This window comes from Ceratotherium simum, chromosome 33 (genome assembly GCF_057802395.1).
Source record: "Ceratotherium simum simum isolate JZ-2026a chromosome 33, ASM5780239v1, whole genome shotgun sequence".
In the NCBI taxonomy this organism is placed as follows: domain Eukaryota; kingdom Metazoa; phylum Chordata; class Mammalia; order Perissodactyla; family Rhinocerotidae; genus Ceratotherium; species Ceratotherium simum.
This window is the reverse complement of record NC_141932.1, coordinates 10,641,990-10,714,078: the sequence shown is the minus strand read 5'-3', so window position 1 is coordinate 10,714,078 and position 72,089 is coordinate 10,641,990. Positions and strand designations below refer to the sequence as shown.

General features: G+C 44.6%; 1 protein-coding gene and 1 pseudogene across 1 annotated transcript; both read left to right on the top strand.

Moving 5' to 3' along the window:
- Window positions 1-11,948: 11,948 nt before the first annotated feature.
- On the top strand, window positions 11,949-32,167 carry LOC101403205 (myeloid cell surface antigen CD33-like). The gene is made up of 7 exons (XM_087421904.1): window positions 11,949-11,982; window positions 12,049-12,249; window positions 26,301-26,305; window positions 27,414-27,588; window positions 27,757-28,035; window positions 28,246-28,293; window positions 32,070-32,167. Exons 1-7 carry the CDS (start codon window positions 11,949-11,951, stop codon window positions 32,165-32,167), a joined length of 840 nt encoding a protein of 279 aa, XP_087278030.1.
- Window positions 32,168-38,213: 6,046 nt separating this feature from the next.
- Window positions 38,214-39,108, top strand: LOC101405844 (myeloid cell surface antigen CD33-like; annotated as a pseudogene).
- Window positions 39,109-72,089: the final 32,981 nt, after the last annotated feature.

Below are 72,089 nucleotides of genomic sequence, written 5' to 3'. Positions count from 1 at the left end.
CCTCGCCCTGTAACACTCCAATCTTGCCAGTAAAAAAGGAAGGCAAATTTGACTCAGACGGGAACCAAATCTATAGATTTGTACAAGACCTCAGAGCCATAAACTCTTTTGTAATTCCTCGGCATCATGTGGTCCCTAATCCAGCTGTCATCCTGACCTCAATACCTGCTGACACAGCCTGGTTTATGGTAGTTGACCTCTGCTCAGCTTTCTTTTCAATCCCGTTACACCCTGACTCACAATTTCTTTTCGCATTTACATTTAAAGGGAGACAATTAACACAGACTCGAATACCTCAGGGATATTGTGAGCCCCCCTCAATATTTTCCCAGGTCCTTAAAGCTGACTTGGATTCTGTAGTCTTTACTCAAGGCTCCACTCTTGTTCAATATGTTGATGACCTTTTACTCTGTAATCCAACTAAGCAGGGGGCTCTTACAGATTCTCTCATTCTCCTGAAATCCCTAGCTGAACGAGGCCATAAAGCCTCCAGATCTAAACTTCAGTGGGTGCAAATGACTGTTACCTACTTAGGGCACGAGATATCTCAAGGCATTCAAAAGCTAACCCCCAAAAGCCTTGAATCAATTTTATCCATCCCTCTCCCCAAAACAAAGAAACAGCTACATAAATTTCTAGGAGCTGCTGTTTACTGCCTCCAGTGGATTCCTAACTTTGCAGCCCTTGCTAAACCTCTGTACTCTCTTCTCCCAGATATCTCCTCAGAGCCTATATCCTGGCCCTCAGAGGCATTAAACTCCTTTGAGGCCTTAAAAATAGCTTTGTCCATGCCTCCGGCTCTTGGCTTACCTAATTTTGACAAGCCTTTTCATCTATACTGTCATAAAAATAATGGAATTGCTGCAGGCATTCTAGGGCAATCTTTTGCCTCTCAAATATGTCCTATAGCATATTTCTCATGCCAACTAGACCCTGTGGCATCAGGCATGCCCCCATGCTTACGTGTGGTGGCTGCAGCTGCCACCCTGATTGATAAGGCCAGTACTCTTACATTAGGCTCTCCCATTCACCTCTATGTCCCACATTCTGTGTCAGCTATTTTGCAAGTTCATAGGACACAACACCTCTCTACACGGCGACAGACCACCTATGAGCAGGCTCTTTTAACTAACCCTTCCATCATCTTACATCGTTGCAACACTTTAAATCCAGCTACTTTACTGCCTCTTTCTGATGATGGAGAGCCCCACTCCATTCCACATGATTGCCTTGCAACTATAGAAATGGTCTCACAGCCACGAGAGGATCTCTCAGACTTCCCTTTAGACAATCCAGACTTACTTCTGTTTTGTGACGGCTCCTGCAAACGAAATTCCCGGAGAAGCATAATAACTGGTTATGCCATAGTTTCCCTACATGAAACTCTTGAAGCTTATTCTTTGCCCACCATAAGATCAGCCCAAGCTGCTAAACTCATAGCTCTTACTAGGGCCTGCACATTAGCAAAAGGAAAAACTGCCACTATTTACACAGACTCCAAATATGCTTTTGGAGTCTGCCATGCTATTGGCACAACTTGGAAATCCCGTGGATTCTTAACTTCTGCAGGAACTCCTATTGCTAATGGACACTTAATTGCAGCCTTATTACAAGCTATTCACCTTCCTTCAAAAATTGCCATTGTTCATTGTTCAGCCCATACTAAGGAGACTGATGTCACATCTTTAGGGAATGACAGGGCTGACAGAGCTGCTAAACATGCAGCTCACTATGGACCCCCTTATCCGTTTTCCATCCAGTTTTTAAACCTGCCTTTCCCTGACTGATGTTATTAACTATCAGGCAAATGCCCCACAATCTGAAAAAGACAATTAGATACAAAAGGGTGCCAAACAATTATCAGATGGATTATACATTGGACCAAATGGACTTCCAGTAGCTCCTTTTCTTTTGACTTTTTGGCTTGCACTTATCTCCCACCAAATGGGACATATGTGCAAACGGGGGATAGTTAAGGAACTAAAAGACAATTGGTTTTGCCCTGGCATCCATAAAATTTCTGACCAAATCACCTCCCAGTGCACAACTTGCAAATCTTACCAAGTCTCTGGGAGAAATCAGTGTGATCCAGGAAGTCCTCCCAGGCCCACGCTGCCTTTTGCGGCACTCCAAATGGATTTTATAGACTTGCCCTCAGCTTTAGGTTACTCTCACTGTTTGGTTATTGTCTGCACGTTTAGTGGATGGACTGAATGCTATCCGACCAGACATGCAGATGCCACAACAGTGGTAAAGAAATTAATAACTGAAGTTATTCCTCACTTTGGCGTTCCTTTATGGATTGAATCAGACCAAGGAACTCATTTTACAGCAGAGATAAACCACTTGCTTGCAAAAACTCTGGGGTATTCATTAAAATTTCATACCCCATATCACCCTCAGTCATCAGGGCAAGTGGAACATAAAAATCTAGATATAAAAAGAACTCTAGGAAAAGTCTGTCAAGAAACTGGACTTAAATGGCCAGAAGCTCTGCCCTTGGCCCTTATGAAGATTCAAAATACTCCAAATAGAAGGCATGGACTGACTCCTTTTGAAATAGTTTTTGGACGTCCGATGCCTACTGGCGTCTCTAAACCTTCAATTCCTGGATTAAATGAATATTATGGGAACTTAAGTGAACAATTTGATGCTATGACTAATTATATACAAAAATTAACCAGTATACTTGAAGCATATCATCAACAGGTAAAAGAGGCGTGGCCCCCACCTTCTGACAAGCCTTGCCATCCCTTTCGACCAGGAGACCGGGTGTACATCAAGGTCTTTAAAAGAAAACATGCACAGTCACCTCGCTGGGAAAGACCTTATGAAGTCTTACTGACGACCTGCACTGCCATCAAAATAAAGGAAAAATCTTCCTGGATCCATACAAGCCACGCCAAAATAGACCCAGAACATCGCTCTCAAGACAACTGAGAGATAATCCCCACAGGTGACCTTAAACTAAGGATTTCAAGGGCCAAAACCCAGGCCCCAGAAGCAGCCGACATCACGAAGTAGACAGCTTTTCCCAAGATCACGGATCGAGAAAACCTACTTTGACCCATTTCCTCCCCCTTGTTTCAAAACTCCCTATATATATACACACTCACACACACACAAACTATTAGTGGAGATATATATATATATTTTAATCATTTATTAGAAAGCTGACTGGAGAGTGCTGGTCTCTATCTGTCCCTCTTCCCCTCTCTAAGTCTCCGCTATGGGCTCTTTTCTGATCTGTGTCTTGCTTTTACTAACCCTCTCCTTTTCAACAGGTCGGGCACAGACCAAACACCCCCTTATGCCAGTTTACCAAGCCCTAGCCACGCTAACTAATCAATCTGACTGTTGGTTATGTCAACAGCTAGATAGTGCAAAAGAACCTGAACTAGTCTTTGTTCCTGCTGATGTGAACACCTGGTGGACTAAGTACGGAAAATGGATGAATAACAGAGTATGGTATCCGCAACAAGGGAAACTTCACTCTGCTTCTTCTCCTGGTGAGTCACTTGGGCCCCAGAAAGACTACTTAGAAGGTCAAGGACTGTCCCTTGCCCAAGTACAAGCAATAGGTGAAAGTTTTTCTCTCTGCATTGAAAGTAAACATGGTGCTGGACATTTCCTGGGTGACATACCGAGACAATATTGCAGTCAAACTCTGTGGTTTGATTCCGCAGGTGGCATCTTCAGAACTCTCAAGGGAACTGTAAGTGACTCTATCACTACTCCCTCTGGCACAAACATTTGCCAAATCACCAAGTGCTCTGCATGGCTTACGAGCCACCCGTGTGCAACTTGGGGCATCGCAGCTATCCGCATGGTTAAGCTGCCCAATGCCACAGACTATATATGGGTGGATCAAAAATCTGGACTCACCCGGCCAGGTGACAAGACCAGGCTTTATAGCTGCCAAAATCAGACTGCAGGCCTCCTGTACCAGCTATTCCGCAATCTGTTCTGTTCTCGTAGACTGACAGGAGCTCATGGGAAATGGAGATGTTTAGGTAGTAACAGTGCAAGTGGCACAGATCATAAAATAGTCCAGATCCTGGGAACTACAGACTCAATTCTAACCTTGTCTTTAAACTACACTGGTCTTTTCATTTTATGCGGCAACAAAGTGTTTAAAGTATTCCCACCTAATTGGTCAGGACGATGCGGACTTGGATACCTGGCTCCTTCTGTCACCAAACACTCCACCTTAAATGCTAGCCAAATTACAAACTTGCGTTCGTTTGTTCATAAGAGTGTGCCACATAAACGTGCCAGTCGAGAAATCGTGGAAAATCCACTTGTGTATCACAACTCCAACTTCTTTTCAGCCTTGAGAGTCCTATTCCCCGGCTTTGGAGATTATGAGTTGGAAAAGGCAATCTTAAATCTCTCTATGGTAATGGAGTAAGAGTTCAACACCACTATGCAAACCTGAAACATACTCCAGTCAGAGATTAACAGCCTAGCATCTGTGGTGCTCCAAAATCGACATGCTCTGGATGTACTCACTGCCCAGCAAGGAGGAGCATGTACAATCATTGGAGAAAAATGTTGCTTTTATGTGAATCAAACAGGTCAAGTAATATCTAACTTAAATCTATTAAAAGAGAAGATTGACATTTTTCATCAGATAAACGAAGCTCACACATTTTATTGGACTGACTTATTTCCAGGATTGGGGGACTGGTTTAATGGAGTGTGGGGAAATGTGTTCCGATTTGTTCTTTTCTGCTTGTTCATCCTCAATCTAATCTACGTTCTTCTCTCTCTTTGCAGACTTCTTATCACTCGGATACTAACCCGATTTCTTTCTCCACAGTCACCAGCTCAGCTTTTAATATGTGAAACTTCTAGGGAAGTTTCAGAGGAGGGAACTGATGGTGCTCAGGGCAAGCTACCCCAGGGAACACCATTCTGGTATGCGGATTATTTCAAGCTGAAGACAATAAGGACTCAGAGAACTCAGGAAGAATATTTGAGTTTCCCCTCCCAAACTGCCTAAAGAATTTAAAACAAAAGATCTGTTTCAGGAAGGAGTTATTATCATGACGGCTATAAAGATAATGTAAGATAGAGGTTACAATAGAAAAGGCACCAACAAGCCCATCTTATCGGAAGTTCTGTCTCTCTGGCCACATCCTCTGCATGGTCCTGCGAGGAGTTGCCAGACAATAATTTACAAGGGAAGTCTCCATTTGTAAAGGTATCTCCTTCTCTGTATTGGGAAGAGGGGGGATGACCTCATTTCTAGAAACTTATCAATGTAGAAGGTGAGGCCTTAAAACTGCATAATAAACATTACTCTTGTTTACAGTGCTTTAGTGATAATCTCCTGTAACTGACATCCCCACCCCCAACATCCTCCTTGTGTTTGGTTGAACATGGTATTTAAGATGAGAATTTCTGCTATTGTGTTGAGAAATGCAGTGTCCCTGCTTTCTTCCATGTATACATGTTATTAAACTTGGTATTATTTTCTCCTGTTAACCTGTCTTGTTAATTATTTGGCCAGCCATAAGAACCTTAAGGGAAAGGGCAGAGGGATATTTCCCCTTTTTCCCCGACATTATCAAGTTACAAACGTTCTGCCCAGTGCAGCCAGAGGAGACACGAATAAACAACCACTCTTCCCTGTTTATCAGGCCTGGAGACTGAAAGGAATGTTAACCCGGGAGCTTTGTGATGACACCCAGCCGCATACCTGTGACCCTGTCTAAGCAAACCCCATCACCCCAAGTGCATCAGACCACCAGGGGCAGCCAGGAAGTTGTGAAATGCAGCCAACCTGATCTTGGTCTATATCCTCACCGGGGTGTGGTAAGAACTGGATAGAGAGGGTAAGAGGCAGGAGCCCCATCATCTTCCAGAGAAGAAGGGAGTAGAATGGAAAAAATAATAATATTAACATTAACATTATAAATAATAACATTAATAATAATAATAACTGTCTCCTATTTATCATTCCTACGTAGTGAGACAATAAATCGTGAGATAGATTGGTCTCTGAGTGACAGGGTCGGAGCCAGGCGTCGGGAAGCAGTTGGTGGTGAAAGAGGATGGATTGAAGGAGATGGATTGAGGGAGGAGACTGGCGCCGTGATCCCGGTATCTCTCTGGGCGAGCAGCAGAGGGCGCCCTAACCGGGGCTGAGAATGTTGAGATAGATGCACAACCCCCAGGGGGCGCCATGGGGCAGTGGGTGGGGCACAGACTCCAGTTTCTGAAGGAAAATTTCCTGATATCTGTGAGCCTCCGTGTCTTCATATGCAGAGTGGACATCACAGCTCCCACCTTTATGAATCTGAGGACAAAAATCAGGCTGAATAAAATCGGCAACAACAACACACAAAAAAAGCAAGGAGAGAGATAAGTCCTTCCATCATAAGAAGCCTGGAATCCAGCCACATCTTAAACTAGGTCAAATTAGGTCCTGAACACAGAAAGGGACGCAGGAGGCAGAGAGATATAAGACAGGAGCCCCGATCTGGCGGATAAACCAATACTTACTCCAATCCACATTTTGTCCCTCAGTGTATATAAATATATTTTTTCTTTGTGGGCTTGGGGTTTTGGAGTATATAGTGAAAACAGATGCTCCAGAGACAGGAAGATGAGATTCAGATCCTGGCTCCAGCATGAGCTGGATCTGCTCTTTAAAGTGAGGTTATGAGCTGATGACAACTTAACTCCAGTCGCATACAAAAACTCTACACCTTCCTCGTCTGACACTTTATGTTCTTGATGTCACGGTTTACATGTTTTTATATTGTGTATCCATTAACAAATTGTTGTATCGATAGTTATTCTTAACACTTTTGTCTTTTAACTTTTATACTAAGGTTAAAAGTGATTTACACACCACGACAGTGTTACAGTATTCTCTACCTGTCGCTATATTTAATTTTTCCAGTGAGATTTATGTTTCCATATGCTTTCATGTTGCTGTTTAACATCCTTTCAACCTGAAGAACTCTCTTAAGCATTTCTTGTAAGGCATTATGCTAAGTGGAATAAGCCAGTCACAGAAGGACAAATACTTCATGCTTCCTCTTAAATGAAGTATCTAAAATAGTCAAATCTACACAAGCAGAGAATAGAGGGGTGGCTGCCAGCAGCTGGAGGGAGGGGGATGGGGAGTTGTTGTTCAAGGGGTATAAAGTTTCAGTTTTATGCAAAATGAATAAGTTCTAGAGATCTGCTGTACAACATAGTGACTGTAGTCAACCATACTGTATTATGTGCTTAAAAAATTTGTTGAGTGGGTAGATCTCATGTTAGGTTTTCTTAAAACAACAACAAATAAACAAAAAATGAAAAAACATGGAGGTGCAGGGAAGCTTTGAGAGGTGATGGGTGTGTTTCTTACTTTGATTGGGGTCATGGAATTACAGGTGTTTGCATATGTGCAAACTCATCAAATTGTATACACTAAATATGTGCTGTTCTTCATACATCAGTTGTACCTTAGAAAGGCTGTGTAAAAATAAAAGAAAATGAGATCACATCTGCGAACTACATCATCACACTCTTACAATGGAAGAAGATCATTACTGCCAAACTCAGAGGGTCTTCAAAAGTCTCAAAGGAGCTATTGTAGGTAAAGCGTTCAGAATAGCAGTTAATTGACACTAAATGCTTCACTCAATTATCTGGACTATTTCCGGCTAATTACACAAGTCTCAGATGACCTTTCACCTGATTCCAACAGCTGTTTAGTTCAGGAGGACAAGAAATTGAAGAGTCATTACTGCCATCTGGTGGCCAAAGCCTGAATTTCTGCCTCTGCAGATTCCCACAGGAAGGTGGTCTCCACAGTCAAGAACACTCATTCATCCTCTTCTGGTGCGCTGAGGTTTCACAGGAGGTTCTGTTTTGGCTTGCTTGTCATTGGATGGGACATTGTTAAAAAGTAGCATTCCAGGACCCTCTGCAGAGACTGAAGGGCTTTTTGTTGCACTGCACAGGAGATTTTGTAGCAAAACCTTACTGCACACTGATACAAACCATTTCCCGCATTGGTACCAAGCACACATGGCTCTTCCAACCACAGAACAGACATGACTGCATTCTGCTTGATGTCAGCCTGCTGTGGACGCACACGTTCAGGCTGCACCTGTCATGGACTGGGCGACTTGAGAAACTCAAAGGTGGGTTTGGAAGAAATTAACTGTTTTTCCAAGTTGTTTCTTTTCCTTTGTATGTTAAGATGTAACCACCAACCATCCTGAAATTGACCAAGCCTCACCACAAGCCCATGACCTTTGCCTTATTTTTAATGCAAAGATCTCTCCAGGAGGAGCTTAGGCCTCATTATGTGGAAGCCATCTTCTCCAACTGAGCATATGCAAACGACTATCCACCTCTCTCTTCTGAATATTCATTCCCCAACCGAAATAAAGGTCCCTGCTTCCCTTTGTTCAGGGACGCATGAATTTGGAAATGATTCCTCATAGCCTCCTATTTGCTGCAAGTACACTTTACTTTGTGAGACAACTTCCACTGGTGTAGAGTCCAATTTAACTCACCAGGAGGTGAGCCCACTTGGTTCGGTAACAGTCAGAGCATATGTAAAGCAAGGGAAACACGTGTGAGCCTTGACCAGAGGAGGTGCTACCCTAAGCAAAAGCATCCATAAGAAAAAGACTGACGCGGAATTTTGCCCTGTGAATTAGGAGACTTTGAAACAGGTTTCATCCATTTACTCAAGCATTCATTCATGGAGAGCTGTACTGAGTACGTGTTCTGTGCCTAGCCCTGCCCTTGTGACTACTGGTTCCAGAACAGGGACAAGCCTGGTCAGGATGCTCCAGTGGCCGTGACCTCCCTAGACCAGATACTGCAGGTTGAGACTCAGAGACGATTCCACCTCCTCGGGGACCCTAGGAACAGAACCGTGCTTTGAGCATTGTCAACACCAGGATGGTGGAGAATGGGATGTATTTCCTTCGGGTAGAAAGAGGAAATGCAGAATATAATTACTTCTGTGGCTTGCTTTCTTTGCAGGTGACAGATATGGAACTGCTTATAGAGAGGACGAGGATGGAATGTGGGGACCCCATGGAACCTGAATGCTGTGGACTGAGTTGTGTCCCCCCCCAAGTTCATATGTTGACGTCTTAATGCCCAATGTTGATTGTATTTGGAGACAGGGCTTTTCAGAAATAAGTGAGATTAAATGAAGTCACCAGGATGGAGTCCTAAGATTGGTGGCTTTATGAGAAGAGGAAGAGAAAGAGATCTCTCTCTCTCTCTCCCCCCACATGCATGCAAATAGGAAAGGCCATGTGAGGACACAGGGAGAAGGCCTCCATCTGCAAGCCAGGAAGTGGGCTCTCGCCAGGAACCAAATCTGCTGACTCCTTGATCTTGTACTTCCCAGCCTCCAGAAATAAACTTGTGAGAAGTAAACTTCTGCTGTTTAAGCCACCCAGTCAATGACATTTTATTACAGAAGCCCGACCGGACAAGTTTCCTGTCAGCCCGTGGAATTATTCAAACAAGCCCATCAAATCCTCCCACAGGAACCAGGGGTCCTCGCTCCCTCTTGTTGCTACAGAGCCAGCCTCCCACAGAACTGCTTGTTCACTCTAGTGCAGCCTCACGGGGCCTGCATGGTGTGGTGTCCTGCTCCCCCAGGCGGTGAGTCTGTGTAACTAGTGAACAGCCATTGATCTCATTTGCTCAGTGTTGGGTGTCATATGCTCAGCCACCCCATAACCCTTGGGTAGGAATCCCCTCTCACCCATGGAGTGAATAAGAGATGATCAACACATCCTGGAAGGCCACACTTTGAGTCACTCCCAGCCCTACTGTCCTCTCAGGTCCTGGAGCTGTCCCGACTAAGGGATGGAGACAGAAGAGATTCACCTGCTGGGTGCCCAGGTCTCTCTGCCTCTGTGTGCGGAGTGAGTTCAGGAAGCTGGTCTCTGGGATGCTCTTGCTCGGCAGATTTGAGAGACGACAGTGGATGGCATGGTCTCCAGCTCAGCTAGGACAAGAACCAACAGCTCGCCTTTATTTTCAGGTTCAGCTTCAGGGATGCCCAGGGACGTGGACCAGCTCTGTCCTGCTGTTGCCAAGATGAGGGTGTGAGTGGTGTTTGTCCTGGGAATTCTGGGTCCTAGAGGTGAGGGGGGCTTGAGGGAAGGCCTGAGGCCTGTCTGGGATCTGGCTGGGGCACAGGGGTCCTGTGGATGAGAGACACGCGGATGGGGGATATGCGGCAAGGACAGGGCAGGGTGACAGCAGCTAAAGATCCCCTCCTCTGTGCAGCCTCTGCTGACGCCTCCACAGGGAGGATTTGAACACTCCCTGCACTGACTCCACGACAGCCCAGCCTGGCAGGACTGGGGATCCCTGAGGTCGGTCAGAGTCTGTCTGTTCACCTCCCAGCCCAGCCCCAGCACAGCGCTGGGCTCACAGGCGGTGTCCAGTGAATGCTGGTGGAATAATCCAGCTGGTCTCCCCACGTGGGATGTGAGAGAACTGATGGCATGTAGGGAGGGGGCAGCCTCTGGAAGACGTCTGGGCATCTGTACTGCCTGGAGCCCACACCATCAGGGGGTGCAGACGTGGCCTCCAGCAGGGGTGTCAGGTGATAACGTGGCAGGGCAGGAGAAAGGGAGGTGAGAAAGGAGGCAAGACCCAGAGGCCAGCTGAGGGCACCGAGAAGTGCCACGTGTCACAGGAGCAGAGAGAACACAGCAGGAGGTGAGAAGAGCCCCTCCCCTGCTCTACCCCACAGTGATTCTGCCTCCTCATGGACCCTGGGCCCACAGCAGGGCCCTATAGCTGGGACTCTTCCTTCTTGTCCCCTGAAGTCCAGGCCGTGTCTAGTCTGCTCACTCGTGCCCAAGAGCAGCCGGCCCACAGAGCCTGCAGCCCCATGGTCCAGCTTGTGTTTCCATCCTCACGGCCTCTGCTTGGCAGGTGCTGTAGATCGTCCATCTCTCACTGGGAAGGGGAGCATCTCAAGGGCATGAATGAGGTCTGCTGTGTCTCCTCTGCCTCCAGCCCCAACACAGGGCTCAGTCTGTGTTTGTTGGGTGAGTGAATGAGTGAGTGAATGAATGAGCGAATGAGTGCATGGGTGCCTCCTACACTTCACCTAAGACCCTTACTCGTCCTTTATGCCCCAGACACCCACGCAGACCCTCCACCATCCCACACCTGGAAGAAGTGACTGCCTCTAGGGTCTAGATCCGGGTTCCTCAACCTTGGCCCCACTGAGCGTTGGGACTGGATGAATCTTGGTTGTCGGGGGGCCATCCTGTGCCTCGTAGTATGTTTAGACACATCCCTGGCCTCTACCCACTAGATGCCAGTCCCACCGTCCTCTCAAGCCCTGACAATCAAATGTGTCCAGACATTTCCAAATGTCCCTGGGGGGGGAAGGGCAGTGCAGGGCAGAACACCCCTGGTTATGAACCACAGGTCTAGACAACACGGTGACACTCTCGGGCCAGGCCAGGAAGTGACCACTTCCTCCAGTGCAAACTGAGGGTCACCAACAGCACCTCATCCTGGCCAGGAGGATTCAGAAGACTCACCCATCCGTCTCTCATGCCATGGAGGTCTCAGGCCCCTGCTGTAACTTCACTGGCCAGGACAGGCCTCCATCAATGTCCAGAGGCCTGGTGGGCAGGACCCACATCCCTGGACCAGCCTCAGGTGCTGGAAGGAAGCTCCAAGATGGGGCAGGATGTGGAGTCTCCTCCTTGTCTGCTCCCCTCTGGGTGGGTCTCAGGGTCTCTGGGTCGTGAGGTGTCCACCTCTTCTGTGCAGAGGGGAGACAATCTCCAGCCTGCGGTTCCTCTTCTGGGAAAGGCTGAGGTTGCGTGCTCTTCCTCAGCCTACCGTGGGCCTCCCCATGGCCTCGCCTCCCACTCATCTTCCTTTTCTCTTTCCAGACACAAGACAGGGGCCCAGAACTCTCCATCTCAGAGATGCTGCAGCTTCTGCTGCCCCTGCTGTGGGCTGGTGAGTGTGGCGAGGAGAGAGGGAGGGGGTGGGGTGGGGCTGCAGCTGACCCTCATTTCCCCACAGGGTCCCTGGCTCAGGATGGGAGATTCTGGCTGCAAGTGCAGGGGTCTGTGACAGTGCAAGATGGCCTGTGCATCCACGTGCCCTGCATCTTCTCCTACATCCAGAATGGCTGGACTGACTCTACACCAGCTCACGGCTACTGGTTCCGGGAAGGGGCCCATACAAACCAGGATGCTTCTGTGGCCACAAACAACCCAGATCGTAAAATGCAGGAGGAGACCCAGGGCGAATCCACCTCCTCGGCGACCCCCAAACCTATAATTGCTCCCTGGACATCAGAGAAGCCAGGAGGAGGGACAAGGGAAGACACTTTTTTTGGGTGGAGAAAAGAAATATTGCAAGATATTCTTACACATATAACCAGCTCTTCCTGTGTGTGATTGGTAAGGCTGGGGCTCAAGGAGACGCTATAGGAGAAGGCCATGGGGGACCCAGGCAGGGCTGGGAAGGACCCCCTTCCTGTGAGTGGTTTTGGGGTACAGTGTGTCGAGGCTCAGAGGGAGGACCTGGACCAAAGCTTGAGGCTTCTGTCAGGGCTGCACCTCAGAACTTCCCTCCTGATCCCCGTGTCTCCCCATCTCCTCATCAGCCCTGACCCACACAACTGACATCCTCATCCCAGGGACCCTGTAGTCCAGCCATCCCAGGAACCTGACCTGCTCTTTGTGCTCGAGGGCACAACCCCCATCTTTTCCTGGATGTCAGCTGCCCTCACCTCCCTGGGCCCCAGGACCCGTTTCTTCTCAGTGCTTACTCTCACACCACAGCCCTAGGACCACGGCACCAACCTCCCTTATCAGCTGAAGTTCCCTGCAGCTGGTGTGACTGTAGAAAGGACCATCCAGCTCAGTGTCACCTGTGAGTGCTGGGTCAGCATGCCAAGGTCTCTGAGGGGGTGAAAGGCAGAGGAACAGGCTGGGAACGCTTGGTGCTTTTGTTCTGGAGACTTGGCTGAATAGGGGACCTAGAAGGACACAAGTGCTGTGCCTCCTGCATTTCTGTGGCTCCTACGGGTGGAGGATGCCTACATATCTCTCCCCCATTCCTCCCGCTCCCCAAAAGGGGAATCCCCTCTTCTCATCCCAGGTGGTCCCGAGAACCCAGCAATCAATGTCTGTCTGGGGCACAGCACAGGTAGGAAGGAGTCCCCTCCTGGGCTGTAGGAAGTAGGACATCTTCCAGCTCAGGGCAGGGCCGGGTCCCTGCCTCACCCTGGACTCACCCTGCTGACCAGAGACCCCCTTGTGGCTGAACCCAGTGTCCCTCCCATCCTCAGCCCCCATGGCCTCTGTGAGCAGCTGTCCACATCAGCCCCTGACTCCCCTCAGACTTCTCCACCCGACCCTGGCTCCACAAGGAGAACAGGGCAACATTCGCAGGGCAGAGCCAAACTCTCGAGATCCCTCATCATCAGTCTCTTGACAACTCCCCCAGCCTTGTCTTTTTATTTTCCCTAACGAATGTTTATTTGAATACTTTTGAATAGGCAATATATTCACATGGTCAGATATTCCAAATGCACAGCAGAGCCTGTCCTCAGATGCCCAGTCCCCTCCTTGGTAGTGACCAGTGTCCATAGGCTGCCCTGAGCCTTGGTTTGTTCACCTAAAGTGTCTTGGGGGGCCTTTGATGTCAGTAGGACAGACTGTCCTCATTCTTCTCTGTGACTTTGCAGTATTCCATGACCTGGATGGATTCCGATTTTACATGCATCTTCTACTAATGGAAAAATCATGGTATAAGTTTATTCTACCAACAGAAATGATGCAATCAACAATCTTGTATCTGCTTTCACATGTGTGTTTATATTTATGACTGTGTGATAAATTCCTAAAAGCAAAATAGCTGGATTATATGTTCTTTCTATATTGAGAAATATGGACAAGTTCTTCTCCATCGAGGTGGACAAGTTACATTCCCAGCACCGAGGGCTGACGGTGTGTGTTTTCAGCAACCTAGTATGGGTGAAACCTTTGATTTTTGCCAGTAGCAGGTGAAAATCAGTATCTCCATATAGTTTTTTTTAATCTGTATGCATCATTTTATTATTGAGAAAAAATTCGCATAAAATAAAATCAATATTTGAGCCATTTCCAAGTGTACAGTAGGTGGCTTTTAGTACATTCACAATGTTGTACAACCTTCACCACCGTCTAATTCCAACATTTTCTTCACCCCAAAGAGAAACCCTGTGCCCAGGAAGCAGTCACTCTCCATACTTCCCTTCCCCAGCCCTGCAACCACTATCTGCTTTCTGTCTCTATGGATTTGCCTATTCTGGACATTTCATGTAAGTGGCATCACACAAAATGTGGCCTTTTGTGTCTGGCTTCTTTCACTTAACAAAATGTTTTCAAGGTTGATCCATTTAGCATGTATGAGTAATTCTCTCCTTTTTATAAATAATATTCCATTGTATGGATGTAACACATTTTGTTCATCCATTGATCGGTTGATGGACATTTGATTTTGTTTCCACATTTTGACTATTGTGAATAATGCTGCTATAAATATTGGTGTACACACTTTTGTTTGAACATGTGTTTTCAGTTTTCTGGGGTATATACCAAGGAGTAGAATTCCTCGCTCAAATGGTACTTTCTGTACTAAACTTTTGAGGAAATGCCAGACTGCTTTCCACAGTGGCAACTTCATCTTACATTCCTACCAGCAATGTATGAAGGTTGCAATTTCTTTACATCTTTGCCAACATTGTTATTTTTCCTTAAAAAAATTCGTATGTATAGCCTACTAGTGGATGTGAAGAGCCAGCCCTGGTGGTCTAGTGATTAAGATTTGGAGCTGTCATTGCTGCCACCCAGGTTTGTTTTCTGGTCGGGAGGACCACACCACCCATCTTTCAGTTGTCACACTGTGGTGGCTGCATGTTGCTGTGATGCTGAAAGATCTGCCACAGTATTTCATATACCAACAGCGTCACCCATGTGGACAGGTTTCAGCGGAACTTCTAGAATAACACAGACTAGGAAGAAGGACCTGGTCACCCGCTTCCAAAAACTTGGCCATGAAAACATTATGAATCGTAGAGGAACATTGTCTGTTATAGTGCTGGAAGATGAGATGATGGCACTAAAGATCAGGGAGGTTTTGACTTGCATTTATGTAATGCCTAATGATGTTAATTTTTTCATGAACTTATTGGCCATTTGTATATCTTCTTTGTAGAATCTTTTTTCGTGTCCTTTGCCTATTATTTAATTGGTTGTTTGTCTTTTTTGCTGTTGAGTTGTAAAAGTTCTTTATATGTGCTGGATACCACACTCTTATCAGATCTGTGAAGCCACTGACCTGGACAACTAAAAAAGGTTAAAATTATGTTTTACCATAATAATTTTTAAAAATCACTCTAAGATTTAATCAGCCACTTCACCAAAGACAAAAAACAGATGACAAATAAGCACATGGAAACATGCTCAACATCACTTAGGTGATGTCATTAGGAAGTTATAGACTAAAACCAGGATAAGATATACACCTATTAGGATAACTAAAATACTGAAGAAAAAGAAAAAGAAAAAAGAAATCCTGATAATAGCAAATGCTAGTGAGGGTGTGGAGCAGCCAGAACTCACACTCTGCTGGTGGGAACATCACCAACTAGGTGCCTCCAGAAACTCAAAGGTAGCTTTGGAAGAAATTAACTGTTTTTCCAAGTTGTTTCTTTTCCTTTTGTGTGTGAAGGACATGTAACCACCAGCCATCCTGAAACTGACCAAGCCTCCCCGCAAGAGCTATGCCCATGACCTTTGCCTTATTTTTAATGCAAAGATCTCTCCAGGAGGAGCTTAGGCCTCATTATGTGGAAGCATGTTCTCCAACTGAGCCTGTGCAAGCGAATACCCTCCTCTCCCTTTTGAATATTCATTCCCCAACTAAATAAAGTTCCTGCTTCCCTTTGTTCGTGGATGCCATGACTTTGGAAGTGATTCCTCATGGCATCCTATTTGCTGCAAATACACTTTACTTTGTGAGACAAGTTCCACTGGTGTAGAGTCTTATTTGACTCACCAAGAGGTGAGCCCACTTGGTTCCATATCAGGAACACCAACAGTCCAGCCACTTTGAGGAATAGTTCAGCAACTTCATATGAAGTTAAACCTACACTTATCATAGGATGGAGCAATATGACTCCTAGGTGTTTACGCAAGAGAAATAAAAACATATGTTCCCGCCAAACCTGCATGTGAGTCTTTATAGCTTGTTTATTCTGTCACTCCAAAACTGGCAACAACTCAAATGTTCTTCAGCTGGTAAGTGTATACAAAGTCCGGTACATTGAAATAATGGAGTCCTAGCCAGCAAGTAAAAAGAACAAATTATTGATACATACACCTAATAACACGGAAAGCCCTCCCATGCAGTATGCAGGTGAATGAAGTCAGATTTTGAAGACTATGTTTTATCTGATTGCATTCCTAACCACGTTCTGTAAACAGCAAAAGAAGAGGGATGGAGAACAGATCAGCATCTTTTCAGAGGTTCCGGGTGGAAGGAGGATTTGGCTCCCCGGGGACAGTATGAGAGAATGTCTTTGGTAATGGCTTTCTTTGGTATCTTGACTGTGGCTGTGGCTACATCTGTCAAACCTCATAGAATTGTATATAATAAAAAGTGAATCTCACTGTAGCTAAATTTGAAATAAATTGAAAAACAGAATGAGATAACACTACACTCCCACTAGAATCATTAAAATTTAAAAGACTGATAACAACAAGTGGTAAAGAGAGTGTGAAGCACTAGAATTCTGGCTCTTTATAGACAGGAGTGTAAAGGTTAAAACCATTCTGGACAACAATTTGGCAATTTCTACCAAAATTAAAGATGTGGTTACTCCCTGATCTAACAATTCTACTCCTTGTGTGTACTCATCAGGAGGAAGATATGTCCATAAAAAAACTTACTCCTGGGCCGGCCCCATGGCTTAGCGGTTAGGTGCGCACGCTCCGCTGCTGGCGGCCGGGGTTCGGATCCCAGGCGCGCACCGACATGCCACTTGTCCGGACATGCTGAGGCCACGTCCCACATACAGCAACTAGAAGGATGTGCAGCTATGACATACAACTATCTACTGGGGCTTTGGGGGAAAAATAAATAAATAAATTAAAAAAAAAAAAACTTACTCCTTATTGTTGCCAAAAACGGAAAAATCTCAAATGTCTGTCAATATACAAATTAATAAAGATTACAGTATACCCACATAATGGAATACTACTTAGCAGTCAGACATTATGAACTACAGAAATGTGCAACTTGATCCACTTCAAAAATGCTATGCTGAGTGAGAGAATCTAGACACAAATGAATACATTTCTAGGAAAATCTCAAATAGACAAAATTAATTCACCAAGATAGAGAGTTTATCAGTGGTTACCTGAGGAGGAGGTGGGAGTGATGAGCTGCAAGTGGATGTGGGATATCCTTTTGGGGTGGTGGAAACATTCTATCTCTTGACTGTGAAGGTTACAACTGGGCTGTATACATTTCTCAAAATTCATAGAAATGTACATTTAAAATGGGTACATTTTATTTTATGTAAATCATGGAGTTCATTAAAGAAAAACAATGAGAACTCACTGAATCTTCCAGTCCATGAACAGGGTATAAATTTCTTGACTGTGAAACCAATTGTATTGGGGTTTCCATTATGTGTCACATTCTCACTTTTTTAATAACCTAGAACTAGTATTATTTTACTTATTGGAGACTCAATTCCTTATATATCAAATGACAGTGTATAATCTCTATGTTTGTAACATTGAAGGAACAGTTATCTAGATACAACTGTATTTGAAAGATTTTACAGATTGATGGTGGCAAACGCTATTGTGTCACAGGTGTCAAGGATTTCCCACATGCATACGACACAGAGTGAGATGTAAAACCATGCAAGCTGAACCTACAATTTTAGTTGTGGCTGTATATTCCACTCATGTTTTCTAGAAATATTATGCCTTGTTAGCAACCTGTAACTGTGAGAAGAAGATGGTTTACATGACAGGATATGCTAATCTGTATAATGAGGATCTAAAAAAATTCACTCCAATCCACACAACACTGAATGGCAGCATTCAGGGAAAAGAAGTTTCCTCTGCCCTGTCTCCTGGAACATGTGCTCTCCCTTTTGTTTACATGAAGCTGCTGCAAGGTTTTTATTTGGTAGATGCCATTGAAACCTTGCAAATCAGCATACGATAAATAAAAAGGAAAATCCTATACTTATTTTTTAGAAAATACCCAGTATGTTTCCAGGATACACAGCAAACTCACCAATGACTGTAGCTCTAGAGCCTGACAGTACTGAGTGTTTGGGGAGGAAGTGACGCCACTGGGTGGGGAGCATCTCACAGGCATGGACCAGGTTGGTCGTCTCTCTTCTTGTCTCCAGCCTCCCCAACACAGAGATGCTCACCAAGTGTTTCGAGAATGGATGAATGAATGGCTGCTGCCCTCACCTCACCTGGGATCCCTTCTTTTCTTCTGCCCCAGAAGCTTATACAGACCCTAAAGAATCCTACACCTGGCAGGGCCGACCACCTGAGCTCTAGATGAGGCTGTGACCTTCCAGGGTCAGGCAGGAGCTGACCAGCTCCCTGAGGGCTCAGAAGCACCTCAGATGGGAGGCACTTACTGACTCAACAAGTCCCACACCTCAGATGTCCTCAGAGGTCCTGGTGCAGGCTACCGTGCTGGAGAGAAGCTGTGAGGTGGGGTCAGGACACAGGGTCTGCTCTTTGTCTGCTCCCCTCTGGGGAGGTCGGGGTGTCTGGGCCGTGGACTGTCCTCCAGCTCTGTGCAGAGGGGGACAAACCCCAGTCTGCAACTCCTCTTTTGTGAAAGATTGAGTTTGCATGCTCCTCCCCAGCTTCCCGTGGATCTCCTCCAGCCTCCCTTCCCCCTTGCCTTTCTATTGTCTCTTCAGAAACAGGACAGACATCCAGAATCCTCTGTCTCAGAGATGCTGCCCCTGCTGCTGCCCCTGCTGTGCACAGGTGAGTAGGCTGAGCTGAGAAGGGACAGGCAGGGTGGGGACTGTGGGTGACCCTTCTTTCCCTGCATGGACCTAGGCTCAGGGTGGGGGACTTTGGCTGCAAGTTCAGGAGTCTGTGACAGTGCAGAAGGGCCTTGGGTCTCTGTGCCCTGCACCTTCTCCCACCACAGGGACTACTGGACCGACTCTACCCCAGCGCACAGCTACTGGTTCTGAAGAAAACATGGAAATGGTTCATGTAAATGCCAGGAGCACGGATACTTTTAGGGGGGATACACAGAGTGTTGTGATCAGAGATACCTACAAAGGGGACATCTGGAGAGTGGTCGTTAGTGTTTTATTATTTGATCTGTGTCGGGTTTGCACTAGTTTTTCTTCCAAACCATTTGTCTAATGTCACCCTTATGGTTGTACGTGTTTTTTTTCCTTTTTTTTTGGTGCAGAAGATTTGCCCTGAGCTAACATCTATTGCCAATCCTCCTCTTTTTTTGCTGAGGAAGATTGACCCTGGGCTAACATCCATGCCCATCTTCCTCTACTTTATATGTGGTACACCTGCCACAGTATGGCTTGGTAAGCTGTGTATGGGTCTGCCCCCGGCATCTGAACCTGCAAACCCCAGGCCACTGAAGCAGAGCTCTCAAACTTAACCACTACACCACCGGGCTGGCCCCATGGTTATACACTTCGTATGTGTGTATATATATTTATATATATCACAGTAAAATTTGTAGTAAAAGTCTGGCAAGAGAAGAGAATTTTGATGCTCTGACACTCAATGTCACTGAAATGGTGACAATTTACAGTGCTTTTCCCCCATGGAGCTCAATATTCATAAATGAGAGAATAATTTTTTTAAAAGTTCAAGAAATACTCAGCTTTATCTACCAGATAAAAAAAGACGAATTAGTATGATAGATTTGATTGCATCAAAATGAAGGTTTCCATCAAGTGGAGGACAACCTAGACATATTTAATTGAGAAATGACAGAACAGGAGAAATCATTTCCTTCATTTAAGCTCAGAAGAATTTTTCAACCAGAATGTACGAAAACTTCCACAAATCAACAAGAAAAAGGAAAAGAAGCCAACATAAAAATAAACAAAGGCGATGAATGTTTATGTCTCAAATGTGGAATCATGAATGGAAACAAGTCCACTTTGAGATGGTCAAACTCACTGGTAGTTCAAAAAAATCAACCCATTTACAATTGCAACAAAAAGAATAAAATACCTAGGAATAAACTTAACCAAAGAGGTGAAAGATCTGTACACCGAAAACTATAAAACATTTCTGAAAGAAATTGAAGAAGACACAAAGAAATGGAAAGATATTCCGTGCTCTTGGATTGGAAGAATTAACATAGTTAAGATGTCCATACTTCCTAAAGCCATCTATAGATTCAATGCAATCCCTATCAAAGTTCCAACAACATTTTTCACAGAAATAGAACAAAGAATCCTAAAATTCATATGGAACAACAAAAGACCCCGAATAGCTAAAGGAATCCTGAGAAAAAAGAACAAAGCTGGAGGTATCACACTCCCTGATTTCAAAATATACTACAAAGCTATAGTAACCAAAACAGCATGGTACTGGCCCAAAAACAGACACACAGATCAATGGAATAGAATCGAAAGCCCGGAAATAAACCCACACATCTATGGACAGCTAATCTTTGACAAAGGAGCCAAGAACATACAATGGGGAAAAGAAAGTCTCTTCAACAAATGGTGTTGGGAAAACTGGATAGCCATATGCAAAAAAATGAAAGTAGACCCTTACCTTACACCATACACAAAAATTAACTCCAAATGGATTAAAGACTTGAATGTAAGACCTGAAACTGTGAAAGTTCTAGAAGAAAACATAGGCAGTACGCTCTTCCACATCAGTCTTAGCAACATCTTTTCAAACACCACATCTGACCGGGCAAGAGAAACAATAGAAAAAATAAACAAATGGGACTACATCAAACTAAAAAGCTTCTGCACAGCAAAGGACACCATCAACAAAACGAAAAGACAACCTAACAATTGGGAGAAGATATTTGCAAACCATACATCTGATAAGGGCTTAATCTCCAAAATATATAAAGACCTCATGCATCTCAACACCAAAAATCTACCAACCCAATTAAAAAATGGGCAAAAGACCTGAACAGACATTTCTCCAAAGAAGATATACAGATGGCCAACAGACACATGAAAAGATGTTCAAAATCACTAACTATCAGGGAAATGCAAATCAAAACTACAATGAGATATCACCTCACGCCCGTCAGAATGGCTATAATTAACAAGACAGGAAACAACATGTGTTGGAGAGGATGTGGAGAGAAGGGAACTCTCATACACTGCTGGTGGGAGTGCAAACTGGTGCAGCCACTATGGAAAACAGTATGGAGATTCCTCAAAAAATCAACGATAGAACTACCATATGATCCAGCTATTCCACTGTTGGGTATTTATCCAAAGAACTTGAAAACACCAATTTGCAAAGGTACATGCACCACTGTGTTCATTGCAGCCTTATTCACGATAGCCAAGACTTGGAAGCAACCTAAGTGCCCATCAAGGGATGAATGGATAAAGAAGCTGTGGTATATATACACAATGGAATACTACTCAGCCATAAGAAACGACGAAATCCAGCCATTTGTGACAACATGGATGGACATTGAGGGTATAATGCAAAGTGAAATAAGTCAGAGGGAGAAGGCCAAATACCGTATGATTTCCTTCATTAAGTAGTAGATAATAACAACAATAAACAAACACATAGGGACAGAGATTGGATTGGTGGTTACCAGAGGGGAAGGGGGGAGGGAGGAGGGTGAAAGGGATAATTCGGTACATGTGTGTGGTGATGGGTTGTAATTAGTATTTTGGTGGTGAACATGATGTAGTCCATGCAGAAATAGAAGTACAATGATGTACACCTGAAATTTTTGCAATGTTATAAACCAATGTTACTGCAATAAACAAAAAATTAAAAAAAAAAAAAAAGAAATTTGCCAATTACTACTACTAGTAGTAATGCAGACTGGGAATGAAAAGATATTGAAAGAATGGTGAACTTTTTCTAGTGGCATTGTCATGCTAGAAGAAATATTAATATACATCATAACGGCAAAATCAGCCAGCTGATATTTTTATTCTCAGAAACTGCATTATTGATAATATTTTAGTATACAGGGCTATTGTACAATTTTTACTTTGTAAACATGACTGTGGTTTTGTATTTGTGCTTACTATAGAGGTTGGACTAAAGTACAGTGTAATAAATCTATACCTGATCAAAAAAAAAAAAAATCAACCAGAAACGAGATACTACTCCACATTTCTCAGACCAGAAAATCAAGAAGGCAGATAACAGCGAGTGTGACAGAGATGTGAGGAAGTAGAAGCTCATACTCCAAGGATGGGAGTGTAGACTCTCACAGCATTTTGGGAGCTGGCAAAACTCTATTTCATGAACTGACTCTATTTGCTTTGTGATAAATCACTGAGCTGCACACTTAGCCGTTTGTATCTTCTTCTATATGTTTTACACTTTAGAATAAAAAAAGTTTTAGAAGTAGCCATAAAAATATGCATACCATATGATGCCATTTACTTAAAGGTCAAAAATAGTAAATCCTAAACTTTGAAATTTAAGGATGCATATCTTGTGGGCAAAATGTCTTATTCCCTAAAGTAAATAATAGAGATGAGATTAATATCTTTAGAGAAGTTGTTAAGGAAAACTCCAAGGTCTCTCTGTATAAACCCTTTGAATAGAAAATTCACAAAAGATTACAGATAATAATAAAAAAATAGATGGGAAATGTTATTTATAATCAATCACATCGATGCAAAGTAAAGAAAGAATATAATACTATTTCTGTAATCTTGAATTAGCAAAAGTGAAAAAAGTCAGACATACCAGGCACTCGCATGTGCCGTTGGGAGATTTAAATTAGTGGGGCACTTTTGGTAAATGTCGTGCTGGCTTCAAATGAAATTGGAGGAATCATCACCAGTCCCCACAAGTTGCATCAATTAGAAATACATTTTGGGGCCAGCCCGGTGGTGCAAGCGGTTACACGCATGCGCTCCGCTGTGGCGGCCCGGGGTTCGCCGGTTTGGATCCTGGGCGCGCACTGACGCACTGCTTGGCAAGCCATGCTGTGGCGGAGTTCCATATAAAGTGGAGGAAGATGGGCATGGATGTTAGCCCACGGACAGTCTTCCTCAGCAAAAAAAGAGGAGGATTGGCAAATGTTAGCACAGGGCTGATCTCCTCACACACACAAAAATAAAACAAATAAAACACATTGCTCTTAGGGCCGACCCAGTGGCGCAAGCGGTTAATTGCACGCAGTCCGCTGCGGCGGCCCGCGGTTCACCGGTTCGGATCCCCAGCGCGCACTGACGCACCGCTTAGTAAGCCATGCTGTGGTGGCATCCCACATAAAGTGGAGGAAGATGGGCATGGATGTTAGCCCATGGTCAGTCTTCCTCAACAAAAAGAGGAGGATTGGCAGATGTTAGCTCAGGGCCGATCTTCCTCACAAAAAAAAAAAAACCTTAAAAAAAAGAAATATTTTTTGCTCTAAGTTACAAAAAGGCTGACTTGCAAGAACTTTAACAGATAGGGCTTTATTTTTCTCACATTAAAAAAAGTCTAGAGATGGGCTGCTGCTGGCTTTAATTCAGCGGCTTGGCAGAGCCCACTGGACATTCCAAAGAAGGAGGAGGGGTACAGGGGAAGCCCAGCCCCCAGACTAGAAGGTCGGCCCCTCCCTGATTTTCTCCCTCCTGGCGGTTCATTACCTCTGACTCAGCTGCTTTCCTGACCAGAGGCCCAGATCCTGTTCCTGTCTATTTAGCCCTCTCCGAAGAGCCCAGTTATTCCTAAACTCGGGACCTGATTCTGCTTCAGCACCACGGACAACGCCACCCCTACTTTCTGGGGCTCCCCAAGGACCAGACTGTGTCTTGGCTGAAAAGAGCGCCCCTCACCCTGTGGGCTGACCCTGATGGGAGAACTGGGAGAGGCTTGGGGACTGGATATGAACAGGGTAAGGGCCTCAAAATCTAGGTCGGCCCTTCTCAGACTGCTTGCCACCCCCAAGAAATAGGGTCTTAAATTCCAAGAGAGGGACTTCTCCCATGCCCTTGGTTTCTTGCCTCTCAGGGGAGACTCCCTCTCTAATCTCTTAAAAAAATCCCTCCCTGTTTGGGGAAGGCCTCCATCTCCCCTCTTCCCCCTCTTACAGACAGGAAGGGCCTGTCTCCCCAACACGCTTATATCTCTGTCTCTCTATCTGTCTCTCTCCCTCTCGCTCTCTCTCCTCCACCCTCTGCCTCTCTTCTCTTTCTCTCACTCATTTTCTAGCTGGCACCCAAATGGAGCTCTGGAGGACAGAAAACAAGACTCATGGTCCATAACTGTCTCTAGCTCTGTGCCACAGCCTGAATGATTTTTTAAAAATATGCCTTGGGCGGGCCCCGTGGCTGAGCGGTTAAGTGTGCGCCCTCCGCTCCTGGCGGCTCGGGTTCGGATCCCAGGCGCACACCGATGTCCCGCTTCTCCGGCCGTGCTGAGGCCACGTCCCACATACAGCAACTAGAAGGATGTGCAACTATGACATACAACTATCTACTGGGGCTTTGGGGAAAAAAAGGAGGAGGATTGACAATAGATGTTAGCTCAGAGCTGGTCTTCCTCAGCAAAAAGAGGAGGATTAGCGTGGATGTGAGCTCAGGGCTGATCTTCCTCACACACACAAAAATATATATGCCTCAATGTCTGTCTGATAAATGAAGGAATGAAACATCAGGAGGCTGACTGAAGCATTGTCTTTGGAAGTGATGGAAGACATTCAAAGTGTTAGGCACACGAGGGAGCTTGCTGATATTGCAGAAAGAGTTCTGTGACATGCGAGATGGATCACTGTCACTGGGAGACCTAGAGGCTACAAGAGGGAAATAAGTAAGGAGAGGGGAATTAAGTGGTCACCTCATGGAGGAGATTTGTAGAGGCTGGAGGAGCTGTGGAGAAGATGGGCAGAGATATTCTGTACATGTATGTGCAGTGCTCACAGGAAATGTGAGGAGGAACAAAGACCCAGTCACAAGTTCTGTCTCACCCTGAACCCAAACAGCTCACCCAAGTCTGGCACTGGAGTCAGTGCTCCAGGCTCAGTCCCAGCCTCTGTCCATACGGTCTCTCCATGCAGAAGAATTCAAGAGTTCACCTAATGCTTCCTGAGGCCTCTGGGGAGCTCCAGCCCTGGAGTGGGTCCCACACAGAGAGGACTCGGTCCCAGGAGAGTCTTGGTCTCTCACTCCTCTGTCCCCATGAGGGAGGCTCCAAGAAACCTATCTGGGGAAAATAGACCCCAAACTCCACATCTCTCTTGAGGGAAGTGGGGGTTAGTCTTTAGGAACTGAGAGGCAGTTTTTGAGGGTACAGGAGGGAGGAAGAGTCCATCCTGTTGTGGTCCCAGGAGAGAAGAGCTCAGCTTTCACTTCCCCTGAAGTGGCCCAAGGGAGAGAGGGATATTCTAGTTGAAGGAGAGCTTTGGGGCAGAAACCAAACGTTTCAATCAGAAAGAGCCCCCAGCTCACTGGCCACCCAACAGTCTTCCCCCACCTCCCAACTCGGAGAGGCTCATCAGATGGTATAAAGGGAATCTAGACAATCTTCTGCAGCCCAGAGATGCAGCTGCTGCTGCAGCCACAACTGTGAGGGCAACAGGTCTGAGGACGAGATTTCTGGCTGAGGCTGCAGTCAGAGACTCTCTTTCCTGCAGTGGACCCTAGGGGATGCTGCAGGTACAGTCTGTAACTTTTAGTCAGTGATGGAGAAGGAGGGCCTGCCTGTGCATCCTATCCCATTCTCCAATCCAGCCCATGGATTTTTCTGGACAGACTTTAGCCCAATCGACTCACCTTCAGATCCTAGAGGTGGCCAACAGACACCATAATCCCCCTCAGGCCAGAGACCCTATCAAATCTGGAAGAGAGAATCTGGGGCTGACTCAACCTCCTTGGGACCCACGGGCCCAAAGTTGCTCTCTGAGCATCAGATTTTCCAAGATGGGGGAAAGTGGGAAGACTATAGGATAGAGAAATATTTTGTGAAATATGACTCTCAATATATGGCACTGTCTCTGAAGGTGACAAGAAGCCAAGGGTCCCCAGGAGAGAATCCCAGAGACAGGAACACATCTGCTCCTTATCTGGAGGGTAGGGGAGGTGATCAGGACCATGGGGCTGAGAGATGTGTGGCCGATGTTGAGGTTACCCCCGGGATCACACTCTGGGGTCTGAGTCTTTTTCTCCTCTCCAGCTTGTACCAGATACCTCAAATCTATATCCCATTCACTCGAAGTTCAACCATCTTGGAGTCTAAACAGCACTATGTCAGCGGCTTGTGTAAGAGGATACGTCTCTCGCCCAAGGTCCCAAGCCCTCCTCCAATTCCTAAGTCCTCACCCATATGTTAGGTTCCCAAGGTCATGACACAGCCCTACATGCCAGGTGACCTTCCTAGGAGGTGGTAGGTCTGTGGATAGAACCATCGGAGGAGTTCAGCCCATAGAAGAAAACCTATATGTGATTTTTCAGGCCTGATGATAGGCAAATAGAAAGGCTTTCCCTAGCTGTCCTCATGGGAAGCCGCCCTCCCTGCACTCTTGAGTCTGGGAGCTGAGCACATGGGACCTGCTTCCCCAGTAGAGACAACCATGCACCAGCCCAGGAGGCAGGACTTGGGGGCACTCGTCCTTCCTTGGTGCCTCACTTGGGCAAGCCCCTTGCCTGTCTGAGCTTCAGGGTTCACCTGCCACATGCAGAAATGGGCCTGGATGATCTCAAATGGGCAGTCACGCTGATTCCGTGAGTCTGAAGTTTCCTCTTCTGGGCATGTGGCCCTTTCTTCGTACCACAGGCTTCCTGTCTCAGCTTCCTCTCACATCCCATATCTGCAGCTTTCTCTTCTCTCTCAGAGAGACCCCAGAAGGTGGACCGTCCCAGGGCAAGAGGAGATAATGCCACTGCAGCTGCTTCTGCTGCCTCTGCTATGGGGAGGTGAGTGGTCGAGGGGAGAGGGGACCCCACTCTGGGGAGGCAGCTGAGCTCCAGGCTGTGGTTCTCTCTCTCCCCAGTGCCCACGGCTCAGGATCAGAGCTACCAGCTGGAACTACCGGAGTCTGTGACAGTGCAGGAGGGCCTGTGTGTCCTCGTGCCCTGCAAATTTTCCTATCCCAGGACCACCTTCGGAATCCTCCATGTGTTTTGGTTCAGGAAAGGGGAGGATGGAAACCATGATCTTCTAGTGGCCACAAACAAACCAAAACAGAAGCTGCAGGAGAACACCCAGGGCCGGTTCTTCCTCCTCGGAGACCCCCAGGCCCACGACTGCTCCCTGAGCATCAGAGACGTCAACATGGGGGACAGTGGGACGTACTTCTTTCGAATGGAGAAATACTTCAGGAAACACTCGTATCTAGATAAGATGCTCTCTCTGCATGTGACAGGTATGGTGGGGGCCCAGGGAAAAGCCCCAGAGTGTGGGGCATGGGAAATAGAAAAATGAAGGTTCTGTTCCTCCTGAGGGTGGGGTGGGGTGGGGACAGTCTTGAAAAGACACTGGGGCAGGCTGAAATCACACCAAGGGGCCCCAACCTCCTCTCTTTCTTCACCAGCCCTGACCCACAGGCCCGACATCCTTAGTTCAGGGCTCCTGGAGTCTGGCCGCCCCGGGAACCTGACCTGCTCTGTGCCTTGGGCCTGTGAGCAGGGCACGCCCCCCATCTTCTCCTGGACGTCAGCTGCCCTCACCTCCCTGGGCCCCAGATCCCACCTCTCCTCAGTGCTCACCCTCACCCCACGGCCCCAGGACCATGGAACCAACCTCACCTGTCAGGTGAATTTCCCTGCAGCTGGTGTGACCGTGGAAAGGACCATCCAGCTCAACGTCTCCTGTGAGTGCTGGGCCCAGGTCCCCGAGGGAGCAGGAAGGCCAGGCTGTGGAGACTTTTTCTTTTATCCTGGAGGCCTGGCTGAGTAGAGGACCTAGACGGACAGAAGACCTGTCCCTTCTGCATTTCTGTGGCCCCTGGGGGTTGAGGGATGCCTACATTAATCTCATCCCACCCTCCCACTGAAGGGGGCATCCCCTCTTCTCATCCTAGGTGCTCCAGAGAACCCAGCTATCAATGTCTGCCTAGAGGACAGCACAGGTAGGAAGGAGCCCCCCAGGAGATATAGGAAACAGGATCTCTTCTGGCTCACGACCAGCCTGGCTCCCAACGTGGTGACCAGAGACCCCCTTGTGTGTTAACCCAGTGACCACTCCCGTCCTCAGCCCCCTGGCCTCTGTGAGCAGCTGTCCCCAGTATCCCCTCACTTTCCTCAGATTTCTCCACCACCCTCTCAGCTCCACAAGGAGAACAGGGCAGCATTCACACGACAGAGCCTGCCTCTCCATATCCCTTACCACCAGTCTCCTGATGACCCCTCCAGCCTCATCTTTTTATTTTCCACTAACAGTTTGTAAGTTACATATTTTTGGACAGGCAATATATTCACCTGGCCAAAACTTCAAAATGCACAGCAGAGTCTGTCCTCAGATGCCCAGTCCCCTCCCAGGAAGCGACCAGTGTCCATAGGCTGCTCTGGGCCTTGGTTTCTTCACCTAAAGGACCTCAGGTGTCATTTGATGTCAGTAGTACAGACTGTCATTCTTCTCGGTGACTGTGGAGTATTCTACGGCTGGATGGATTTTGATTCTGTACATATGTTCTACTAGTGGAAAAATCGTGGCATTAAGTTATTCTACTAACAGAAATGCTGCAATCAGTGATCTCGTATCTCCTTTCACACGTGTGTGTACATATATGACTGTGGGACAAACTGCTAAAAGCAAAATGGCTGGATCATGTATTCTTTCTATATTGAGAAATATGGCCACGTTGTTCTCCATCGAGGGTGGACAAGTTGACATTCCCAGAATCGAGGGCTGAAAGTGTGTGTTTTCAGCAAACCAGTATGGGGTGAAAGTTTTGGATTTTTGCCAGTAAGGTGAAAATCATTAACTCCATATACTTTTTTTATTTATATGCATTATTTTATTATTGAGGAAAAATTCACTAAAAGTATAATCACTACTTGAGCCCTTTTCGAGTGTACAATAGTTGGCTTTTAGCACATTCACAGTGTTGCCCAACCATCACCAGTATCTAATTCCATCCATCCAACATTTTCATCCCCCAAAGAGAAACCCTGTGGGCATGAAACAGTCACTCCCCTTGCTCCCCTCCTCCAGCCCCTGCAACCACTACTCTGCTTTCTGTCTCTATGGATTTGCCTTTTCTGGATGTTTCTGTAAGTGACATCATGCAAAATATGGCCTTTTGTGTCTTACTTCTTTCACTTCACAAAACGTATTCAAGTTTGATCCATATAGCATGTATCAGTAATTCTTTCTTTTTTTGTCTGAATAATATTTTACTGTATTGATGTACCTCCTTTTGTTCATCCATTGAGTAGTTGATGGACATTTAGGTTGTTTCCACTTTTTGGCTATTATGAATCATTCTGCAATAAACACTGGTGTACACACTTTTGTTCAAACATATGTTTTCAGTTTTCTTGGGCGTATACCTACCTAGGAGTGGAATTGCTAGGTCACAGGGTAATGCGATGTTTAACTTTTTAAGGAAATGCCAGAATCTTTTCCTCAGCGGCAACACCATTTTACATTCCCACCAGCAATGTATGAGGGTTCCAATTTCTCCACGCCCTTACCAACATTGTTATTTTCCTTTTTATAAAAAAAAAATATAGGGCCGGCCCCATGGCTTAGCGGTTAAGTGCACGTGCTCCGCTGCTGGTGGCCCGGGTTCGGATCCCAGGCGCGCACTGACACACCGCTTGTCCAGCCATGCAGAGGCCGTGTCCCACATACAGCAACTAGAATGATGTGCAGCTATGACATACAGCTATCTACTGGGGCTTTGGGGGAAAAAAATAAAATAAATAAAAAAATTAAAATTAAAAAATATTAAAAAAGTATATAGCCTGCTAGTGGGTGTGAAGGGATATTCCATCCTGGGTTTGATTTGCATTTACATAATGACTCATGATGTCCTTAACTTTTTTTGTGGACTTATTGGCCATTTGTAAAACTTCTTTGAAGAATTTTTTTCAAGTTCTTTGCTAATTTTTCAATTAAGTAGTTTGACTTTTTGTTGTTGAGCTGTAACAGTTCTGTATACATGCTGAATACTACAACCTTATCAAATCTATGATTTCCAAATATTTTCTATCATTAAATGGGTTGGCTTTTCACTTTCTCAGTAGTGTCAATTGATGAGCAAAAGTTTTTCATTTTTTTTATTGAGGTAACATTGGTTTATAATATTATATAAATTTCAGGTGTACATTGTCCTATTTCGATTTCTGTGTAGACATCATGTTCACCACCCAAAGACTAACCACCATCCATCACCATACACATGTGCCCTATTACCCCTTTTGCCCTCCTCTCTCCCCCCTTCACCTCCTGTAACCATAAATCTAATCTCCGTATCAATGTATTTGTTTGCTGTTGTTGTTTTTATCTTCCACTTATGAGTGAAACCATATGGTATTTGACTCTCTCAGTCTGACCTATTTCACTTAGCATAATACTCTCAAGGTCCATCCATGTTGTCACAAATGGAAAGATTTCATCCTTTTTTACGGCTGAGCAGTAATCCATTGTGTATATATACCGCATCTTCTTTATCCATCCATCAGTTGTTGGGCAATTGAGTTCCTTCCGTGCCTTGGCTAATGTGAACAATGCCACAATGAACATAAAAATGCATAAATCTCCTTGAATTGTTGATTTCAAGTTATTTGGATAAATACCAAGTAGTGGATAGCTGGATCTTACAGTACTATTTTTAATTTTTTGAGGGATCTTCATACTGTTTTCCATAGTGGCTGCACTAGTTTGCACTCTCACCAGCAATGTATGCGAGTTCCCTTTTCTCCACATTGTCTCCAACACTTGTTATTTCTTGTCTTGTCAATTATAGCCATTCTGACGGGAGTGAGGTGATATCTCATTGTAGTTTTGATTTGCATTTCCCTCATAATTAGTGATGTTGAACATCGTTTCACTTGCCTATTGGTTATCTGTTTATCTTCTTTGGAAAAATGTCTGTTCAGATCATTTGCCTATTTTTAATTGGGTTGTTTCTTTTTTTGTTGTTGAGTTATATGAGTTCTTTTTATATTTTGGATATTAATACCTTATCCAATAGATGATTTGCAAATATCTTCTCAATTGTTAAGTTGCCTTCTCATGTTCCTGATGGTTTCTTTTGCTGTGCAGAAGCTTTTTAGTTTGATGTAGTCCCATTTGCTTATTTTTTCTTTTGTTTCCTTTGCCTGGAGGGACAAGGTGTTGAAAAAGATACTGCTAAGACCAATTTTGAAGAGCATAATGCCTATGTGTCCTCATAGGGGTTTTATGGTTTCAGGTATTGCACTCAAGTCTTGAGTAGATTTTGAGTTCATTTTTGTGTATAGTGTAATATAATGGTCTACTTCCATTCTTTTGCATGTGGCTGTCCAATTGTCCTAACATCATTTATTGAGGAGACTTTTCTTTCTCTATTATATGTTCTTGGTTCCCTTGTCAAAAACTAGCTGTCCATAGATGTGTGGGTTTATTTCTTGGTCTCGATTCTGTTCCATTGATCTGTGTGCCTATTTTGGAGCCATATCATGTTGTTGATTATTATAAAGAAGATTTTAAATTTGATAAAGTCGAACTTACACATTTTTTTCTCTGTCAAACTGCTGGAAGGTCAGAACGTGGGGTGGGGTGAGGCCCAGCATAGGTGGTTCCACATCCAGTAATGCAGGAGGGCCTGGAGAACCAATGTCCAGAGTCCTACAGGGAGCAGAAGGACACAGGATTGTGGTGGGGCAGGTGAATCTGTCTTTGTCCACTTTACTGCAGGGAGATCAGGGCCTGCGGCAGAGGTGGTTCTGGTGACCATCGGGGAAGTGGCTGTGAAGACCCTGCTTCTCCTCTTCTGCCTCATCTTCCTCATGTGAGCATTGTCCCAGGGCAAGGGGAGTTGTTGGGAGTGTGAAGGGAATGTGGCTGAGTCCCAGAACCAGTGGTGGAGGGGCCCAAAGTGTCAGGGGTCAGAGCAGGCAGGAGGCTGATGGGGGTGGGGTGGGGGTGAGGGAACCACAAGGATAGCCATCATGCCCATTGGCTGAGTGTCCAGGATGGGAGGTACCTGTGTCCTCAAGACACAAGTACTGTGGAGCCAGACCTGCCCTCTTCCACCTCAGTCACCCCTCCTTCCCCTGAACAGGGAGGAAAAGGTGAGCTTCTGCCCCCTGCCACCTGATCCCAACAGACTGAAAGACCCTGGTCTCTTTTCTCAGAAAGAGGTTCCACAGGAGGAAGGCAACAAGGCCCACACAAGGCATGGAGAATGCAAACACCATCCTGGGTTAATCCCTCAGGTAAGTGACACTGGTGTCTCACCACCCAAATTCCTACCACACACCTCCCCCAGCATGGCCTCCAGGATTGCTCCAGTCGGCATGCCAAATCTGAGCTTCCATCTTCTTCCCCAAATCTACTTCTCTGCTGGGTTCCCTGTCACAGTGATGACACTGATGCCCCCATCTCTAAGGCCAGAACTGAGGTGTAATTCTCCACTTTCCTTCCCTCCTTACTTCCAATCCAAAAAATCAAGAAGTCTTGTACATCCTCCTCCCTGATCACAGCTCATCTTCCTGCCCATCTCCTCCTCTTCTTTTCCTGGTCATTTTTGGGGCCTCATCTCTTCCCTGGGTCTCTGAACCCACCTCACCTCCCACCTACATCTTTCTCCTCAACACAGGCCTCCAGAATGTGTTTCCAGCGATCATCATTGTCCACGTCTTGCTTAGTGGGGACATCTGTGTGTTGTCTCCATAGCCAGAGACCAAGCTGCAAACACCACAGGCTGTATTTGAAGGCCTGGGATAGTCTGACCCATTCTGGACTTTTCCCCAGATTTCTCCCTCTCCCTGCATCTGGCAATGTCCCCCCAGCCATGTTATGGCCTCTGTGACTCTGAGACTTTGAATGTGAAGTTCCTTCTCCTGAAACACCCTTCCCCCCCCATTCCTACCTTTCCAAGTCCTATTCATCCCTCTGTATCAGTCTTAAATGCCACCCAGGTGTGTGTGCATGTGTATATCATTATATGGCTCTGAGCAGACGGACATTCAGTCTTTTATTCATAGACTCAATTAACAAGTGTTATTGCACACTTATGACATGCCAGCATTGTCATGGGGGACATCAGTGAACACAGCTTCAAAATCCTTCAAAAGGATTTGGAAGGAAGTGACATCAGCAACATGGTGGAGTGAGCTGTTCCCTTTGTCTCTCCTCCTTTGAACCACAACTAAATGGACATTCATTGATCAGTGCAAGATCCCCACACAGAACACCAGGATGCCTGAGAGACCTGTACAGCTGTATATCTGCATGGGGTTGGACTACCGCCTGGGGAGATGGTTGAGATAGGTGAGCACCCTCTGGCCCCCAGGTGGCCCACTGCATGTGCACAACTGCTCTCCCAGCTGGAGCTTAACTCATAGCACTTCTGAAACCCCAAGGGTGGAAGCATACCTCAGCGTGTCCATGGGAACAGGTGATGGCAGCCCTGAACCCCTGTGTGATTGCTTTCCCATCTGGTGAGAGATCCTACAGTGTTGCCACCATCCTAGGGAGTGGCCCAGGCTCAGACCCAGTGGGGAGGCCCCACCCACCAAACACAACGGCTGGTGCAACCTAGGAGGAGATGGCGGCAGAACTGCGCACCTGGGCAAATGAGTTCCCAGCTGCTGCACATGCCCACAGTACAGGTGTGGCCCCAAAGAGGGGAGTGCATCTCAGCAGGGCTGTAGGAGCAGGCGGCAACAGCCCAGAGCACCCATGTGATCACTTTCCCATTTGGTGGGAGAGCTCACATGGCCACTGTGGTCCTGAAGAGTGACACAGACTGGAACAGGCACTTCTGACAGGGATCATGGTGGGCTGAGAATACACAGCTCCTGCTGACATCCCAGTTTCAGCAGGTAGAATCTGTGACCAGATACTACCACTATGCAAAGGCACAAATCCACCCTATCAAATAGTAGGAAGAAGTACATTAATACTCCAGGACAGAAGGAAAAAGACCAACACCCAGAAATCGATCCTGAAGACACAGAAACCTATAATCTAAATGGCAGAGAATTCAAAATAGCCATCATAAAAATACTCAAGGATTTATAAGAGAACTCAGAAAGACAGTTCAATGAAATCAGGAACAAAATTAACAAACAGAGCGAATTCTTCATAAAAGAGATTGAAACTATAAAGAAAAACCAATCAGAAGTGTTGGAGATGCAAAACATAATGAATGAGATAAACAAAAATCTGGGGTGCTTGAATAACAGAGCTGATCTTATGGAGGATAGAGTTAGCAATTTAGAGGATATGAATATAGAAATGCTTCAGACGGAAGAGGAGAGAGAACTAAGACTAGAAAGAAATGAAATTCTCCAAGAAACTTCCATCTCAATTAGGAAAAGCAACATAAGGATTACAAGTATTCCAGAGGGAGAAGGGAGGGAAAAAGGAGCAGAGAGCTTGTTCAAAGAAATAATAGCTGAGAACTTCCTAGAACTTGGGAACAAGCTGGAATTACAAGTAAAAGAAGTTAACAGAAGTCCTAATTACATCAATGTAAAAAGACCTTCTCCAAGATATATAGTTGTAAAGCTGGCAAAAGTCAATGCCAAAAAAAAAAAAAAATTATTAAGGGGAACAAAGCAGAAGAAAATAACCTACAAAGGAGTCCCTATCAGGCTTTGAGCAGATTTCTCAGCAGAAAACTTACAGGCTAAGAGAGAGTGGAATGATGTATTCAAAATTCTGAAAGCCAAAGGATTTGAAGAGACGCTTCTGCAAAGAAGATACAAAAGTGTTCAAGGAGCACATGAAAAGATGATCAACGTCATTAGTCATTAGAGAAATGTGAATCAAAACCACAACGAAATATGATTTCACCCATTAAGACAGCTATTTTGTATTTTAAAAAAAAACAGAAAATTACAAGTGTTGATGAAGATGTGGGCAAATTGGAACCCACATGCATTGCTTGTGGGAATGAAAAATGGTGCAGCCATGTGGAAAACCCTTTGGAATTTTTTCCAGAAGTTAAACATAGAATTACCAGATGACCCAGCACTTCAACTTCTAGCTGTGTACTCAAGGGAAATGAAAGCACGGACTTAACAGATACTTGACACCATTGTTCATAGCAGTGTTATTCACAATAACAGTGGAACCAACCCTAGTGTCTATCAGCTGAAGAATGAATGAGCCAAATGTGGTATATACATACAAAGGAGTATCATTCAGGCTTAAAGAGGAATGAAAGAAATTCTGAAACATACTACCAGATGGATGAACCTTGAAAACAATATGGTAAATGAAAAGAGCCAGACACAAAAGGACAAATATTGCATAATTCTGCTTCTATGAGCAGAAATTCGTAGAAACAGAAAGTAGAAATGTGGTTTCTCGGAACTGGGGGATGGGGGATGGGGAGTTGTTGTGTAACTGTGCAGAGTTACTGTTTGGGATGAAAGAAGAGTTCAGGAAAGACAGTGGGGATGGTTGTACAACACTATGAGTGTAGTTAGTGTCACTGAATTGTACCTTGTAAAACGTTAAAAATGGCAAGTTTTGTATTCTGGATATTTTATCATAATACAATAAAGGCAACAAGAAACACCACTGCCATCAAGATGCTGTCATTATGGAGACAAGAATAAAAAATAAACAAAATTAGAGCACGTCAGGTATCAATACATGTTTGGAGGAAATCCCTCAGAGAAAGGAGCCTGTGACATAATGCGGTGGGTTTTCTATATCGAGAGTGTGATGTGATGGAGGTGATATTTGAACAAAGACTTGAAGGCTGGGAGGAAGCAGGCTCTGTGTTTCCCTAAGACAAAAGTATTCCAGGAAGATGGAAACAGGGGAGGAGTGAGTGCCATGGTGCTGAGGCAGAAACAGGCGTGGTGTGTGGTGGAGACAAGAGACTGATGTGTAACAGCACAGGGAGGATGGTACAGACCCTGTGGAAGACCATTGCATGTCAGTGCATGATTATGGAAGCCTTTGAGGGGAGCAGACACATGACTAGATCCTCAAGTTAGCAGGATCCCAATAGCTGCTAAGTTCAGATTGGCCAGATTGCGTCCATGGCATCAAAAAATAGATGTGACACATCACTCCTGGGTACTCCAGGCAGGAGGTTAAGGTGCCCTGAACCATAGACATCATGTAAGTAGGGAGGATATATTTGGGAAACATTTGGAAGGTCAAGCTGACTGAATTTTCTAATGGATGTGGTAAGTAGGGGAAAGAGAGGGGCAAGGATGGTGCTGAAATCTTTCCTCTGAGCAACTGGAAGGATGGAGTTGTGTTCCATGGAGGGTGACAGAGAGTAGGGTTTTGAAGGGTGCTGATCATTCTAAGAAGCCACTCGATAGCCCACTGGGAGTGTCAGTGAGAGAGCTGGATATGAATGTCTAGAGAGCAGGAGAGAGGTCCAGACTGGAGATGTTAACATGTATAGCCAGTGTAAGATGATGACAACAGATGAGCAAAAAAAAAAAAAAAGAAAAAACAAAAAAAGAGTGGTATGATAAGAAGACAGCAGATCCTCAAAAAATTGAAAATAGAACTACTATATGATTCTGAAGTTCTGCATCTAGGTATTTATCCAAAAGAATAGACAGCAGGGACTCAGATATATTTGCGCAACCATGCTCACGGCGGCATTGTTCACAATAGCCAAAAGGTGGAAGCAATCCAAGCATCCCTCAGTGGATGGATGGATAAACACAACGTGGTGTATACCTACTATGGAATGTTATTCAGTCTTAACAAGGAATGAATTCTGACACATGCTACCACATGGATAAAACTCAAGGACGTTATGGTAAGTGAAATAAACCAGGCACAAAAAAGGCAACCACTATTTTATTCCACTAATATAAAGTATCTAAGGAAGTCAAATTCCAAAACACAGAAAATGGGATGGTGTTGCTAGGGGCCGGGAGGTGGAGGGAAGTGGGAAGTTTTTGTTTAATGGGAATAGGGTCTCAAGTTGTGCAAGTTGAACAGTTTTTTTTTATATTTTTGACTACATGTCAAATCTAGAAATCTAGAACATATCACTATGCTACCAGGACACCTAGCAGATTCACCAGTGAGTACAGCTCTAAAGCCCAACAGTACTGAGTGTTTGGGGAGGAAGTGACTCCACTGGGTTGGGAGCATCTCACAGGCATGGACCAGGTGGGTCGTCTCCCTTTTTGTCTCCAGCCTCCTCAACCCATGGATGCTCATTTAAGTGTTTGTGGAATGAATGAATGAATGAATGAATGATTGGCTGCTACCTTCACCTCACCTAGCACCCCCTTCTTTTCTTCTGCCCCAGACACTCACACAGACCCTAATGAACCTACACCTGGCAGCATCATCGACATCTAGATGAGGCTGTGAACTTCCATGGTCAAACAGGAGCTGACTAGCACCCTGCTGTAGACAACAGGGCTCAGAAATGCACCTCAGATGGGAGTCCCTTAGAGATTCACCATATCTCACTCATCAGATATCCTCAGAGGTCCTGGTCCAGCTTCTGGTGCTGAAGGGAAGTCCACAAATGAGGGCAAAACACGGGGTCTGCTCATTGTCTGCTCCCCTCTGGGAGGGTCTCTAGGTCTCTGGGCCATGGCGTGTCCTCTTGCCCTGTGCAGAAGCTGACAAGCTCCAGCCTGCAGTTCCTCTTCTGTTAATTGCTAGCCAAGTTCGCAGGCTCATCTCCAGCTTCCTGTTTGCCTTCTGCTTCTCTTGTCAGACACAGCACTGATGTCCAGAACCCTCCGTGTCAGAGATGCTTCCACTGCTGCTGCCCTGCTGTGGGCAGGTGAGTGGGCCTATGGGAGATGGGGCCAGTGGTGCAGGGACTGAGGCTGACCCTTGTTTCCCCACTGGGTCCCTGCTGAGAATCTCAAACGCCTTTGGGAAATGCAGCAGTCTGTGACCCTGCAGGAGGGTCTGAATGTCTCCAAGCCCTGCACGTACTCCCATCCCTGGAACTACTGGACTAACTCTGTCTCAGCTCATGGTTACTGGTTCCAGAAAGGGGCCAGTACAGACCAGGATGCTCCTGTAGCCACAAACAACCCGGATCATAAAGTACAAGAGGAGACCCAGGGCCGAATCCCCCTCCTCGGGAACCCCCAGACCTACAATTGCTCCCTGGATATCAGAGATGCCAGGAGAAGGGACAATGGAAAATACTTTTTTTGGATGGAGAGAGGAAGTACAAAATAGAAATACAAATCTAACCATCTCTCTGTCCATGTGACAGGTAAGCAATGGACTCCAGGACACATCCCAGGGGAAGTGCATAGGGGTCCTGGGGCAGGGCTGGGTTGCAACTGCCCTCCTTGGAAGGCATTGGGGGTAGAGTATGTCAGGGCTCAGAGGGAGGAGCTGGACCAAAGCCTGAAGCTTTCCTCAAGGCCGCACCTCACACTCTCCATCCTGATCCCTCTGTCTACCCATCTTCTCACCAGCTCTGAGCCACACACTCCACACCTACATCCCAGGGACCCTGCAGTCAGGCTGCCCCAGGAACTTGACCTGTTCTGTGCCCTGAGCCCATCAGCGGAGCACACCCCCCATCTTCTCCTGGACATTAGCTGCCATCAACTCCCTGGGCCCCAGGACCCATCTCTCCTAAGTACTGAAGCTCACTCCACAGCCCCAGTACAATGGCACCAACCTCACCTGTCAGGTGAATTTCCCTGCAGCTGGTGTGACTATGGAAAGGACCATCCAACTCAATGTCACCTGTGAGTGCTGGGCCAGGACACCTGCGTCCCTGAGGGTGTGGGGGGCAGGAGGACCAGGATGAGGGCCAAGCTTGTTTCTTTTGTCCTCGGGGCCTACCTGAGTATGAGACCTAGAAAGACACAAGCCTGTCCCTCCTGCATTTCTGTGGCTCCTGGGGTTGGGGGGATACTTACATTTATCTCACCCCACCCTCCCCACTGATGGGGGAAAACCTTTTTCTCATCCTAGGTGCTCCAGAGAATGCAGAAGTCAGAGTCTGCCTACGGGATGGCACAAGTAGGAAGGAGCCCTCTCATGGGGCATTGACTGGGGTGGGGTCTTTGCCAAGCCAGGTCAGAGCTGGACTTTCAGAGCTCAGATGGTGGGTCTGGGGTTGGGGGGCTGCGTTTAGACACAAGAAGAACCTGTCAGGCCTCCTGCCCCAAGATCCTTCAACTGTGATCTTGCCAGGATGACCCACGACCTATTGCTGCCCTTCCTAAATGTGCTCTTAGTCTTCCTCCAGTTACAGAAGGCCTTGGGGGAATTTTTTAGTAGACTTTATTTTTTAGAATCATTTTAGGTTCACAGCAAAATTGAGAGGAAGTTGGAGAGATTTCTCCTACACCTACTGCACTTTCCCACACATGCACAGCCTCCCCACTGTCAACAACCCCCACCAGAGGGGACATATGTTACAACCCATGAATCTACACTGACACGTCATTATCACCAAAAGTCTGTCCTTGATACTAGGATTCACCCTTCGTGTTGTACATTGCTTGGGTTTGGACAAATGTATAATGACATGTATTCATCATTATAGTATCACACAGAGTGGTTTCAGTGTCCCCATAATCTCCTTGGGTTATTTTTTGACCGTCAGTACTCCACTCTCATCATGACTTTTCCCTAGAGCCCAGCTCTCCCGCACTGCTCTGTTCCCATGGGTAATGACGTCTGACCCCTCACCAGACAGTGAGTTTCACTGGGGCTCTCTCAGTGGTCCCCATCTAACTGTTGACAGGTGATGCCCGGACACACCTCCCTCACCCTGATGTTGGGTTCCCAGGAGGCATGGCCAGGCATGGCTGGGAGAGCTGTCTGGTGACCTGAAAGTCAGAGAAATCTCTCACTTCCACCCCCTTCCAGAGGCATGAAAGACCACCTTTGACCTTGAGTGACAGGGCCAGTGGAGGACAGGAGAGGAGATTCAGACACCCTCCCTGGGAGAGAGGAGGGCCAAGGCCTTTCAGCCTCCCATAGGGCTCTGTATGTGTGTGTGCATCTCTCTCTCTGGAATCTCCATGAGGCCCAGAGCCTCAGGCTCCTGCTGCAGCCATACCTGTGGGCTGTTGCTGAGAGACCATGGATGGAGAAGAAGCTGGGTCCCAGAAGAGATGGAGTTTGCTGGACAGGATTGGGGGGCCTGGATAGGTGGTGTCACATGGACCCTGTCCTTCTGAAGAGGGCTGAGGTCCTATGATGGGTGGGACAATCTAGGTGCTGAACCCTGGATGGGGTGTGAGGTGCCCCTCTCTACATGCTGGAGAAGAAAGTGACACAAGTCTGTTCATCAAGATTGGAGTTCATCCCAAGTCTCTCTTGTCTGCAGGGGAACCATGGACCAGAGCAGGAGTGAATCAGGGGGCCATTGGGGGATCTGGTGTCACCGCACTGCTCACTCTCTGCCTCTGCCTCATCTTCTTCATGTGAGCTGGGTTGGGTGTGGGCCAAGTCGTGGTGAAGAGGGACCTGGATGTCTTGTGAGGACCCAATGCAAGGGTGGGGGGTACAGTGGTGGTGAGAATCCAGCTGGTAGCCTCTGAGCCAGGCATGAGTGTGCTCCCAGCCCTGGTTCCAGACTTCCAGGAGTGAGGGGACCTTTTTACAAAGTCTTGTTATGAAGGGCCTCAGCTCACCCCACCATCGACCTGCCTTAGTCACTTATTCCAGCCTCAAAAGAGTGACCCTGTGTCGTAGACCCTGGTGTCTCTCATCAGAGTGAATGCCCGCAGGAAGAAAGCAGCCAGGGGCCGGCCCCGTGGCTTAGCGGTTAAGTGCGCGCGCTCCGCTGCTGGCGGCCCGGGTTCGGATCCCGGGATCGCACCGACGCACCGCTTCTCCGGCCACGCTGAGGCCGTGTCCCACATACAGCAACTAGAAGGATGTGCAGCTATGACAGACAACTATCTACTGGGGCGTTGGGGGAAAAATAAATAAATAAAATCTTTAAAAAAAAAAAAAAAAAAAAAAAAAGAAAGCAGCCAGGACAGCACTAGGTGTGCATGACATCCACTCTGACATTGTGCCAGCTTGCTTGGTGAGTGATATGGGTATCCTGGCATGCAGTCTGCCCTCTACATCTCTCCGGTGTGGCCAGCAGTCATGCTCCATTAGGCATGACCAGAAATAAGCTCATCACCTTCCTGTTTGTTTGAAAATGTAGCTTTTATTGTTACAGGTATGCACCACATAATGATGTTTCAGTCAACAAAGGACTGCATATATGACAGTAGTGCCATAAAATTAGTACCATACAACCTATACCACCTAAGTGTGTACTGGGCTATACCACCTAAGATTTTTTTTTTTAACAGACATGTACTGACGCTCATTTTAATGAGATCACCCCGGATGCTGTGTTAAGAGATCCTGCAGAAGGATAGGGTAGAAGAGAGGAGACTAGATAAGGATGACACTCAAATAATCCAGGCAGGAGATGATGCAGACTGTGTTAGTTTGCTGGGGCTGCCATAACAAGATACCATCATCTGGGTTGCTTAAACTACAGACATTTGTTTTCTCGCAGCTCTGAAGGCTGGAAGTCCAAGATCAAGGTGCCAGCAGGGTTGATTTCTCCTGAAAACTCTCTTTGCTTACAGATGGCCACCTTCTCACTATGTCCTCACGTGGTCTTTTCTCTGTGCACACTCACCCCTAGTATCTCTTCTTCTACTTATAAGGACATAAGTCATTTTGGGCCTTGCCCTAATGCCCTCCTTTAAACTTTATTACCTCTATAATGGCCCTATCTCCAAATACAGTGACATCAGGTGTTAGAGTTTCAACATATGAATTTGAGAGGACACAATTCAGTCTATTAGACAGACATAGTCCATAGTAACAATGATGAATGTAGTGTGAAGAAGTTAGGTTCTGGATACCTTTTGAAGATGGAGCCAACAGGATTTGTTAAGGAAGTGATAGAGTGCATGTGGATTATGATCAAGGATAACTCACTACCTCTAGCTCATCAGTGTCATAGATGTCAAAGATGACACCACAGATGTCCATAGATGTCATAGGCATCTGTAGAGTTTATAGATGTCCATAGATGTCAAATATGACTCCATAGATATCATAGGTGTCCATAGATGTATAGATGACACCAAAGATGATGTAGATATTCTTTGACATCATAGATGTCATACATATTCATAGATGTTAAGATGACCATAGATATCATAGATGTCTGTAGATGTAAAATATGACTCCATCAATGCCAAATATGAGTCTGTAAATGTCTATAGATATCATAGATTCCATAGTGGGAAAACATGACACCAAAGATGTCCATAGATAACAATAGATGTCATAGATGTCCATAAATGTCCATAGATATCAAAGATGAATCTAAAGTGGTTACCCTGAGCAACTTAAAGAATTGAATTGCCAATTCCCGAAATTGCCAACTCCACAGGAGGAGTACATTTTCAAGAGGGGATGAAATTTTATTTTGATTAATAAAAGTTTGAGGTGCCTCTGAGATGTCCAGGTGAAGATGACAAGTAGATGGCAAAAGTTTGGAGCTCAGGAGAGGGATCCATGTGCAAGACACAGAGGTTTGGGGGTCCTCTGCATCAAGGTCTGATAGTGGATGAAACCACAAGGAAGAAAAGGGGTCCATGGGAAGAGCCTTGGGACCCTGCAGCAATTAGAGTCAGAGAGATAGGGTTGAAACAGCAAGAAGACCATTGAGAAAAAATAAATGACCAAGAGGGTATAGGGCTGGGTCCTGGTGAGATGGAGAGAAGGGGAGATGGAGCTTTAAGGAGGAAGGAGTGCTCATTTGTTTCAAATGTTAATAAGTCCGTAGGATAGGGTCTGAGAAAGGATCATTTAAATTTAGCTAAGTGGTATCACAGCTGATCTTGAAAAAAGTAGATCTGGCAGAGTGGTAGAGGCAGATATCTTGATTGGAGTGAACAAGAGGAGAGTAAGTGGAAAGATTCTTTTGAGAAATGTTGCAGTCAATCCAGAACTGAGAAATGAGTCTGCAGCAGAAAATGGTTGTACTCCTAAACCCCTTGGCTTCCCGGGTGAGAGCACCATCTTTTGTTTTATTGTGGTGACATTTTGTGGGCTCCTGGATGGGGATCTTCACCCCTGACTCCTTTCTCCAGAGACTGGAGAGAGGCTGGAAATGTGATTAATAACTGATTATGCTTGTGTGAGGAAGCCTCCATGAAAATCCCAAAAGTACAGAGTTCTGGGAGCTTCCAAGTTGATAACACGTGGAGGTGCTGAGAGCGTGGTGCACTCAGAGAGAGCGTGGAAGCTCTGTGCCCATTCCCAACTACCTTGCCCTATTCATCTTTTCCATCTAGATGTTCATTTGTGTCCTTCGTCGTGTCCTTTTATAATAAGCTGGTACACAGTAGGTAAACTGTTTTCATGAATTCTCTGGGCCACTCTAGCAAATTAATTGACTCCGAGGAGGGGGCCATAGTGATCTCCAATTTATAGTGAGTTGGTCAGAAGCACAGGTAACAATGTGGATTTGAGATTGACATTGGAAGTGGCATTGGGGGTTTCCCAGTAGGACTTAGCCTTTAACCTATGGGATCTGACGCTATACCTAGTAGATAGTGTCAGAATTGAGTCCAACTGTAGGTCACCCAGATGGTGTCACAGAGAATTCTTTGTTGTTGGGGAAAAAACTCCCACACATCTGGTGTCAGAAGAGCTGTGAGTGTGATAGTAGTGTGAGAGGAAAGGAGAGACACACAGGAGGAGAAGTAGTTTTTCATAAACACCTCCCTGTGTATCCAGTGCCCAGTACATAAGAGAGACCATGATAAAGTAGCTGTGTGACCTTTGGAAGAATCTAACCTCTCTGAGACTTAGTTTCTTTGTCTGTAAAATACTAGTATTTTCCACATAGATCTGTGTAAGTGTTCAGTATAATTGGAAAGCAACCAATAGGTGCTATATTTGTTGGATAAGTGTATAAATGGGACCTTAAGATATGTTTGAAAAATGGAAGAATGAATAAAGGTTCTGTCAGAAACAATTCACTTCATGGATGCTCTCTGCCTTCTCTGTGCCCCCCCCCAACTCCTCTGCTCTTACCCCCTTCTTTGATCTCCACACAAGGTCACCAGAAGGAGTCCAAGTTAGACAGCCCCTCTGACCCCACAAGCTCTGCAGCGACCACCTCTGCCTTGGGGATGGCATGAGTGTTACATTACACCTCTCTGAGCTTTAACAGTATGAATCCTCAAGAGGGCACCTACAGGACCCAGTGAAGAACAAACCAGAGCATCAGTCTTAGCTGGAGTGTCCATATCCTCTATGGGAAATGAGAGACAAAGGATGATTCTTGGAGACATGACATCACCATAGACATTGGGTTTATAAACTATCGTATGTGATTTTCCTGCTATATTGGAAATATGTTAAGCTTTTCAATCAGAGAGACATGGAATAAAGTCCGTGCTCTATTATTTATTAAGAGAATGACATCAGGCAAGCCACCTTACCCCTCCATGTCTCGACTTCCTGCTTTGTGAAATGGGTATAAGAAGTCCTACCTCACGGATTGCTGTGAAGATTGCATAAAAGTACATATGGAAAACCTACAGCAGAAGTTCTGGTACAATGTGAGAGTTGAGTGCATCCTGATTCCTTCTCCCTTGAAAAGAAAGACCTTAGTCACATTTCACCCAGAGGTTGGGAGTGTCCTGTCCCAGACACCACATCAGCAACATGTCAGTTCACTCTCTACTCAAAGCCCTCTCATGGATCCCTGCCCTGAGTTGGCCTCCAGCATCATCTCTCTCCATTCCTGAATCTTCCCTTTCCATCCAGCCTGCTCCTACTAGTCCTGCTATAGGAAAAATCAGACATTAACATTTAGAAAATTTCTGAAAACTCAAAGCAGACCATAGTCAAAAATTTCTCTATCTCCTCAGTCCAAAAGAATAATTTAAAAGCTTCCCAACTTGACATTCTAAGTCAGAGATCAGAAAACCTTTTTTGCAAAGGTCCAGATAGAAAATATTTTAGGCTTGCAAGCTGTATGGTCGCTGATGCAATATTCAACTCCATGTTTGTAACACGAAAGCAGCCATAGAAACTGCAAATGAATTAACATGGCCGTGTTTCAACAAAATTTTGTTTACAAAAGCGGGCAGCACACGGGCTGTTGTTTTCTGACCTCTACTCTAGGTTGTTCTTCATCTCACCCTGTCTACCTCTCCATTGCCATATCATAACCCATCAATCCCTCAAGTCATTCTCTAAGTGCCCCCATTCTGATGCACATCTCACTGTCTCTGTGCATCCACGTCCCTCCTCCAGGAAGGTCCATTATCATGTCATCATTGGCTAACACCAGCTTAGAAATATATGTCTGGATTGAGTATATAGAGGGAAGCAAGAGCTCAAAATCTTCCTCTTAAAAATACTTAATTTTTTAATTTTAATAAAAATAAGTTTAAACAAAAATAGTCTAAAATTCACCCACACCACCCAGACCATGACAGGAAGAAAGCATTATGCCATAAGTTCATAAAGTGACTCTTAAACAAACAAATGGAAGATTCAGGTGTGGTGTAAAAAATTCCTGATACCTAACCTCTCCCTGCCCTACATCCAGAAGGGACAGCTGAGTCAGACTTCTGTTTATGATAATGTCAGGGTGGATCATGTGGGTCAACCCACCTGAGGAAAACATTAAAAACTGATGGTTAGACTGACAATTCAGACAAGATAGCATCAACCCATTTGTTCTCTGCTTCTCCTCTCTATTCACAACTATGCACCCTGTAAATGGTGCAAGAGACAACCAAAAGAGAATTCTGGAAGATAGAGAAGAAGCTGAGCTGGTTTAGGACCACAGGACTGGAGGCGGAATACGGAAGCGGGACATCTCAGTACCCCCCACTCCCAACAGAGTAAGGACTCTCAGACTCACCATTTCTCAAATCCTGACCAAGAAACTGAAGGTAGCCAGGCAGACTCATTCCTCTCCCGGATGGAAGTAGAGACCATCTGACAATATCAACAGAGTCCTACAACACCAGCAGGGGAGATCTATTGGAGCCAGAAATAAGTGTCCAGGAAGTGCTTACCTTCCCCGTCAGGCCTGAGACCATCCTCTCCTGCCCAAAGGCACTGGGGCGGGTGGACAGAACAGGAGAACGGGATCCAGGCATAGTGTCTGATATTCCTGACCCTGACACTCAGTTCTCTCCTTTGTAAAATGTGAAGAATAGCCTCCTCAATTTCAGAGTTTTCATTTGTTTTGTTTGGTGAAGCTGGCATGAACCAAGCTTTTTAAAGGAGCAGCACAGAGGCCAGTAAACAGAAAGTCTTAGGAAGAACATCCCCTGTCCCTGTGGCTCAGCCAGGTGGGGCAGACAGACATCATCCACAGAAGGGACAATGCCTGAGAGTGAACAGGAGAGGTGGGAGAAGGAACAGAGAGAGATCAGCACCACCCACACCTGACTGTCTCTTCCTCCTCTGGCTCCATCCATCCCCACCTCTTTGTCTTTCTGGCCCCAAACTGGTACCATCAGCCTCTGCTCAGGTCCTTCTGCAGAGCTGGGAGTTACCTGAGCACAAATCTTGACCCTGTTTCAGAACCACGGACAGCACCAGCTCCTCCAGCCTTGGTCTCCCCAGGAGCCAGAGTGTCTCCTGGTGGATTTACGAGCCCCCAGTGCAGAGTGGGAAGAGCCTGGGGAAGGGTCTGGTGACATCCTAAGTCAATGATGCTGGTAAAGCGTGTACAGAACCTACCAGGGTGTGCCTCCATCTTCGGACTTGTGTTCCTCATCTCACACAGGTGCTAACTAGGGATTGGGTGCTGTATTGAGGTGAGGGTGGTTTAGCCAGGGGTGTCCCCATTAAGCAGGTGGAATAACAAAGGCAGACGCGAGTCATCATTGGTAAGAAAGCATTAATCACTTAAGGGGAGAGTCCTTATGGAATTTTACAGCTGTTGTAAGACCTTGGGAAAAATAAGCTTTCCTTTTAATTTTGTAGCTGTCCCCCACCCACCCTAAACCCTATGCATCCCTGCAGGTATGCTTTCTGTTTTTCTCCATCTGAGCTGATATTCACTTTCAGTCTGGAACAGGTTTCTCCTCTTTCCGGGTTTCCTCACATTTCTGCCTGGAGCCTTCTGGTCTCTGCCTAGGTGGTCTCAACCACTCGAGGGCTCCCACCCCAAGTCTGCCCAGACACCTCCTCAATTACTAACCCAGGCTGTCCTGAGCCCCAGAGTCGTGAAGTGGCAGGAAGTCTGATAGGGCTGGAAACAGGAACTTCACACCCTGCCAACACTCCCCTACCTGTGCCCTTCTGTGGGTCCTCACCCTGCTCAGGAGTGCCCACTAGGGGCTGGCTTCCTCCTCCCCTATGGCCTTTCCAGGATCTACTATATTAGGCAATTGGGGCCCTCCCCAGGTAACCCCTTATCTGAGTACCCCAAACACCAGAACAGGATTCAATGGCTGGTCACCCTCAGAGCCAGCATTCTACAGGCGGGAGGGAGGGGTGACAGGGTGCTGGGGGGGGTGTGGGCGTGGGGGGGGGTAGTGCTGTCCGTGGTGCTGAAACAGGGTTAGAATTTGAGCTTAGGTACCTCCCAGCTCTGCAGAATGGCCTGAGGGTAGTTTGGAGCCAGGAGGGCAAAGAGGTGGGGATGGATGGGACCAGGGGAGGAGCAGACGATCAAGAGTTGGTGGTGCTGGTCTCCTCTCTCCGTTCCTTCTCCCACCTTCCCTGTTCACTCTCAGGCATTGTCCCTCCTGTGGACGATGTCTGTCTGCCCCACCTGATTGAGCCACAGGGTAAAGGCGTTCTGACCTCACTCCTGTTTTCCCTGGCAGGGGTGGGGGCCTCTAGAAAAAAAGGGATAAGAAAAATTTGAGCTCCTTTGCCCCTCAGGGCAAGAGAATGTCCTTGATATTAGAGCCCAGATGAAAGGGCCAGATGTGGGGACACCATGATCATTGTCTTCCAAACCTCTCTCCACACCCCCCTGGTGGGGAACACTTTCAATTAGGGAAGCATCTTTACTGAGTTGACCCTGCGCTTACACAGAAAAACAAACAAACAAACTTGTTTTTCTTTCAATAATTTTATTGAAGTCCTAATCGTTTATAACATTGTGTAATTTCAGGTATACCTTATTGTTTATCCGTTTCTGTACAGACTGCATCATGCTCATCAATCATAGTCTAATTTTTATCCGTCACCATACTTATGCGCTCTTTTAACTCTTTTTCCCACACCCCAGCCCCCTTCCCCTCTGGTAAACACAAATCTGTTCTCTGTTCCATGTGTTTGTTTATCTTCCACATATGAGTGAAATCATGCAGTATTTGTCTTTCTCCGTCTGGTGTATTTCACTTAACAACATACCCTCAAGGTCCACCCATGTTGTTGCAAATAGAATGGTTTTGTCTTTTTTTATGGCTAAGTAGGATTCCATTGTATATATATACCACATCTTCTTTATTCATTCATCTATAGAAGTGCACTTGGGTTGCTTCCACATCTTGGCTATTGGGACTAATACTGCAAAGAACATAGGGGTACATAAATCATTTGTATTGTTGATTTCAAGTTCTTTGGATAAATACCCAGTAGTGGGGTAGCTAGATCATATGGCATTTCTATTTGTAATTTTTTGAAAAATCTCCACACTGTTTTCCATGGTGGCTGCACCAGTTTGCATTCCCACCAGCAGCATATGAGGGTTTCCTTTTCTCCACAACCTCTCCAACATTTATTAGTTTTTGTCTTGGTAATTATAGCCATTCTGACAGGTTTAAGGTGATATCTCATTCTAGCTTTGATTTGCATTCCCCTAATAATTAGTGATGTTGAACATCTTTTCACGTGTCTGTTGGCCATATGTATATCTTCTTTGGAAAAATGTCTGTTCATTTCCTCTTCCCATTTTATGATCACATTGTCTTTTTGTTGCATGAGTTGTTTACATATTTTGGAAATTAACCCCTTGTCTGAAATGTGATTTGAAAATATTTTCTCCCAGTTGTCGGGTTGTCTTTTCATTTTGTAATGGTTTCCTTTGCCTTGCAGAAGATTTTTAGTCTGATGTAGCCACATTCGTTAATTTTTTTATTTCCCTTGCCTGAATAGACATGGTATTTGAAAAGATGCTGCTAAGACCAATGTCAAAAAGTGTACTGTCTATATTTCTTCCTAGGAGTTTTATGTTTCAGGTCTTACATTCAAGTCTTTAATCAATTTTTAGTTAATTTCTGTGTATGGTGCAAGATAATGGTCTTCTTTCGTTCTTTTGCAAGTGGCTGTCCAGCTTTCCCATGCCTCCAGCTTTGTTCTTTTTTCCTCAGGATTACTTTGGCTATTCAAGGTCTTTTGTTTTTCCATATAAATTTTATGATTCTTTGTTCTATTTCCATGAAGAATGTCGTTAGGATTCTGATTGGAATTGCTTTGAATCTGTAGATTGCTTTAGGCAATATGGACATTTTACCTATGTTTATTCTTCTAATCCATGAGCATAAAATATCTTTCCCTGTCTTTTTATATTCTTCAATTTCTTTCAATAACGTCTCATAATTTTCAATGGATAGGTCTTTCACCTCTTTGGTTAAATTGATTCCTAGATATTTTACTCTTTTTGTGGCAGTTGTAAATGGGATTGTATTCTTGACTTCTCTTTCTGCTAGTTCATTATTAGTGTTCAAAAATGCAACTGATTTTTGTAAGTTGATTTTGTACCCTGCAACGTTGCTGTAGCTGTTGATTATTTCTAATAGTTTTCTGGTTGATTCTTTAGGGTTTTCTATGTAGAGAATCATGTCATCTGCAAACAGAAAGAGTTTCATTTAATCCTTTCCAATTTGGATTCCATTTATTTCTTTTTTGTCTAATTGCTCTGGCCAAAACCTCCAGTACTATGTTGAATAGGAGTGGTGAGAGTGGGCACATTTGTCTTGTTCCTGTTCTCAGAGGGATGGCTTTTAGTTTTTCATCATTAGGTGTGATGTTGGCTGTGGGTTTGTCATATATGGCCTTTATTATGTTGAGACACTTTCCTTCTATACCTATTATATGGAGAGTAGTTGTCATAAATGAACGTTGGATCTTGTCAAATGCTTTCTCTGCATCTATAGAGATCATGATGTAATTTTTATTCCTCATCTTGTTAATGTGGTGAATCACATTGATTGATTTGCAGATGTTGAAACATCCTTGCATCCCTGGTGTAAATACCACTTGATCATGGTGCATAATCCTTTTAATGTACTGTTGTATTTGGTTTGCAAATATTTTGTTGAGGATTTTTGTGTCTATGTTCATCAGCATTATTGGCCTGTAATTTTCCTTCTTTGTGCTGTTCTTACCTGGTTTTGGTATCAGAGTAATGTTGCCCTCACAGAATGAGTTAGGAACTGTCCATGTTCTTCATTTTTTTTTGGAGGGGGGGAATAGTTTGAGAAGGATAAGTATTAAATCTTCTTTGAATGTTTGGTAGAATTCTCCAGAGAAGCCATCTGCTGTTGGACTTTGTTTTTTGGGGAGAATTTGATTACCATTTCAATCTCTTTACCTGTGATTGGTCTATTCAGATTATTTCTTCTTGATTCAGTTTTGAGAGGTTGTATGAGTCTAAGAATTTATCCATTTCCTCTGGGTTATCAAATTTGTTGGCATATGGTTTTTCATAGTACTCTCCTACAATCCTTTGTATTTCTGTGGTATCCATTGTAATTTCTCTTCTTTCATTTCTAATCTTATTTATTTGAGCTTTCTTTCTTTTTTCCTTAGTGAGTCTGGGTAAGGATTTGTCAATTTTGTTTATCTTCTCTAAGAGGCAGCACTTAGTTTCATTCATCCTTTGTACTGTATTTTTAGACTCTATTTCATTTATTTCTGCTCTAATTTTTATTTCCCTCTTTCTGCTGACTTTGCACTTTGTTTGCTCTTCTTTTTCTAGTATTGTGAGGTGAAGTTTAAGATTACTTAATTGATATTTTCCTCATTTGTTGAGGTGGGCCTGTATTGCTATGAGTTTCCTTGTTATAACTGCTTTTGCTGCATCTCATAAGGGTTGGTATGTTGTCATTTCATTTTCATTTGTCTCCAGGTATTTTTTAATTTCTCCTTTGGTTTCTTCATTGATCCAATGGTTGTTCAGTAGCATGTTGTTTAATCTCCACACATCTGTGCCTTTCCCAGCTTTTTTCTTGTAGTTGATTTCTAGTTTCATAGCATCATGGTCAGAAAAGATGCTTAACGTGATTTCAATTTTCTAAAATTTATTGATCCTTACATTGTTTCTCAACACATGGTCTATCTTTGAGAATGTTCCATGTGCACTTGAGAAAAAGGTGTATTTTACTGGTTTTGGATGGAATGTTCTGTATATATCTGTTAAGTCCATCTGGTCTAGTGTTTCATTTAAGGCCACTATTTCCCCATTGATTTCCCCTCTGGGTGGTCTATCCATTGATGTAAGTGTAGTGTTGAGGTCTCCTACTATTACTGTGTTGCTGTCAATATCTCCCTTTAGGCCTGTTAGTAGTTGCTTTATATACTTTGGTGCCTCTGTGTTAGATGCATGTATCTTCATAAGTGTTATTTCCTCTTGTTGGAATGCCCTTTATATCATTATATACTTCCCCTTGTTGTCTGTCCTTGTCTTTTTTTATCTTGAAGTCTGCTGTGTCTGTTGCAAGTATGGCAACACCTGCTTTCTTTTGCTTGTCATTTGCTTGGAGTATAGTCTTCCAGTCCTTTACTCTGAGCCTATGTTTGTCTTTAGAGCTGAGATGTGGTTCCTGGAGGCAGCATATTGTTGGGTCTTGTGTTTTAATCTATCCAGTCTCTGTGTCTTTTGATTGGAGAATTCAATCCATTTACATTTAGAGTGATTATTGATATATGAGGGCTTAATACTGCCATTTTATCTCTTGTTTTTGAAGTGTTCTATATTTCCATTGTTTCTTTTCCCTTGTATTTCTGACTTCCATTTCAGTTTGGTGGTTTTCTCAATTTTCTCTTTATCTGTGTCTCTGCTCTCTTTATTTGTGGCTCTGCTCTGATTTTTTGTGTAGTAGTTACCGTGAGGTTTGTATAAAAGGTCTTCTAGATGAGATAGTCCATTTTCTGATAGCCTCTTATCTGTATTAGCATAAGCAGGTTCCATCCTTTTCCCCTTCCCCTTCTCTGTTATTGTCATCAAATTTGTTCTTTTTATGTTGTGAGATCATGGCCACACTGAAGTGTTTATAATTATTTTTAATGCTTTCCTTCCCTTTATCTTTTACGTTATAATTAAGTGTTTGCTAACCTGTTCTGATAGAGAGCTATGATTTTCTGATTTTGTCTGACTTTTTATCTCTTTATTCAAAGGGGTGTAAACCTTCGCCTTTCGTTACAGGTAGGAGGGCTTCCTTCATCATTTCTTGAATGGGACGTCTAGTGGTGGCAAACTCCCTCAGCTTTTGTTTATCTGGGAAAGTGTTTATTTCTCCATCATATCTGAAGGATAATTTCACTGGATGGAGTATTCTCGGCTGAAAGTTTTTGTCTTTCAATATTTTAAATATATCATTCCATTCTCTACTAGCCTGTAAAGTTTCTGTTGAGAAATCCACTGAAAGCCTGAGAGGGGTTCCTTTGTAGGTTATTTTCTTCTGCCTTGCTGCCCTTAGTATTTTTTCTTTGTCATTGACTTTTGCCAATTCTACTATTATACGTCTTGAAGAACGTTTTTTTGCATTGATGTAATTAGGAATTCAATTGGCTTGATGTATTTGTAAGTCCAGGTGTTTGTTTACCCAGATTTGGTAAGTTCTGAGGTATGATTTCTTTGAACAATCTCTCTGCTCCTTTCTCCCTCTCCTCTCTCTCCGGAATACCTATAATCCTTATATTGCTTTTCCTGATTGACTTAGATATTTCTTGAAGAATTTCTTCATTTTTTTAAAGTCTTGGTTCTATCTCCTCCTCTACCTGAAGCATTTCTATATTTGTCTCCTCTAATTCACTAATTCTGTCCTCCATAACATCAGCTCTACTTTTTATGACTTTTAGACTATTTTTTTATCTCATTAATTGTTTTCTTCATATCCAGAATCTGGTTTCTTTTTAGAGTTTCAGTATCTTTGGTTTAGTATTCCTTCTGTTCATTAATTTTATTACTGGGCTTATTGAACTCTCTTTCTGAGTTTTCTTGTAACTCACTGAGGTTCTTTAAGACAAATATTTTGAATTCTCTTTCATTTAGATTATAAACTTCTGTGAGTTCAGGATTGGTTTCTGTAGATTTGTCATTTGCTTCTCATCTGAGGTGTTACTATAGTTCTTCAGGGTGTTTGATGAATTGATCTTGTTGTAGTGTATTTGTGGTGGTAACAGGCAACAGATTACGACTGACACTGCTGGGGGTGGGGGGACAGGAGCTGTATTTTCTGATTCCACCCCGTCTGCAGGTAGTTGTAACAGTAGGGCCACTCTGAGTTTGCAAGCACTGGCCACAGGTGCTCTTTAGGTTGTGCTCACATGGGTGGGGTCTTTGCACTTGGCACATGGGTCATGCAATGCAGGCTGGGCCTCTGTGATCGGCAGGGTACTGGCTGAGCTGCAGCATTAGTTGAGAGGGGTGTCTATGTGAGGGTTGAGCTGCCGCCACTTGGTATAGAGCATTCCCATGGGCAGTGCTGCTGTGGCACAGCCGGGTTACCACTCTGATAGCTCACTTGTGCATCAGGCTGCCCCCACCTCTTCTTCCTGTTGCACTGACCACTGTGTGAGGATTCACAACCTGGATCACTGCTGCTGGGGAGAGAGAGAGGGGTGTGGATACCTAGTTCAACAGTTTCCCAGGGATGCAATCCGCCCACCCACAGATGTATGGCTGTGTGGATCTCTCAGGAGTCCTGTTGTGCTGTGTAGAGTATCCTCTGTTGGTTAATGAGTGTTCATTTAGTTGTAGCTTGGTGGGGAGAGACAAAGGACACAACTCACTTCACCATGATGTTGATATCACTCCTAGTTTATAATAGTTTATAAATTTCAAGTGTGTCTCATTATATTTAGAATACATCATATTCACCACCCCAGCTAACTACCATCTTCACCATACAGATGTGCCCTGTCACCCCTTTAGCCCTCCTCCCTTTCTCCTCCCCTCTGGTAACCATCAATCTAATCTCTGTGTCTATCTTTTTCTTGTTGTTGTTGTTTTTACCATCCACTTATCTGTGAAATCCTATGGTATTCCACTCTCTTAGTTTGACATATTTCACTTAGCATAATACCCTCAAAGTCCATCCATGTTGTAAATGGCAAGATTTCATCTTTTTTTATGACTGAGCGGTAACACTTTATGTACATATACCACATCTTCATTATCAGTTCATCCACTAATGGGCACTTAGGTGGATTCCAAGTCTCGGGTATTGTGGATAAGGCTACAATGAACATAGGGGTGCATATATCTTTTTGAATTAATGCTTTTTTTATGTTTTTTTTTTTAATTTTTTGTTTATTGTGGTAACATTGGTTTATAACATTGTATAAATTTCAGCTGTACATCATTATACTTCTATTTCTGCTTAGAGTACATCATGTTCACCACCCAAATACTAATTACAACCCATCCCCACACACATATGCCGAATTATCCCTCTTGCCCTTCTCCCTCCCACCTTCCCCTCTTGTAACCACCAATCCAATCTCTGTCTCTATGTGTTTGTTTATTGTTGTTATTATCTACTACTTAATGAAGGAAATCATACAGTATTTCACCTTCTCCCTCTGACTTATTTCACTTTGCACAATACCCTCAATGTCCACCCATGTTGTCACAAATGGCTGGATTTCATCGTTTCTTATGGCTGTGTAGTATTCCATTGTGTATATATACCACATCTTCTTTATCCATTCGTCCCTTGATGGGCACTTGGGTTGCTTCCAAGTCTTGGCTATTGTGAATAACTCTGCAGTGAACAGGGGGGTGCATGTATCTTTACACATTGGTGTTTTCAAGTTCTTTGGATAAATACCCAGCAGTGGAATAGCTGGATCATATGGTAGTTCTATCCTTTATTTTTTGAGGAATCTCCATACTGTTTTCCATAGTGGCTGCACCAGTTTGCACTCCCACCAGCAGTGTATGAGAGTTGCCTTCTCTCCACATCCTCTCCAACACTTGTTGTTTCCTGTCTTGTTAATTATAGCCATTCTGACGGGTGTGAGGTGATATCTCATTGTAGTTTTGATTTGCGTTTCCCTGATAGTTAATGATTTTGAACATCTTTTCATGTGTCTGTTGGTCATCTGTCTATCTTCTTTGGAGAAATATCTGTTCAGGTCTTTTGCCCAATTTTTAATTGAGTTGTTAGTTTTTTTGTTGTTGAGATGCATGTGTTCTTTATATATTTTGGAGATTAAGCCCTTATCAGATGTATGGCATGCAAATATCTTCTCCCAGTTTTTAGGTTGTCTTTTCCTTTTATTGATGGTTTCCTTTGCTGTGCAGAAGATTTTTAGTTTGATGTAGTCCCATTTGTTTATTTTTTCTATTGTTTCTCTTGCCCGGTCAGACATGGTGCTTGAAAATATGTTACTAAGACCGATGTAAAAGAGCGTACTGCCTATTTTCTTCTAGAAGTTTCATAGTTTCAGGTCTTACTTTCAAGTCTTTAATCCATTTGGAGTTAATTTTTGTGTACAGTGTAAGGTAAGGGTCTACTTTCATTTTTTTGCTTGTGGCTATCCAGCTTTCTCAACACCAATTGTTGAAGAGACATTCTTTTCTCCATTGTATGTTGTTGGCTCCTTTGTCAAAGATTAGCTGTCCATAGATGTGTGGGCTTATTTCTGGGCTTTTGCTTCTATTCCATTGATTTGTTTGTCTGTTTTTGTGCCAGTACCATGCTGTTTTGGCTACTATATCTTTGTAGTATATTTTGAAATCAGGGAGTGTGATACCTCCAGCTTTTTTCTTTTTTCTCAGGATTCCTTTAGCTATTCGGGGTATTTTGTTATTCCATATAAATTTTAGGATTCTTTGTTCTATTTCTGTGAAAAATATTGTTGGAACTTTGATAGGGATTGCATTGAATCTGTAGATTGCTTTAGGAAGTATGGACATCTTAACAATGTTAATTCTTCCAATCCAAGAGCACGGAATATCTTTCCATTTCTTTGTGTCTTCTTCAATTTCTTTCAGCAATGTTTTATAGTTTTCAGTGTACAGATCTTTCACCTCTTTGGTTAAGTTTATTCCTAGGTATTTTATTCTTTTTGTTGCAATTGTAAATGGGATTGTATTCTTAATTTCTCTTTCTGCAACTTCGTTGTTAGCGTATAGAAATGCAACTGATTTTCGTATGTTGACTTTGTATCCTGCAACTTTACTGTATTCGTTTATTACTTCTAAAAGTTTTCTGGTGGATTCTTTAGGGTTTTCTATATATAGAATCATGTCATCTGCAAATAGTGACAGTTTCACTTCTTCCTTTCCAATTTGGATTCCTTTTATTTCTTTTTCTTGCCTGATGCTCTGGCTAGGACTTCCAGTACTATGTTAAATAGGAGTGGTGATAGTGGGCATCCTTGTCTGGTTCCTGTTCTTAGAGGGATAGCTTTCAGTTTTTCACCATTGAGGATGATAGTAGCTGTGGATTTGTCATATATGGCCTTTATTATGTTGAGGTACTTTCTTTCTAATCCCATTTTATTCAGTTTTTTATCATAAATGGATGCTGTAACTTGTCAAATGCTTTCTCTGCATCTATTGAGATGATCATGTGATTTTTATTCTTCATTTTATTAATGTGGTATATTACGTTGATTGATTGGCGAATGTTGAACCATCCCTGCATACCTGGAATAAAATCCCACTTGATCATGTTGTGTAATCTTTTCAACATATTGTTGTATTTGATTCGCTACTATTTTGTTGAGGATTTTTGCATTGGTGTTCTTCAGTGATATTGGCCTGTAATTATCTTTTTTTTGTGTTGTCCTTCTCTGGTTTTGGTATCAGGGTAATGTCAGCTTCACAGAATGAGTTAGGGTGCTTCCCCCCCTCCTCAAGTTTTTGGAAGAGTTTGAGAAGGATAGGTATTAAGTCTTCTTTGAATGTTTGGTAGAATTCACCAGGGAAGCCTTCTGGTCCTGGACTTTTATTTTTTGGGAAGTTTTTGATTACTGTTTCAATCTCCTTACTGGTGATTGATCTATTCAAATTCTCTACTTCTTCTTGATCTAGTTTTGGAAGGTTGTATGATTCTAAGAATTTACCCATTTCTTCCAGATTGTCGAATTTGTTGGCATATAGTTTTTCATAGCATTTTCTTATAATCTTTTGTATTTCTGAGGTGTCTGTTGTAATTTCTCCTCGTTCATTTCTGATTTTACTTATTTGTGCCTTCTCTCTTTTTTTCTTGGTGAGTCTAGCTAGAGGTTTGTCAATTGTGTTTATCTTTTCAAAGAACCAGCTCTTGGTTTTATTAATTTTTTCTATTGTGTTTTTAGTCTCTATTTTATTTATTTCTGCTCTGATTTTTATTATTTCCCTTCTTCTATTGATTTGGGGCTTTGTTTGTTCTTTTTTTTCCAGTTCCTTTAGGTGCATTGTTACATTGTTTATTTGGGATTTTTCTTGTTTGTTAAGATAGGCCTGTATTACTATAAACTTTCCTCTTAGAACCACTTTTGTTGTATCCCATAAATTCTGGCATGTCGTATTTTCATTTTCATTTGTCTCCAGGTATTTTTTGATTTCTTCTTTGATTTCTTCATTGACCCAGTCGTTGTTCAGTAGCATTTTGTTTAATCTCCACGTATTTGTGGTTTTTCTGATTTTCTTCCTATAGTTGATTTCTAGTTTCATACCGTTGTGGTCAGAAAAGACGCTTGGTATTATTTCAATCTTCTTAAATTTATGGAGACTTGTTTTGTGGCCTAATATGTGATCAATCCTGGAGAATGTTCCATGTGCATTTGAAAAGAACTTATATTCTTCGTTTTTAGATGGAATGCTCTGTATATATCTACTAGGTCCCTCTGTTCTAGTATGTCATTTAAGGCCAATGTTTCTTTATTGATCTTCTGTTTGGATGATCTATCCATCGGTGTAAGTGGAGTGTTGAAGTCCCCTACTATTATTGTGTTACTGTCTATTTCTGTTTTTATGTCTGTTAATAATTGCTTTATATATTTAGGTGCACCTACATCGGCTGCGAAGATATTTACAAGTGTTATAGCCTCTTGTTGGATTGTTCCCTTGATCATTATGTAATGCCCTTCTTTGTCTCTTTTTACAGTTTTTGTTTTAAAGTCTATTTTGTCTGATATGAGTACTGCTACCCCAGCTTTCTTTTCATTGCCATTTGCGTGGAGTATCTTTTTCCATCCCTTCACTTTCAATTTGTTAGTGTCGTTTGGTCTGAAGTGTGTCTCTTGTATGCAGCATACATATGGGTCTTGTTGTTTTAGCCAATCAGCCACCCTATGCCTTTTAATTGGAGCATTTAGTCCACTGACGTTTAAAGTAGCTATTGATAAGTATGTACTTACTGCCATTTTTTAACTTTTTTTTCTCAGTGTTTTAGTTGTCCTTCTCTGGTCCTTTCTCCTTCTATACAGAATTGAGTCTCTTTAGTTTGACCTCTGTCGGAAAGCTCTACTCTTTAACTCCCCTCCTCCCTCATTTTATGTTTTTGATATCACATCTAAACTCTTTTTTGTGCATTTGTATCCATTACCCACTTTTCATGGAAATAGATAATTTTTCCTATTTGTGGTCTTCTCTTTTCCCCTTAAATCAGTCCCTTTAACATTTCTTGTAGCACTGGTTTCTTGGTGACAAACTCCTTTAATTTTTGCTTGTCTGGGAAATTTTTGATCTCTCCTTACATTTTGAATGATAACCTTGCTGGGTAGAGTATTCTTGGCTGTAAGTTTTTTCCTTTTAGCACTTTAAATATATTGTGCCACTCTCTTCTAGCCTGTAAGGTTTCTGCTGAAAGGCAGCTGATAGCCTTATGGAGTTTCCTTTGTATGTAACTTGTATTTCTCTTGCGGCTTTTAGGATTCTCTCTTTATCTTAAATTCTGGACATTTTGATTATGATGTGTCTTTGTGTGGACCTCTTTGGCTTTATCTTGTTTGGGGCTCTCTGTGCTTCCTGTACCTGGACGTCTGTTTGCTTCCTTAGGTTAGGGAAGTTTTCATCTATTATTTCTTGAAATAGAGTCTCTGCCCTTTTGTCTCACTCTTCTCCTTCCGGGACATCTATAACATGGATGTTAGTGCACTTGATGTTGTCCCAGAGGTCCCTTAGACTGTCATCACTCCCCTTAATTCTTTTCTCTTTTAACTATTAAGCTTGGGTAATTACTTCTAGTCGTTCATCCAGGTCGCAGATCCGTTCTTCTGTATCCTCTACTCTGCTTTTGAGTCCCTCTAGTGAATTTTTCATTTCCAGTATTGTATTCTTCATTTCTGATTGGTTCTTTTTTATATCTTCCATTTCTTTCTTGACATTCTCACTGAAATCATCTATTCTTCTCCCCAGATCAGTGATCATCCTTAACACTTTTTGTTTGAGCTCTCTGTTGGGTAGGTTGCTCATTTCTGTTTCACTTAGTTCCTTTTCTGGGGTTTTGTCCTGTTCCCTTACTTGGAATGTATTCCTTTGCCTCCTCATTTTGCCTCTTTCCCTGTGCTTGTGCCTATGTATTAGGTAGGTCAGCTATGTCTCCTGCTCTTGGATAGGTGACCTTATATAAGTGATGCCTTAGGAGGCCTGCAGTGTGCTTCCCTCAGTTCTCAATGTTCCAGGCGTGACCCTTATGTGGGCTATGTGTGTTCTTCTGTTGTGGCCTGTTTGCTCTGCCTGTAGGCATCCAGGAAGGCTGAGTTATGCACCTGGCCAGCTGTTGTAATGCTCAGCTTCTTGTAGTTGTTGTGGGCCCTTCCGTCTCTTTATCAGGTGTGGGCAGCCCCGGCAGAGTTGGCTGCAAGTTCTAATACCACATTTGTGTTTCAGTATTTCTTTTAAGTGAATTGGCCCCCAGTGTGGCAGCTTGTTAGGCCCAGGGGCTTACAATTTCTATAAGCCTCCAGCCTTTAGGTGTCTTGTCAGCTGTCTGAGGATTGCAGCTGGGTGGGGCTGGCCTCAGGCAGGAACACCCAATTGTTTAAGGCTTTGGAAGGTGGGGCAAACCCCCTATGTGGGTCTTTGAGAAGCACAAGTCTTCTGCAGCTGGCAAGCCCTGTCGCCAACAGATCCACACACACAGTCAACACAATCCTGCCCCATGTGCGTGCCCCAACGTACTGAAGCGGACGCAGGCTCTCCATGGCGGGATCCCCACACACTCCACCACCGCCCCACACTCTCCACCCGCTCCTTGTGCATGCCCTGCCCCACTGAAGTTGGCTCAGTTGCTAGGCTGCAGAGAATCCAGTCACCAATCTATTCAGGCCCACAAGTTATCTGAGGGCTTGTTGTTGGGTGGGGTCAGTCTCTAGGGTGGGCTGCCCACCCTGGCTGAGCTGGATTAAATCGGTGCTCCAGTGGGTAGGGCAGACCTGGGCTAGCAGGTCCCAGGGAGAACTCCAATGGCATCTGTGTCAGCACACCCACACCAGGCCACAACAATGGCCACCGCCAATGTCCCAGTCCCTGGAGAAGTCTCACCTCTCACTGAGATGCACTCAGGGCCTATCAGGTGAGTCTCTTTTCACCAAAGTACTGTGCACCTTTCTTTCTGGTGATTTTAGGTTGCTTTCTGTAATGGGTGAGTTTTTACATGAGCACTTTAAGAACCGGTTTTAGTTTCTCTGTGAACCAGCTTTTCTGGGAGTACACCCCAATGTTTTAGTAGCAGGCAAAGTCAGATATTATGCCACTCATCTCGATTGTGCTGGTTCCACAAAATGCCCACAGTGGGGGCGCTCCTCAGCTCAGGGCCCCGCTCCTCCAGGGAGGGCGTGTACCTTTGGGCTTCTCCCGGGCCACCATGAGGCTCTGCGGCTTGTGAAGGTGGCGTTTTTCCTCTCCAGAAGGACTCAGCCCTTCCAACACCTTGATGTCAGATTTCCAGCCTCCAGAACTGTGAGAAAATAATTTCTGTTATTTATGCCACCTAGTCAGTGATAGATTGTTATGGCAGCCTCAGGAAACTAATACATGGGGTCACCAAAAAGATCTAACGTGTTTGTGCAAGAAAAGCACTCTGAGCAGTGTGGTCTGGTCCACAATGGGCACAGTCCACACAGTGGCCCGTGGCCAGTCTGCAGGATGGGGCCACGCTGAGGAGGGGAGGAGAAAAGGGAAGGGAACGGATTGGTAACTGGAGGAAACCTCTGCTGCTCCTCCGGGCACCAGCTCTGAACTCTGCAGGGCTCTTACTTCACCCTGGCCACCCTTCCCCTCCTCTCCCCAGGACAGGACAGGCCCCATGGGCCTCTGTTGGGTCTGGACCCTCCGCTGGCTGTGCTCATCGCTACTCCTGTACCTTGGGCGCCTGTCTCCCATCTGTCAAGAAGAGTGTCCTGGGCAAACTGGGCTGGGGTGAGGCTGACCCTGGATGAGAACCAGCCATGGCAAAGAGTGGGGAGCAGAGACACATTCACAGCCTGGTGTGGTCAGGGCTGACCCATCAGGGAGGACCAGGCTGTGAGAGCTCGAGGAGGGGACAGCTGCCTGGAGGATGGGACAGGTGAGCTGGGAGATTGAAGGTGAGCAAGGCTGTCTGGGAGGTAAGTTCATCCTCCAGAGAGCAGGCCCAGAGCCAAGGACGCGGGTGTGAGCAGACAGGGAGCCCCTGCAGCTCCCCCTGCAGCCCCCGGCCAGTGTTTTTGCCTCAGTCAGCTCTTCAGCCTCTCAGCTCCAGGGTCCAAGGAAATCTGAGTCTGAACTCCTCCAACACATCTCCTCCTCATCCTCTTCCTCCTTCTTCTCTTCTAAGGAAGAGGATGGTAACTGAGCCACCTGATGAGCTCTGAAGCTAGTGTTGCTCCTTGCTGTCCCATGCAGGGGACCCTGGTTCCCTCTTGCACATTTCTCTTCATCAACATACATGTTTCCAAGAAGAAATCTCAGGAGCTTCCTCAGGGAGTATAGGGTCTGTTCAGGAGCTGGATTATCCAAAGGGATGTCCCATTTTGGCTGTAACGATCCTAGGAGCATGGGAAGAACTTTCCAGACACCTCGGAGGGCCTCCCAGTATCTCCCACGAACTCCACTCACAGCCCCATGGGATCCTCACAGCAGGACCAAGGGGAAGCTCCAGGGACAGAAGCCACTTAGCCCTTGGGCCCCCACACTGGCTGTGACCCTAGAGCCCACACTTCTTTGACCCCATTCCTCTCAGGTGTGTCCACTTCCCTTCTTACCTGTCCCAGCTTCATGTCTCAGTCTTTCCAAGTCCGAGATCCCACCTTCCCTGTCCATTCCCTGATGGTCAGTCTGAGTGTGGACCCAACTACTGTTCCAGTCACTGGTCAGCAACCAGGGTGGTGACGCTGCAGGGTCTGCTGGACTGTGGGCAGCCGGGACCAGTGGATATTGATGTCAGTAGGCAGGGGAGTTGGGTTCTGAGAATGAGAAGGTCTCCCAAATGACAGAAAGTGGCCCAGAGTCACAGGGCATTCCTGACCTTTGTCCCCTGCTGGGACATTGGGTCTAGCTGGCCTGAGAACCAGGGCCCCAGTCTTCCCATAGAGCCAATGGCTGATGCCTTGTTCTGTGTGTCTGTGGTGTGAGTGTATCTGTGGCATGTGTGTCTGTGTATATGCGTATGTGTTTGTGTCTGTAATCTATGTGCGTATCTGTGGTGTGTGTTTCTTTGGTCTGGGTGTATGTCTGTGCGTGTTAGTGGTTCTTGTGTGTGTGTCTGAGTTATTTGTGTCTGTGTGTATATTTGAAGTGAGTATGTGTCTGTATGTGTGTATATATGTGTGTCTCTGGTCTTTGTGTGCATGTCTGAGCTGTGTATGTGTGTCTATGTGAGTGCCTATTGTGTGTGTGCATATGTGTGCATACTCAAATGTCAGTTTCTCAGTGGTAATGTCCATGGACAACATATTGAAGTGTATAGTCCATCATCTATTCCCTGTATATCTCTCCTGTTTCACTTTTCTCCAAATCCGTTCTCACCACTCAATATAATAAATATATAATCTACTTAATTATTCTTTGCCTATCTCTCCTGCCTTTAAAATGGAAGCTTCACAAAGGATCTTGTATCTCTTCCATTTACTGCTGAATCCACTCTGCCTAGAACATGTTTGGCATATATTAGGTGATCAATAAATATTTGCTTTATGAATTGTAAGGATATTTGGAATAAGCAAAATGAGATGAATGGCTGTCTCCAATGGAAAACTATGCATTCTTTAAAGCACACACTTACAGAGTAATGATTTTAGCATTTTATTGCCTTTGAACTATTTTACAGTGCTATAATTGTAGATAATTAATAGCAATGCAAATAGTTCATGTCCACAGACATACACATTCTGTCCACTGGGGCAGTCACTTGAATAACCCCACCAATCCAGTTTCTCATGCATTCACAAATTTCATTTCAACATCCCTTTCCTCCATATAAATTTGTGGTTCTTCTACTTTTGCCTTGTTGTCTCATTAGTTAAAGAAAACATGGAGTTGCTGATAAATAGATATAAATTTCAGTCATGCAAGAGGAAAAAGTTCTACAGGTCTGCTGTACAACAGAGTGCCTATAGTTAACAATGCTGTACACTTAAAACTTGATGAAGAGGGTAGATCTCAGGTTGTGTGTTCTTTTACCACAATAAAAAAAATCTTTAACCCATATTCATTTTATATCCATATGAGAGTCATGATTTTACTTTTTAAAAAAATTATCCTTTGATAGAATAAATGAACTAATTTGTGTCTACCTCTGTGCATTTGTTGGTTTTTTGGTTTGTGGTGTGTTCTAGGCATTAGAAACGGGTCCCTCTGGGACAAATATGATGGCCCATGTAACACCTTGATCTCATCTTAAAGGATTTTGGCTGTTCCCACTTGGGCAACTGGGAACCACTAAAGGGTTAGAAGTAGAAAAGCGACACCATCGGTTTTTTTAGAATTCACTCTGGCTTCTCTGTGGAGAACAGATTGGAGGTGGGCAGAGAGCAGGGAGAAGATGAGTTTCCCTAACTGTGTATTTAAGTTCCCACTGTAGAAAGGCAGTCCTTGGACGCAGGAATGTGCGTCTCCCACAAGCGCTGTAGACTTGCTTTGCACATTGTGATGACAAATTACATAGTAGGTGATGGATATGTGCCAATGACAGGCTTCCCAAATCTACATACAGGTAAATACAAAAGTAGCAGATTCTTGCATAAAGTATTGCTTTAATTTTGGTAAATAAAATTGCATATACATATCGTTCCTCTCCTTCCACCTACTCACTCACAAATATAGTGAATAGTTTGGGAGCCCAGAAGTGAGAGGTGAACAAGTTTGGGTGTTTGTTTTTCTGTGTAGGGGCAGGTCCAATTCAGCAAAGTGCTTTCCTGATGTGAAGATGTAGGTTGGGGGTAGGGAGAGAGGTTTGGGAGACAATGATCATGGTGTCTCAGTGTCTGGCCCTTTCTTTCTTGCTTCTGTATCCAGGATCTTCCCCTGTCCAGAGGGATGAAGGAGCTCAAGTTTTTCTCATCCCTTGTTTTCAGAGGCCCCAACCTCTGCCAGGAAAAACAGAGGTGAGGTCAGAGTCCTGTAGAATTCTGGTTGTGGGGGTGATGAGCTGGTGAACAATGTTCTGGTGTTTGGGGGACTCAGATCAGGGGTTACCTGGGGAGGACTCTGATTGCCTGATGTAGAAGATCCTGGAGAGGCCCTAGGGGAGGAGAAAGCCAGCCCCCAGGGGGCACTCCTGAGGAGGGTGAGGACTGAGAGAGGGGCACACCTTAGGGGAATTTCTGGATGGCGTGAAGTTCCTGTTTCCAGCCCTAGCAGGACCCACACTTCCTGCCACTTCACAACTCTGGGGCTCAGAACAGCCTGGGCTAGTAACTGCAGGAAGTGTCTGGGTAGAGTTGGGGTGGGAGCCATGGGGTGGCTGAGACCACGAAGCAAGAGACCAGAAGGCTCCAGACAGAAATGTGAGAAAACTCGGAATGAGGAAAATCCTGTCCAAAACTGAAAGTGAATATCAGCTCAGATGGAGAAAGACGGAAAACATTCCTGCTGTTGTTCAGGCTGGGTGGGGGACAGCTACAAAATTAAAAGGAATGTGTATTTCTCTTAAGGTCCTCCAACAACTGTATAATACCATAGTAAATCCTTCTTTGAGTGATTAATGCTTTCTTATCAGTGATGCCCCGAGATGGGCTTTGTTATTCCATCTAATTACTGGGGACACCGCTGGATAAACTATCCTCGCCTCAGGACAGCACTCAATCCCTACTTAACACTTCTAGGGGATGAAGAGCACAAATCTGAAGATTGTGGCACATCCTGGAAGGTCCTGGATACCCCTGACCAGTATCATTGACCTAGGATGTTACCAGTCCTTCCCCAGGCTCCTCCCACTCTGCATTGATGATTGGTAAATATTTGGCTTCCCAGAGGGCTCCATCCACCAGGAGGCACTGTGACCCCTGGGGAGACCCAAACTGGGGTGCTTTTGCTGTCCGTCGTGCTGAAAAAGATCAGGCTTGTAGCCCAGGTACCTCCTACTTCTGCAGAATAGTCTGAGCTGAGGCTTAAGGTCCCAGTTTGGGGTCAGGAGCTCAAAGAGGTGGGGATGGGTGTCTGCTCCATGGGAGGAGCAGACAATCAGGAGTGGGTGGTGCTGTTCTCTTCTCTCTGTTCCTTCTCCCACCTCTCCTGTTCACTCTCAGGCATTGTTCCTTCTGTCGACTATGTCTGTCTGCCCCACTTGTCTGAGCCGCAGGGGCAACGGGATGTTATTGCTGAGGTTTTCTGTTTACTGGCCTCTGTACTGCTCCTTTAAATAACTTGCTTCACTCCAGCTTCACGATAAAAAACAAACAAGCAAACAAAACCTCCTAAACTGAAGAGGCTAGTCTTCACATTTGACAAAGGAGAAAACTGAGTGTCAGGGTCAGGAATATCAGACACTATACCTGGAGCCCTTTCTCCCATTTTGTCCACCTGCCCCAGTGCCTTGTGGAAGGAGAAGGTAGTCTCAGGCCTGAGGGTGAAAGTAAGAGCTTCCCAGACACTTATTTCTGGGTCCAATAAGTCCACCATGCTGGTGGTGTTGGACTCACTTGATATTGTCAGAGGGGCTCCCATTCCATCCAGGAGAGAGATGAGCCTACCTGGCTGCCTCCTGCTTCCAAGATTTGGGAAATGGTGGGTCTGAATGTCCTTACTCTTTTGGGTGGGGGACCGAGATGCCCTGCGTCTGTATTGTTCCTCCAGTCCTGGGGTCCTAAACAAGTTCATTTTCTTCATACCACCTCCCAGAATTCTGCTTTGGTTGTCTCTTGCACCATTTACAGGACTTATAGTTGTGAACAGAGGGGAGAAGCAGGGAACAATGGGTCAATACCATCTGGTCTGGATTTTAAGTCTAACTGTCAATTTTTAATGTTTTCAACAGACAGGTTGACCCATATGACCCACTCTGACATCATAAACAGAAGTCTGACTCAATTGTCCCTTCTGCATGTAGGGCAGGGGGAGATCAGGTGTCAGACTTTTTTTACACCACGCCAGATGATGATGTGGTGATGGGCCTTCCTGGACGAGGGACGTGGATGCACAGAGACAATGAGGAGTGCATCAGAATGGGGGCACTTAGAGAATGACTTGTGGGATTGATGGGTTAGGATATGGTGATGGAGAAGTAGACATGGTGAGATGAAGAACGACCTAGATTAGAGGTCAGAAAACAGCAGCTCATGTGCTGCCTGATTTTGTAAATAAAATTTTGTTGGAACACAGCCAGGTTAATTCATTTTCAGATTGTCTATGGCTACTTTTTTTATTGATGTTTTAATAGTTTATAACATTGTGAATTTTTGGGTTGTATATTTTTGTTTGTCCATCACCATATATATGTCTCCCTTCACCCTTGTGCCCACCCCCTACCCCCATTGCCCCTGGTAACCACAATACAGTTTTCTCTGTCCATGTGTTGGTTTATATTCCACATATGAGTGAGATCATACAGTGTTTGTCTTTCTCTTTCTGGCTTATTTTACTTAGTGTAATACCCTCCAGGCCCATCCATGTTGTTGCAAATGGCAAGATTTTGTCTTTTTTATGGCTGAGTAGTATTCCATTGTATATATATGCCACATCTACTTGATCCAATCATCAGTCGAGGGACACTTAGGTTGCTTCCATTTCTTGGCTATAGTGAATAATGCTTCAATGAACATAGGGGTGCATAAGCATCTTTGGATTGTTGATTTCAGGTTCATTGGATAGATTCCCAGTAATGGGATAGCTGGATCATAGGGTATTTCTATTTTTAATTCTTTGAAGAATCTCCATGCCATGTTCTGTAGAAGCTGCACCATTTTGCTTTCCCACCAGCTGTGTATGAGGGTTCCTATTTCTCCACATCCTCTCCAACATTTGTTGTTTTTTGTCTTGGTGATTAGAACTATTCTAACGGGCGTGAGGTGATATCTTAGTGTTGTTTTGATTTGCATTTCCCTGATTATTAGTGATGTTGAACTTCTTTTCATGTGGTCTATGGCTACTTTTGTGCTCCAAACATGGAGTTGAATTGTTGCAGCACAGACCATACAGCTTGCAAAACCGAAAATATGTGCTATTTGGCCCTTTACAAAAAAGTTTCCTGACCCTTGGCTTAGAATGTCAAGTTGAGAAGCTTGTAAATTATTCTTTTGGGCTGAGGAGATGGAGAAATATTTTGACTACTGTCAGCTCTGAGATTTAGGAAATTTTCTATCTGATTTTTACTATATCAGGACTAGTATCAGGGAGGCGGGATGGAAAGGGAAGATTCAGGAGTGGAGAGAGATGATACTGGAGGCCAAGTCAGGGCAGGTATCCACAGGAGGGCTTTGAGTAGAGAGTGAACTGACATTTTGGTGATGTGGTGCCTGGGACAGAACACACCCAGTCTCTGGATGAAGTGTCACTAAGGCCTTTCTGTTCAAGGGAGAAGGAACCAGGATGCACCAACTCTCATGGTGTATCAGGACTTCTGCTGGGTGTTTCCATATGTAATTTTATTCAATCCTCACAGCAACCCTGTGAGGTAGGACTTCTTACGTCCATTTCACAGACCAGGAAACCGAGACATGAAACAGTAAGGTGGCTTGTCTGATGTCATCCTCTTACTAAATAAAAGAATGTGGATTTGATCCCATGTCTCTCTGATTGCAAAGCCTAATATAGTTCCAATATAGCATGAAGCTCACATACAATAGTTTATAAACTCATTGCCTATGGGGATGTTAAGTCTCCAAGAATCAACCTTTGGGTCCCCCTTCCTGCAGAGGATATAGACGCTCAGGCTGAGACTGATGCTCTGGTTAGCTCCTTACTGGGTCCTGTAGGTGTCCTCCTGAGGGTTCACCCTGTCAAAGCTGAGGGAGCTGTAATTCATCTCCTGCTTCATCCCCAAGGCTGAGGCAGGCCCTGCAGAGCTTGTGGGGTGCAGATGGCTGACTAACCTGGATTCCTTCTCGTGCTTCTGCATGGAGAGCAAAGAAGGGGGTCGAGGACATCTATAGAGCTATCTTTCACTTATATGTTCATTTATGACTTCTATTAACATTATGAAATCTATGACATCTATGGAGTCATCTTTGCTATCTATGGACACCTATCACATCTATTGACATCTATGGCATCTATGGAGTCATCTTTGACATCTACGGACCTCAGTGACATCTATAAAATCATCTTTGATAACTATGGACATGTGTAACATCTATGGACATCTATTCCTTCTGTTGACATCTAAGGAGTCGTCTTTGACATCTATGACACCTATGAGGTAGAGGCAGTGAGCTATCTTTGATTACACTCCACATGTACTCTATCACTCCATTAACAAATCCTGTTGGCTCCACCTGCAAAATATATCTCGAATCTAACTTCTGACACCAGGTTCATCATTGCTGGAGCATGACTGTGGGCCACCCCGGGGAGATGTGGTGGGCAGACTGCATGCCAGGATGCCCACGTCACTCACCAGGGAAGCTGATCAGATGGCAGGGTGGATGTCATCCATGCCCACTGCTGTCCTGGCTGCTTTCCTCCTGCAGGTCTTCACTCTGATGGGAGACACCAGGATCTCTGACACAGGTCACTCCTTTGAGGCTGGAGTGAGTAACAAAGGCAGGTCTAGGGTGGGATGATCCCAGGACCCTTCATAACAAGACTTTGTAACAAGGTACTCACACTCCAGGAGGTCTGGAAGCAGGGCTTGGAACACACACATGCCTGACTCAGGGGCTACCAGCTGGATTCTCACCACCACCATTACCCTGCTCTGGCTCCAGGCTCTCACAACCCCTCCAGGTCCCTTTTCTCTAATTCTTGGCCCACTCCCAACACAGCTCAAATGAAGAAGATGATGCATAGGCAGAGAGTGAGCAGTGTAGCGACAGCAGCTCCCCCGATGGCCCCCTGAGTCACTCTTGTCCCAGTCCCTGGTTCCCTGGCAGACAAGAGACACTTGGGGTGAACTCCAATCTTGATGAAGAGGCACGTGTCTTCTCCTCTTCAGTACATAGTGAAGGGCACCCTACCCCTCTTATTCAGGGTTCAGCATCTCGGTCTCTCTACCCACCATAGGACCTAAGCCATCTCCAGAAGGACATGGTCCATGGAACATCTCCTACCCAGCACCCACAACCTGTCCAACAAACTTCATCTCTTCCAGGACTCAAGTTCTTCACCATCCAGGGTCTCTGCTACAGCCAACAGAGCTTCCCACAGCATGAGCATGAGGCTCTGGGCTCTATGGGCATTTCAGAGAGAGAGAGCAACACAATCCAGAGAGCCCTATGGGATGCTGAAAGGCTTTGTCCTTCCTTCCTTCTGGGGAGGGTGTCTGAATCTCCTCTCCTGTCCTCCACTGACCCTGACCTTAAGGGTCAAAGGTGATCTTTCATGCCTACAGAATGGGTGGCAACTGAGAGTTTCAGACCTTCACGTCAGACCTAGACAGCTCTCCTGGCCCTGCCTGGCCATGCGTTCTGGGAACCCAATATCCAGAGTGAAGGATGTGTCTCTGGGCATCAATTGTCAGCAGTTTGATGGGCACTGCCGAGAAATTCGCAATGGAATTCACTGTCCAGCGAGGAGACCAGATGCCATTACCCATGGGAATAGAGGCCCGGGGGGAGCTACGCTCCAGAGAGAGTTCAGGGTGAGGGGGGAGATTGAAAGTCAAAAAAACGTCCAAAGAGATTTTCGGGGCAATGAAACTACTCTGTATGATACTATGGATGGATACATGATGGATACATGTCATTACATATTTGTCTAATGTTGTTGTACATACAACGTACAACACCAAGAGTGAACACTAATGTCAACCATGGACTTTGGGTGACAATGACATGTTAATGTAAATTCATGGGTTGTAAAAAACGTACCTTCTAATGGGGGATGTTCATAGCGGGGAGGCTGTGCATGTGTGGGAAAATGCAACGGGTAAATGGGGAATCTCTCTAACTTCCTCTCAGTTTTGTTGTGAACCTAAATCTGCTGTAAAAAATAAAGTGTACATTTCTGCTCTGATTTTTATTATTTCCCTTCTTCTACTGATTTGGGGATGTGTTTGTTCTTCTTTTTCCAGTTCCCTTAGGTGCATTGTTAGATTGTTTATTTGAGATTTTTCTTGTTTGTTGAGATAGGCCTGTACTGCTATAAACTTCCCTCTTAGAAGCTCTTTTGCTGTATCCCATAAATTCTGGCATGTCGTATTTTCATTTTCATTTGTCTCCAGGTATTTTTTGATTTCTTCTTTGATTTCCTCAGTGACCCAGTCGTTGTTCAGTAGCATTTTGTTTAATCTCCACTTATTTGTGGCTTTTCTGATTTTATTCTTATAGTTGATTTCCAGTTTCATACTGTTGTGGTCAGAAAAGATGCTTGGTATTATTTCAATCTTCTTAAATTTATGGAGACTCATTTTGTGGCCTAATATGTGATCAATCCTGGAGAATGTTCCATGTGCATTTGAAAAGAACGTGTATTCTTCAGTTTTTGGATGGAATGCTCTGTATATATCTACTAGGTCCATCTTTTCTAGTGTGTCATTTAAGGCCAATGTTTCCTTATTTATCTTCTGTTTGGATGATCTATCCATTGGTGTAAGTGGAGTGTTAAAGTCCCCTACATTTATTGTGTTACTGTCTATTTCTGTTTTTATGTCTGTTAATAATTGCTTTATATATTTAGGTGCACCTACATTGGGTACCTAGATATTTACAAGTGTTATATCCTCTTGTTGGATTGTTCCCTTGATCATTATGTAATGCCCTTCTTTGTCTCTTTTTACAGTTTTTGTTTTAAAGTCTATTTTGTCTGATATGAGTACTGCTACCCCAGCTTTCTTTTCATTGCCATTTGCGTGGAGTATCTTTTTCTAACCCTTCACTTTCAGTTTGTGAGTGTCTTTAGGTCTGAAGTGTGTCTCTTGTATGCAGTATATATATGGATCTTGGTGTTTTATCCAGTCAGCCACCCTATGCCTTTTAATTGGGGCATTTAGTCCATTGACGTTTAAAGTAGCTATTGATAAGTATGTACTTACTGCCATTTTTAAACTTTTTTTCTCAGTGTTTTAGTAGTCCTTCTCT

Excerpts from the sequence above, each read along its gene's own strand:
- LOC101403205 (XM_087421904.1), top strand. The coding sequence starts at position 11,949 with ATGCTGCAGCTTCTGCTGCCCCTGCTGTGGGCTG. Across the intron at positions 11,983-12,048 it reads GCTGCCCCTGCTGTGGGCTG|GGTCCCTGGCTCAGGATGGG; the intron begins GTGAGTGTGGCG and ends ATTTCCCCACAG. Across the intron at positions 28,036-28,245 it reads CATCCAGCTCAACGTCTCCT|GTGCTCCAGAGAACCCAGCT; the intron begins GTGAGTGCTGGG and ends TTCTCATCCTAG.